At 39.5% G+C, this 70357-nt stretch overlaps 7 protein-coding genes across 10 annotated transcripts in view; 3 read left to right on the forward strand and 4 right to left on the reverse strand.

The window, feature by feature from the left end:
* The window catches only part of grid2ipa (glutamate receptor, ionotropic, delta 2 (Grid2) interacting protein, a), a 24675-nt gene extending 20478 nt beyond the window's left edge, over window positions 1-4197 (forward strand). Inside the window, exons 18-25 of the mRNA XM_053338879.1 lie at window positions 510-599; window positions 918-1114; window positions 1245-1400; window positions 1733-1819; window positions 1923-2052; window positions 2945-3063; window positions 3182-3346; window positions 4117-4197. Of these exons, the coding sequence (XP_053194854.1) occupies window positions 510-599; window positions 918-1114; window positions 1245-1400; window positions 1733-1819; window positions 1923-2052; window positions 2945-3063; window positions 3182-3346; window positions 4117-4197 (1025 nt within the window). The remainder of the gene's footprint in view (window positions 1-509; window positions 600-917; window positions 1115-1244; window positions 1401-1732; window positions 1820-1922; window positions 2053-2944; window positions 3064-3181; window positions 3347-4116) is intronic.
* Window positions 4198-7983: 3786 nt separating this feature from the next.
* slc5a11 (solute carrier family 5 member 11) lies at window positions 7984-13304 on the forward strand. The gene is made up of 14 exons (XM_053337635.1): window positions 7984-8013; window positions 8257-8361; window positions 8455-8514; window positions 8605-8709; window positions 8859-8964; window positions 9073-9153; window positions 9246-9451; window positions 9860-9995; window positions 10190-10297; window positions 10968-11118; window positions 11592-11760; window positions 11969-12184; window positions 12776-12950; window positions 13069-13304. Exons 1-14 carry the CDS (start codon window positions 7999-8001, stop codon window positions 13302-13304), a joined length of 1869 nt encoding a protein of 622 aa, XP_053193610.1. The 5' UTR covers window positions 7984-7998.
* Window positions 13305-13739: 435 nt separating this feature from the next.
* On the reverse strand, window positions 13740-38532 carry arhgap17b (Rho GTPase activating protein 17b). Of its 3 annotated transcripts, XM_053337776.1 has the most exons (21): window positions 38175-38532; window positions 33735-33774; window positions 25947-26051; window positions 25187-25263; window positions 24845-24956; window positions 24463-24539; window positions 24147-24249; window positions 23675-23743; window positions 23458-23539; window positions 22736-22863; window positions 22130-22241; window positions 21954-22035; window positions 21609-21689; window positions 20791-20904; window positions 20580-20671; window positions 19718-19856; window positions 18622-18900; window positions 17896-18017; window positions 17401-17811; window positions 15840-15891; window positions 14993-15122 (listed from the first exon to the last, which is right to left on the reverse strand). In XM_053337776.1, the coding sequence occupies exons 1-20, from the start codon at window positions 38225-38227 to the stop codon at window positions 15884-15886; spliced, it is 2286 nt and encodes a 761-aa protein (XP_053193751.1). In that variant the 5' UTR covers window positions 38228-38532; the 3' UTR covers window positions 14993-15122; window positions 15840-15883. The 3 variants fall into 3 exon arrangements, with proteins under 3 accessions (XP_053193750.1, XP_053193752.1, XP_053193751.1); XM_053337775.1 differs by lacking the exon at window positions 15840-15891 and having other exon boundaries at window positions 13740-15122; XM_053337777.1 differs by lacking the exons at window positions 15840-15891; window positions 18622-18900 and having other exon boundaries at window positions 13740-15122.
* Window positions 38533-46070: 7538 nt separating this feature from the next.
* On the forward strand, window positions 46071-48087 carry aqp8b (aquaporin 8b). The gene is made up of 5 exons (XM_053337781.1): window positions 46071-46330; window positions 46754-46880; window positions 46972-47186; window positions 47357-47491; window positions 48045-48087. Exons 1-5 carry the CDS (start codon window positions 46071-46073, stop codon window positions 48085-48087), a joined length of 780 nt encoding a protein of 259 aa, XP_053193756.1.
* A 3382-nt stretch (window positions 48088-51469) lies between these two features.
* On the reverse strand, window positions 51470-55660 carry LOC128378307 (meteorin-like protein). The gene is made up of 4 exons (XM_053337780.1): window positions 55575-55660; window positions 54675-55078; window positions 52790-52849; window positions 51470-51807 (listed from the first exon to the last, which is right to left on the reverse strand). The coding sequence occupies exons 1-4, from the start codon at window positions 55658-55660 to the stop codon at window positions 51470-51472; spliced, it is 888 nt and encodes a 295-aa protein (XP_053193755.1).
* Window positions 55661-58339: 2679 nt separating this feature from the next.
* On the reverse strand, window positions 58340-61212 carry cbx8a (chromobox homolog 8a (Pc class homolog, Drosophila)). Of its 2 annotated transcripts, none has more exons than XM_053337778.1 (5): window positions 60966-61212; window positions 60800-60843; window positions 60303-60368; window positions 59809-59875; window positions 58340-59335 (listed from the first exon to the last, which is right to left on the reverse strand). In XM_053337778.1, the coding sequence occupies exons 1-5, from the start codon at window positions 61032-61034 to the stop codon at window positions 58478-58480; spliced, it is 1104 nt and encodes a 367-aa protein (XP_053193753.1). In that variant the 5' UTR covers window positions 61035-61212; the 3' UTR covers window positions 58340-58477. The 2 variants fall into 2 exon arrangements, with proteins under 2 accessions (XP_053193753.1, XP_053193754.1); XM_053337779.1 differs by having other exon boundaries at window positions 58340-59328; window positions 59808-59875.
* A 5250-nt stretch (window positions 61213-66462) lies between these two features.
* Window positions 66463-70357, reverse strand: part of cbx4 (chromobox homolog 4 (Pc class homolog, Drosophila)) — a 7604-nt gene continuing 3709 nt past the window's right edge. Inside the window, exon 5 of the mRNA XM_053338735.1 lies at window positions 66463-69511. Within this exon, the coding sequence (XP_053194710.1) occupies window positions 68048-69511 (1464 nt within the window). The 3' untranslated portion in view covers window positions 66463-68047. The remainder of the gene's footprint in view (window positions 69512-70357) is intronic.

The following is a 70357-nucleotide window of genomic DNA, read 5'->3' on the forward strand; positions in this document are numbered from 1 at the left end:
AGGACAGCTAAAGATCATAAGCCAGTGTGTAAAGAATTCTGGATTCATCAACTCCATTTACATATAAATAGAAACATGGAGAAATCATTTTAGTGCTTTAATCGGTGGTCAATTTGACTTTTGATTATGCATCATTATTTCTTAGCACATCATCATCATCATCCTGGGTCTTTGATCTCTGTACCCACGGACTGCGATGGTTAGTCATTAGATCTATTTAAACCCTCAATCATATTCCCTATTCTATGTGCAACAAAAAAAAATCATCTATTTTATTGTTTTCCCCCATATTTCTCTAATTTTTCCCCTTACGTTTGTGGACTGTAACTGTGTGATCTAAACCTATTCTGTTGTTGTAGTCCTTGTAGTTTGCCCGTTACAAACCATTGCCAAAAATGTCATGTGATATGTGCATGTTCAATTTATGTAATCTCTCTCTCCCTGTGTCGACCTACTACCATCTGTTTCCTTAACATTTGAGTTTTTATTAACAATGATCCCGTTTTTAGTGCCTGTTCCAGAGCCATCTCCACAGCCAGACACTTTCAAGAAGAAGGATGTGATTGAAATTCTGTCCCATAAGAAGGCCTACAATGCCTGTGAGTATAGTGCAAGTGCTTAAAATTCTATTATGTTTTGTCATATGCAGTGCCAGTCAAAGGTTTGGACACGCGTTCAAAGGAATGGAAAGGCGTGTCCAAACTTTTGACTGGTACTTTATGTTCTTTTTTTATTTCTGCTGTTTTGAAAACTTCAGTTGTTATTCAAAAGACAAGATGAAAGTGAGGATGATATTTGTGATGAGGATGATTATGCTTTCTTCTTAATAGCCTGGATTTTTGGGCTCTTTCATGGTTCAAAATTTAGCATTTCAATCTTATTGGCTTTTGTGCTTTGTTTTTTTTTTTTACCTGTAGCCATCCTGATTGCCCATCTGAAGTTGTCTCCAGGGGAGCTGCGTCAGGTGCTGATGAACATGGCCACCGATAGACTGGAGCCATCTCACATTAAACAGCTGCTGCTGTATGCCCCTGATGCAGAGGAGGTGAAAAAGTATGAAGAGTACAGAGAGAACCCGAGCAAACTTAGTGAGCCAGACCAGTTTGTATTGCAGGTACAGTTCTAGCAAAGTGTAGAATAGAGGATTGGTTACCTCAGGTTGTGTCATTGTCGATTTGCTGCATGTCCCTTTATCACTGCTCATTTCTTTTTGTGTTGTGTGATTTGTGTCTGTTTTCCACCAGATGTTATCTGTACCGGAGTACAAGGTTCGTCTGCAGAGCCTCCTCTTCAAGTGTTCTCTACAGGAGAAGACAGAGGAGCTGAGGGGAGCATACGACTGTATTTACAAGGCCTCCTTGGAGCTGAAGACCAGCAAGAAGCTGGCTAAGATACTAGAGGTAGAATACAGTTTGGCAAAATACATTAAAATGAAAATATAATCTTTATAGTATAAAGACACTCCTGCTGTTATGATAATGACGGCATAATAAAAATGTTGTTTTCAAAACTCTGTGAGATTCTGATAAGACACATAGCAACACACCACCTTCCAATTGCACTGTGGCACAGTGTTTGTTATCTGATAGGAAGAGCAGTATTTAGTAGGTATGTTCACTTTTTCAAAGAACTGGTTTTCTGATTTTGTATGTAAACAGGACTTTAATTTTAGGGAAAGAAATGTTGTAATTGTATTAAGATAAATTAAGCTTGCTGAATTGTCTTTCTTTAGTTTGTGTTGGCAATGGGGAACTACTTGAATAACAGCCAGCCTAAAACCAATAAGACAACAGGATTCAAGATCAACTTCCTCACAGAGGTACATCTCACTAAAATTGTTATTGTTTTGTTTTGTTTTTTTTGCTTGTTTTTTTACCAACCTGTGTTATTGCTCATCATGCCCCCTGTTATGTCCTCTGCAGTTAAGCACAACTAAAACAGTGGATGGGAAGTCAACATTTCTGCATATTCTGGTCAAGTCATTATGCCATCACTTTCCTGATGTGTTGGATTTTTCCAAAGATCTAACCATGGTTCCTCTTGCATCCAAAGGTAAATTAACAAGGTTGAGAGGGCTACATTCATAACGTTTTCTAATGTAATTATTGATTACCTTTTAATAATGTCATCAGTAACCTAATCCAAGTATCACAATATTAAAGTAAGCTAACTTGATTAGTTTCCATTACTTTTGGATTATCTTCATACCAAATAAAGATAAGAGAAAAGAGATATCAGTAAGATGACTTTTACTTAAGTGTATTCTGTAAGACAACAGAACAATGTAACCTTAAAAAAGAAAATGTGAACAAGACTTTGAGTTTCAGTGTAATTTTAAATAAAAGCTTGTTTTTTATTAAGCAGATTCAGGCAATAGTCTATAGACCTACAATGAAAGTGCAACACATGATGTGCATTACAGAGATTATTCTCAGGGAAAGCCCCCGCTGGGTATTCCAGCCCACACTACGAGAGCCTTGTCCTCCTCCACAGCTCTCCACAGCTCTCTCTCAGAGGAATGACATATTTGAAGCACCATCAAGGGCTTCCCTATGTCCTTTTATTCAGTTCAATCTGCTTGATACGTCTGAGTTTCGTCTGACTCATTCAGTATTGAACATGCTTATCGACCAGTGACACAGCCGTTATGTGCCCTACAAGCCGTCATATACTCAAGCTCTCTTTTATCTGACTCATACACGTTTTTGGGGCTGCCACAGTGCGTAACAACTGTCCCTGCCTAATTTTTATCCTAATACAGTTCCAATTTTAGCATCCTGTACACTATTCCCTGTTCCCTGTCCATTACTCTCTTAGTCTGTAAATTGATCCATTTATCCTTTGATCTCTGCTTCATATCTTAAGAACATTTTAAAATATATAGCACTTATTAAGATGTATGCATTAATGTCATTATTCATTTTCGTTACTGCACTGTCTTCAGTTAACCAGAGGACTATCACATCAGATATGAATGACCTCCATACAACCATCCAGGAGATTCGCTCAGCCTGTCAGAAGATGCCTGTAACTGCTGAGGATCGTTTTGCTGTCGTCATGAGTGTATCCTTCACAAGTTTACCAGAGAAAGAGACCAGTCAGAAATAAATACAAAAACCCAATGTAGTAGATGAGAAGTACTACATGAAATGTTTGTCTCGCTTGACTTCAGCTTGTGTAGAACTACCTGGAGAACAGCCATCCAGCAGTCCAGTCTCTGGAGTCCCTCCAGCAGAGAGCAATGGAGGAATTTTCCAAAACTGCTTCCTACTTTGGAGAGGATGGCAAAACTGCTAACACCGAGGCCTTCTTTGGTATCTTTTCTGAATTCATCAACAAGTTTGAGGTGAGGAAGAAAGAATTATCTCTGGTGTCAAAACCTTTGTGCATATTATGCTCAGTTGTTTCTTCTCAGCCTTTCCCCAAACTATTAAATATTATGGTCTGAGAGAACCTTCATTTTTCTTCATACAGCTCGGGATGCATTACTTAAATGGTTGTAGATAAACAATTTCACTGAGAATGTTAATGTCTAATAATGACCTCATTGAGATTTTCCTCTATGCCAGTGTTTTGTGCTCAGAGAGGCCAATGCAGTGTGTTTAGTAATGAGCACAGCCAGAAAGTGAAAGTCTGCTAGACTATAGTGCTAATAATGAGCTGCTGCACATAAGGCAGCAGGATCAATATGATGAAACTCTTCTGCTCTTGTTTTAGCCTTTGTTTCTGTGGGAGCTTGACCCATATAAAGAATTTCCACTGTTCATAAATGCAGTTCACATTCAGTTTTATGTGCACAATAGTTTTTGATGCAAATGTAGATGTGATGAAATTTGAAGAGCACCAGTTTGAGAGCAGTTGTAGCAATAAGGAATTTTAATCTCACTGTCATACTCTAAGTTTTTAACTGTATGTTTTCAAGGTTCCATTCATTCATTAATAAAATTATGAAAATGTCTTGCCCCCCTTATCACCCATCAATGATGTGACATGAAACATACTACAAATATCAAAAAGATTAAAAAAAAAAAAAAGCTATAATGAAAAGATAATGCAACATTCCACAAACTATAAAATAACCACAGTAATGAGAAAATCATGTTTTCTTTACCACAGAGAGCTCTCAGTGATCAGCAAGTAGCAGAAACCCAGAAGAGCCCCAGAAGTCCACGAATGGCCTCCCCACTGGCCTGGTAACACACACACACACACACACACACACACACACACACACACATGAGGAGATGACCACATTGTTAATACAGCATATACACATGTACACAGATACATCTACAGACATGCTACACACATATTCTGTGCACGCATGTGCTTACACACACAAATACATACTTTTGAGCAAAAAAACATGTTTTTATCTACAGTATTTATGTGTTTTTTGAAATGGAGTAGCTTTGGAAAGAGGTAAAATAAAAAGTCTTTTGCATCAAAGATGGATAATTTAGCTTATACCAGTGGTGAACTATATGTATCCTCCTATTTTGAAAACTTTAATGACTAAGAAGACCAGTGAATAGAGCAAAACCTTGTTTGGCCATCAAGGTATCTCACTGTTTGAAAGATAGTTTCTCAGCAGCCTCCTATAGTTTTAAGTTTTCTTTCTCTAAGACTGAGTTTAGGTCATTAAATGCCACTGTAAGGGTGGTATATAACTCTACAATAAAATCTTTGTAATATATCCTTGAATAAGAAGTAGATTTACAAATTGAAATTCATCCTGAGATAGATGGTTAATTAAAATACCCTCACATACAGTACAGTTGGTGGTTTGAAAGAAAACCACAAAAGCAGTTTTCCTGTTAGTTTACATGTTGTGTATTTTTGTAAGCTGCCCACCACACTGAATGTAATATGAGTTCTTTACTAAGTGTAGCTTATATCCCAGTGTAGATAATCAGACATCAGCTGTCCTGATGGCACTGTGTAAAAAATGGATTGTTTAATCAACTGCATTATTTCCAAACCATGTCAGTCGTGGCTGTATGAATTGTTTTCTAAATGGTAATGTATGATATTTAACTTTGAATGCTACCTACTTGTACATATGAGGTAATGTCAGCAGGAGTTGGAACTTACTACTTGTTTTATAAAAGACAATTTTAACTGTTGCAAGGATCATTTTGAACCCAGCTGAAGTCATTAAAACACAGTAACAGATAATATATTTGGGATCATGTGGAGATTACAGTGGGCAATGTGCAATATGTGGATGTTTAGCTGTGTTCCACTTTAGATATTATACTCATTTGACTGTAACAGAGATACTGTGTGTTTGTACTGTACAGAAGAAAAGTACATATAAACAATACAGTCACTACAATATACTGTATAAAGCACTTTGTTACTTTCATTTATCACCCAAATATTTCTATTATCATATCATATGTCTGAGCAGGAAATTACACCACAGAGAGGACAGTGGTATAATTGTCATTAAGTTTAGTGTAGCAGATGCAACATTTTACATCATTTTCAAATAACTAATAATACAGCAAACCAGCTGCTCAGATATGCCACTGCTTTGCAAAGCATAAAGCTTAGTCTTCAAGTGATATTTTTAAATGGTAAAGCAAATTATTATGACAAGAATAATATGTGCAGCTACAGTGGTAAATGCTTTGTTTTTCTAAACATGAATTATTTATTTCTGCCTAAATTATAGAGTTGAAGTGATTGATGTCCATTTAAGGCCTATAAAGTGTTAAGTCTGTATTTTGTATTGTATCCTTATGATGCTGGCAAATATAAAGGGTCATATGAAATCTCCTTTTTGCCTGAATGTCTGTGTTTTTATGATTTGATGGAAAAACTCATTTGTAATGGTTGCTGATATGCTCATGGAAATGTGTTGTCTTACTGAAAAATAAAACCAGATGAACCACTCTGTTATTGACAGTACAAAAGGAATCACATCAAAGGTTTCTTGTGTCTTTCCTGCATCGTTTATGCTCTAAATAACATCATACGTCTTTAGAACTTGCTTATAACCTCAGCTGAAATGCCTGCTATTGCTCTAACCAGTTTTATTTTCCCTGCTGTAACTCAATATGAGATACAGATTAGTTTTTGTGAGATAAGCCTGGATGTATGTGTCTCTCTGCTGGACACAAACACACACTGGCCTTCCCCTTACCTTGCTGTGCTATCAGGCTATCACAGTCCTTTATATTTCACTTTCAAACCCATTCAGCAGTCTTCTAACTCCCATTGGCTGAATGTGTTGTGCAAACACTTTGAGGAGTAATAAATCCTTTACATTTTAACTTAACCTTGTAGTGCACGAGTTGGAGAGTGGAGTTTGATCTCCTGGTGAGTGGAGGAAGCTACTAGACAAACATGAGATTCTTGGGATCGTGCTCAGGTAATTTGTGATACGCTCTATTGTTGACACTTCAGCTCAGAGACGGTCGGCCTGGATTGAAACAAAGTGTGACAAGTTACTGAAAGGTGAGTTTATTTACAAAATAACACTATTCAACACAGAGCCTGACGGCACTGAGAGATTGAGTTGTAGCTTTTACTGACGTCTGAAATCCTTTAACTGTTTGATTCATAATTTAAGACGTAAGTGAAGTAGATTTTTTTCTTCCACATTGGTTGTCACAAAATGCTTCATAAGTTAATAGTTGTGTTAAAGTGCAGAATTCGTATACCTAAATTAAATTATTAACAGCGTTGAACTTGTCAACAGTTTAATGCTCACAACAGCAAATGTATTGAAAATGTCTCTCGTAGCTGACAAGTTTTAAAATATTTGTCAGATTCATACAAAATAATAGAAGACCCTGAATTTGAGATTTGATTATGATACAATGCTTATTATCAAATTGTTATCTAGAAAGTAGATGTAAAATAAATATGGCAGAGAAGTAGAAAGAAACACAGAAAATCTAATTTGTACTTAATTACTGTACACAAGTACATGTACTTTTTTCTTGTCGCTCTTATCACTTTGCAGTAATACTTTTATCATGACTTTGCAAATTACAACTTAATTATGGTGTCAAGAGTCAAGATATTAAATGGGCATGAATCAAGGACAGCTACAATAAAAAAGTGTTATGTTCAAGTTGAAAATAAAATAAAATAATTAATTTTGTGGTTTCCAGATGACTGTTGACCTTGCGGTGGGGCCCCTAAGGGCCAGCATGCCACCGTCTCCATCGCCCTCTCCAGGGGGGACAACTACCCTAGTTACTGTGGACATAGTGGTACTGGTAGTCTATTTTGTGCTGGTGCTGGGTGTGGGCTTTTGGGTAAGTATTTATTTAAAAAAACATTTTTACTTCTTGTCAGACAGTTGTGGACAGGCTTAATGTCTTAAAATGTTCTGTACAGTATTTAGCACAATTCAGTGCCTCTTCATGTGCCCCTCTCATATCAAGCAATGCTACAAATGTCGTTCAACAAGAACAGAACTGACTTGTCTCATACTCATTGTATCAGAAGTTGCTTGTTACTTTTTCCATCTCACCTCTTTCAAGCTCTTTTGTCTACAGAAGTCTGTGTTCACTCTTCTTCTTCTGTACACTTCTGTACACTTCTCTTACTGTTTGATAACCTGTATTCTTTATCCTATTATGCACATTTTCTCCATGCTGCATAAAAAAACCTATACTATTATACTATTATCTACTATATCTACTATATTTACTAGTTTTTTATTTCTTCCTCCTGTAATAGAGAAGAATCTTTGTGGGTGTCATTGTGTGTATTAAACGTATGTGAGTTTGCACACTCATTGTACCCTAACATGTCATCTGTCAGTCATTTTGGTACATAGCATAATACTTGATGGAGGTGTCCCATTGCATAGATGTTGTTCATGACACTTATAAATGCTTTCTCAGGTAATCTGAACTGACATTTTATCTTGACTTGTACCTGCAAAATGTTCTCTAACTTTTCTCATATTTATACCAGTCTATGTGGAGGACAAAACGCAGCACGGTGGATGGATACTTCCTGGCAGGGAAAAGCATGACCTGGTGGCCAGTGAGTCAAGCATTTTATAGGTTTCTGGTTGCCTGATCAGTTCAGAAGCTCCTCTGGTATGAATTCAAGCGTGTTATGTGAACTGTCACACTGACTGAAAGCTAGTATAAAAGTAGCAAGACAAATCTGGAGCTGCTATTTCTAATCCTTAAAACGTAAGACAGGCAGAGGCAAAATGTTGCAGTTCTGTGGTTCAAAGTAAATGCTGAGAGGATTATGATTTTGACTCTTATCCATATTTAGGTGGGTGCTTCTCTGTTTGCAAGTAATATTGGCAGTGGACATTTCATCGGCCTTGCAGGGTCAGGAGCTGCAGCAGGAATCGGGGCTATTGCATATGAATGGAATGTAAGATATTGTATATAATCTCTTGGTACAGATACATGTATAACCAATTTTGGTATTAAGTATTACGCATTGTCAATATTTGGTATTTGACAGGGTATGCTGATGGTGCTGCTACTTGGATGGCTCTTCCTGCCCATTTATATTGCCTCTGGTGTGAGTTGTTGAATTGTATAAGATATGAGATATCATACAGATACACATATGCACATGCAGGTCATCATCTTGGGTGTCTTTCTTCTCCAGGTGACGACAATGCCAGAATATTTGCAGAGGAGATTTGGTGGGAGAAGAACACAGCTATTTATAGCCACCTTGTCTTTATTTATTTACATCTTCACAAAGATATCGGTATGACAAAAAAAATGTTTTCCATGCTGTGAGTATTTTTGTGCATGCATATGTGCATGTTCTTGAAGCTGGTTAGTATAGAACAAAACCCCTCTGTAACACAATATTTGTGTTTGTATTTTCTCTCTTGTATCTATTTTGCTGGCCAGGTGGACATGTATGCTGGTGCTTTATTTATTCAGCTAGCCTTACAATGGAACATCTACCTGGCTGTGGTGCTGCTGCTGTCAGTCACTGCTCTCTACACTGTAGCAGGTGACCTTCCTCCTTGCTCTAACACTTAAAAATCTCTTGCTCATGTGGGTACTGAATACTGTGTCACTGGCTGGCAGAGTACAGAGTGTGTTGTGTGTTGTGTCCCAGGTGGTCTGGCTGCAGTTATCTACACAGATGCTGCTCAAACTGTTATCATGATGGCAGGAGCTCTCACTCTTATGGGCTTCAGTAAGTCAAATCTGACACTTATACTGATGACACCCACCCCTGCCCATCCCTCTACATTGCAGTATGTCTAACCCTTCTGTCCCCATGTTGAGGCTTTGCTGAGGTAGGAGGCTGGAATGCTCTGATGGAGGGTTACGCCAACGCCATACCCTCAATCCGTGTGCCAAACTCCACTTGTGGCATCCCTCGAGATGATGCCTTCCACATATTCAGAGACCCAGTGAACTCTGATCTACCATGGCCCGGGGTGCTCATCGGCATGTCCATCCCCTCCATGTGGTACTGGTGCTCTGATCAGGTAAGAATAATAAATAAAACCTTATTTGTTTAGCACTTTTCAAACAAATAAGAGAAAAGCCTTTATAATTCAGGTGTAATGTAGAGACTAAAGGAATAGTAAAAAAATCATACATTACATATCAATATAAAAAGTACTGCTAAACCCCAGACAGCAGAGGGCACAATAGCGGTAATTTCATTGTTTTAAGTTGCAGCAACTGCATAGTCATCTAATTTGTTGGCACCTTGATATCTGCCATGATTCTGCATAATAGCAAACTATGTGTTTTTGTTTCCATTCAGATGCATGCCACTGTAAGCAGGCCCCTATTAAAATTTAATTAATGCTGTAAATTATAATTACTTATTAACAAACAGTCCATGGGGGTTAACTGAGTGTTAAGTGAGTGGTTATGGTTCTCTGCAGGTGATTGTGCAGCGCTCGCTGGCTGCCAAAAACCTGACACATGCAAAAGGTGGTTCCCTGCTCGCTGCATATCTCAAGATTCTGCCATTCTTTGCCATTATGTTGCCTGGCATGATCAGCAGGATACTTTATACAGGTGGGAAATGCAACTGTAAAAATGTGCTTGATTTACACTTATTATGCATCTATATATGACTCTAGATAATATTGAATTCATGCAATGTTGTGAGTTTTTATATTTCAAGTGATGCTATTAAGAAAAATATACTGGATGACCAATTGTGGATATTTGAGTTTGAATGTTGCTATGTCTGTTAATGATGTGTGTAGATGATGTGGCGTGTGCAGATCCTGAGTTGTGCAAACAGATCTGTGGCAATGCAGTAGGTTGTTCAGATACTGCCTACGCCAGACTGGTTATGGAGCTGCTGCCTGCAGGTGAGATGTTCTCCCTTACACTAACACTTCCTGCTGTACACTATATAAACATACCAGAAACAGGATCATGTCTAGATGGTAACCCTACAATTGCTAAACTCTTGCAGGATTGGGTTGGTTGGCAAGTTAGATCCTAACTTGCAGAAAATAGTTGTTACCTGGATTTAGCTCCAGTTCTATGAGTATATGCGTAGCCCTATAACAGGCTTCACTATTTGTTTACCCTACGAGGCTCTGCCTTAGCACTGATGCCTGGTCAAATGCAGACCGAAGTAGGGCATCTTCTGGCTTGGTTGCAGGGGACTCTTGTTGGGGAAGGCTCTTATCTCCCACCTTGGCCCGCTGTCCACAGTCCATGAAGCAAAAACACCTTAATAGACTGCAGGCTAGTTGGTCTGGAAAACTGCTCTGCTGTCATTGTGTTTTCATCGCATGCTGTCATTGTGTTTTCATCACATCATAACAGTGATTTGATAGATGATGTTGTCCTGCCGATTAGTGCTGATAGAAACAAGAGTATTTTGAAGTGGTTTGCGGTATATATCTGGCATTGCTAATGTGTGCAGAGTCAAGGACTACTGTGCTGAATCAAGTGTGCATGTGCATCTACAATTACCATCTAAACAGACACAGACTCTCTTACTCCTATCTGTGTTTTTTTTCCTCTCAGGACTGCGAGGTCTGATGATGGCAGTGATGATTGCTGCCCTCATGTCTTCTTTGACCTCCATCTTTAACAGCGCCAGTACCATTTTCACTATGGACTTATGGAAGACTTTCCGAACCAGTTCATCTGAGTGGGAGCTTATGCTTGTGGGCAGGCACGTGCACAAATATATACCATATACTCTACACTGGTTTAAGCATTTGTAAAAAAACAAAACAATTTTTTTAAAAGCCTCTCTATAGAGGACCACCCTCCTATCTGCTTTTTCCACTTAGGGCTTAAGCGAACAGTTGAAACCTTCTGAAGAATATTTTATCCCCAGTTGGACCATCTAGACCTACATTTAAAAAGTAACCACAGATGGCATTGTAGTGCACTTTGGATGAAATCATCCACTAACTTACATGTTAAATTATTATATTTTTCTCTCATGCTTACCCAAGCCGTGACCCATCAGTCCACATATTTCAGAGTGATGACTTTTCCATGTGTTCTTTTCTATCCTTCACACACACTGCTTTAAAACCAAAAAGTACAAATCTGTTCACTTACTCATCTCAAAATCTGTAGTTTCCTTATGTCATGTCTTCATAACCGAATTGCTTCATTCTCATTCAAAACAAACAGGGTGTTTGTGCTCGTGCTGGTTGTAGTGTCTGTGCTGTGGATTCCTGTCGTCCAGGCCAGTCAGGGTGGGCAGCTCTTTATCTACATCCAGTCCATCAGCACCTACCTACAGCCCCCTGTCTCCATCATCTTCCTCATGGGCTGCTTCTGGAAGAGGACTAATGAGAAGGTGACTTGTGTAACTTCATAGTCTGTCTGATTGAACCACTCAGACTGACCACAGAGATTTATAATAATTGAAAGAAGTGACAGCAAAAGAAAGAGATCCTGCACAGTGCCAGTGTTGGGGCTAATTTGTCTTATTCTAAACAGAGGCAGATAGAATCAAGTGTAACTGAATGCATCTCTGTGTGTTTGTCTTTGTGTCTCCACCACAGGGTGCATTCTGGGGCCTGGCTGTTGGCCTGTTGGTGGGCTGCATCCGCATGTTGCTGGACTTCATCTACCCAGCACCCCTGTGCTACGAAGAGGATGAAAGGCCTGCAGTGTTGAAATACGTCCATTACCTCTACTTCTCCATCTTGCTGTCCGTCATCACCCTGATTGTGGTGGTTGTAGTGAGCCTGGCCACAGAGGAACCCAAACCGGAGCAGGTGAATCCACTTTTATCAGATCTATAATTAAGTTGTCTGGTTATTTTCTTTATTGTTTAATTTTATTTTCACTCATATTGAACATTAGAAGAACATAAAGACTTGTGCTTGGGACATAAATTCAAAGGTAGAACATAAAATAGGTTAATATGTTAAACAAACCAATATGTCAAGAGTCAGAGTTTCTTACCTCATTCCATTGTGTACATCCATAAGGGAACTTTTTTTTTTTTTTTACTTTTGAATTGCCATGGTGTAATAACACTATTGCTATTGTCATTCTTTGCAATCTTCTTATAACATCGCTCTACAGCACCACCAGGTGTCAATAATGTGACCAAACTGTTCATAATTGGTCCTTTAGAAATCTACTTCTGCCTATTCTTGTTTCTGACCATTTTAAATCTGTACAGCAAACTAATATCAGGTACCTTGAAGAATTACTGACACCTGGTGGTGCTGTAGAGAGATGTTATAAGAAGATAATAGCAATAGTGTTATTATACCATGGCAATTCAAAAGTGTATATATATATATACACACACACACCTGTGTAAGTTTTTGGCATGTCTTTTTTTTTGTGTGGAATAGATTAGTCGTCTCACCTGGTTTACAAGGTTTGACCCAGTGGAGCCGAAAGAGGAACTGTTCACAGTGGACGGGAGCATTAGGACCTCAGAGGTGGTGACCAGTCAGATTCATGAGATGGGAATTGCAGGAACAGAAGAAGAGGGCAGCAATGGAAACGCATGTCCCCACAGGAAAGGTGGGTCTCAATGTTGTTTGTCACAAAACTTTTCCATTTGACCATTTGTCAGTCATGCTGGGTGAACACACCCACTCAGCTATTCTGTGTTTTTCCTTTCCCCTCCTGAACTCTCTAGACTCTACATCCTCTGTAGAGTCCAGTGTGCAGAGCCAGTCCAGGCTGATGTCTGCCCTCTACTGGCTGTGTGGGATGGAGAGACGGAAGGAGGGAGAGAATAATCTTGTGACACCTCATGTACCTGAGGAGACTATCTGCTCTCTGAAAGAAAAGCCACGTCTAAGAATCTTTGTCAATGTAAACCTCATCATTTGCCTCACTGTAACTGTCTTTATCATTGGCTTCTGGGCTTGACAGGCAGGGTATGACATTCTTAATGGATACATGGGGTTTGGGTTGTGTAAAAGGTCTTTTAGATTTTGTAGATTTTAATGTTTGTATGAAGAGAAATTTAAGTTTCTTCTTGTTTCTGACTTAAAACTGACACAGTAAAAGGAGTTATGTCCACAGGGTGACATTCCTTCCCTCAAATCACACAGTTCCTTGCCGTGTTTTATTTGTAAAAGGAATCTTTTTTTCCCAGTATGCTTTTTACAGCTTTCAGGTGTGGAATTACGTCCTTTGCAGGGTTTTTTTTGTAAATGTATTTGCCTTGAAACAATGGTAATGTCATTGTATGTTAAAAGCAGCCTAACTGAAAAACATCCATACATAATGACATTTTACATGTTTAAGTTTTAAATTTGTATGAACAACAAAAAAACTTGTTTGAAGAAGCTGACAACACAGTAAAATGCTGAACAATCTTTAATCATCAAGAGTAATGATGCAAAATGTGCAGAAAAACCACCATACAAATGCTGCAAAGAAATACAAAAAACATCATCAAAGAGCTGAAAAAATACCCCAACAAGGTAAAGATTGTCAGCGTCAGCCATTGTAAAAATTATACACAAAAGAGAATTTAACTATTTGTCTATATTTGGTCATAGCTTTATTCTTGAGTGGGAGTGATCATTTATGAGCTACAATATGTATTAAAAATATTTGCCAAAAAACAATCAATTTGTGAGGAAACAAATCCCTTTTGATAATAAAAAGTAATCTTGTGCATTAAAGCTATTTTGAGTTTGGTAAATCAGGTCAGGTTAAAATCAAATAAAATGCAAATGTAATTCTACTGAACTCCAGATTATTAGATGCCATGAAGTAAAAAGAAATTGCCTGGAATACCAAAAATGAGTGTGTATGTACTGGAAGACTACTGCTTTTTATATTGCACTCTTGCCAAAATATTTGGTCATTAAAAGCCATTGTATAAGCCAAGCAGCAGTACACTTAAATTTAATTTCCTTTGGCCTATAGCCTTCTTTGGTCTTTTACAGTGTGGTGCTGAAGTGTGTTTGACATCTAGCTAGTTGAAACTGTAATATTAGAAAATGAAAAATGCCAGAATGTGATTGTGTTTCAAGATAAATAGATCAAGAGTTGCTGGCTAACACAACACATACTGTGCTGATGAATTAAAAAAAAAAAAACCTAACTAGTTATTAGGTCTATGCAGTCAGACCTGGTGCCGGATTCACAGATTTCTGTCTCCAAAACATTCATATTATTGAATTTATAGTATTGATAGTAAGATTTTGAAAAGAAGCATGTGACAACTGACTTCAGCTGTTAAATGGTTCAGGTTATATGTTTGAGTCTTGCAAGCCTCTGCAGTCCAATCTCAAAATACTCAGAATGTAGAGCAAAGTTCGATGTGAAGTCTGAAATGGAAAGTGATAGCTGGAAAAGGGATTTTGTGGTTAATACCACCACTGCAGGATGAGGTTTCTAGCTTGAGTCTCAGTGTAGCAGAAGAGAATGCAGCCATTTTTTTCCCAGATATGTGAGTTTGAGGGTGGAAATATCGAGATTATCCATTGCTTTTGAGTTACCTGCCTGATATTGGATAAAAAACATTCAAATCGGCTGAATGATGGAGGTTTTTCGATGTCAGCGATTAATCCCTCGTTTTTCACAGAGCGGTGCTCTCTGTCCGGATCTGAGGGACTAGGGGCGGGTCTTCAGTGGCAGCGGGCTCTTGACCAGCAGAGCTCTCCTCTTGTTGGTCCACAATCACCTCAGGGATGAGGGCTCGTCCAATCCCCTTAATGACCAGGCCTCCATCTATTACAGGACAAGTAGGGTCAGCAAACACATCAGCTGAGAAATGTCTCAAGATATCAAAGTCAACCATAATCTCACACACAGACTTTTTCAAACCAACCTCACACCCTCTCACACACCCACACACACACCCACACACTGTCTCTGTCTCTCTCACACACACACACTGTCTCTCACACACACACACACACACACACACACACACACACACACACACACACACAGTAAGACATAATAAGACACCAAGGATTGCTCTAATTAATAACTCAAGTCAATATGGCATTTATAGTACCAGGTGAGTGTTTTCGAGGTGGATGCAGTTGGAGAGTATCCTTGGTGTGTTAATCTTTACAATTTTTCAACATGGATCTGTTCAAGAAGTGCAAGAGAACGCGCAGAATAACAGCACACTGCCAGTTTAAAGTTAGTTTAGTATGTTTAGTCGCATGTTAGTTATCACAGAAAACAGCCAGCTAAAAAGCCATCCAACCTCACCATCAGGGATGGTGCAACAATCACAAGCATGTTAGTTTTGTTGAGCAGCAGTTAAAATGCAAGTCAAACGCACAAATACATACTATCATACATTATTCATGTATCCAGTATGTGTAGGGCAACAATAACAAACATGGCTGCATTCTTTGTTTCCCCCACACAGATACACACACACACATGCAGTGGACACAGAGGCAACGCATCAGCCAAACAGATCCTTACCATTACCTGCCTTGCAAAGCTCATCTTACAGGCAGGCCGGCAGCTCAGACATCTGCAATATTTACACACATCCTGTCATGCTTCAGATCACCACAGTCATATTTAGTGTGTGAGGCACTAAGAAACAGTGAAACCAAAAGCCCACAAGCTAAATAAAGTAATGCCCTGACAGGAAGCTGAAGTCACTCAATTATGAATGCGGTATCAGTAGATCAGCAGGGGATTTCAGTCGCTCTACACAAAGCAAATTATGTTTGACATTTAAGATGTGTTCTTCTTGATCCAACTTCATTATTCACAGTGTTTTATAACATATGTAATTACAAAAACTTTTTATTAAAATACCTGCTAGCTGCATAAACAGAAGACTCCTTTTTGACTGTCTTTCTTAGATGAGTGTACCATAACAAGTTGTGTATTTGGAGTTTGATGAGTTTCCACAGGAATAATGTGATCATACAGTACACAAGCACACACATACTGTCTAGTAGGGCTTCTTGCAGCAATATTTTTGTGGGGTTCAAGTACACTGAAATGTTATTATCCTTCCTTCATTCAAGCTGCTTGGCACATTCTTATTTTCTTAAAAAAAGGACGGGTTCACAATGTTTCAGATCTGCCTTAAAACAACAGTCAGTCAGTTGCCTGTATGAACAATGAAACAGGTTCGGTTCACTGTAACCATTCCCCCTGTTCCTACCGACCGTGAGAAGATACCCTCCAAGTGCTCTTACAATGTGATTGATAGGTAACAAAATTCACAGTCCTCGATTTGATTTTTTTTTTAAAAGTATAACGGGCACGCAGGTGGTCGAGTGGTTAGAGCACATGCCACGTACGCAGCCGACCCTGGTTCAAATCCCGGCCGGAGGTCCTTTGCTGCATGTTACACCCCCCTCTCTCTCCCATGTTTGTCTGTCAACTATTGAAATAAAAGGTGTCTATGCCAAGAAAAAAAAAAAAAAAGTAATAATGATAAAACGTTTATTTGAAGATAATAGGAGGCTTCAGCCATCTGTGGAAGTCAAATAAAGAGGATATCTTCCACAGGTACAATCTTTTTAGTAAAAAAAGATATCCCCTTCATGGACAGTGTAACCCTGTTTAGTTGCAGTAGAAGAATCTTAATAAAAAGAGGGAAATTAGCATTAAAAAGACAGTAGCCTTTAAAGATATTGACTTAATTTGACTAATTTCGGGAGCTGATACATTTTTGCATGGAGGGAGGGCTGTGGACTTTGTCCCCCACCCCCATTCATTGAAGGTCAAGTCAATGAGTCAGGGGTGCAAGACAGACATGTAATAGATGTTGTGTGTACAGAATAGAACAAGAAACACAAATTCGAGAAATACAGTATGGAAGTTTTTCTCTTGATGGTCAGTACGAATAGGAGGAATGACTACATTAAGTGTTCATTTGGGCACTATTATTTTAGGACTGACTTGAAAAATTGCGAACCTTTAAATCTAACTTAAACCACACTTTGCTATCCACAACAATGTATTACTATAAAAAGTATTTGAAAAGGGATCTGTGAGGCAGAGGTGTCATGCATTTTACCTGTTATGATCTTGGAAGCGGAGCTGCAGATGCCGTTACCATTATCATTTGCTGCAGGTTGTGGGGGAGGTGGCATGCTGGGTCGGGGCCGTGGCTTGGGAGCTGGCCTAGCGGGGCGAGGGAGAGATCCATAGTGGGAGGCAGGCAGCGGGGTGGAATGCGGTCCATCATGAGGTGGAGTGCCTGGAGGGGTTGGAGTGCTGGGGGGAGAGGGCTCTGACTCCCCCTGAGACTGCTGGGCTTGAGGAGGCTGCGGGGGTGGGTGGCTCGGGGCGTGGATGGGGTTCTCTTTGACAGTGTAACGTCGAGGAGTGATGGGCGGGTGATGAGAGGACCCGGGTATCTGGGTACCAAGCTGGGATGCGAATGGGCTGGCCTGTTTGGGCGGGGCTGGGGCTTGCTTTTTGGTGCCTTCGGAGGGATTTTAACAATTATTACATGATATTATCAATATCAGTGATGCCAAGGACAAGGGTGAAATGAACATTTTCTCACCTCTGCGGGCCATATGTGGACTGGGCCCCCTGGACCCACCCTGAGAGTGTGAGGTTCCAACTGTAAGATTGGCTGAACCGTTCCTCTGGGGAGGCGGGGTGGACATGAGCTCACGGGCTGGGCTGCAGAAATACAACAGATCCAAATGTTCAACTGTGATTTACATTCAAAGACCAAGTGCTACATCAGTGCAAGAGCTCATGCATGACACAAACAACTAATTACATTGGAGGAGGGAGGTTATCATATGAGGAATGATTCATTAAAAAAAACAAAACAATATAAAGAGTATTGCAAGAGGATGCAAAATCAGAACACAAGTTTGTTCAAAAGGCTGAATTGAGGTTGGTAATGTGTTGCATGCAAGATCAAAAGATGCCACAAAGTAGTCAAACACCAGACAGACACACTGACAGCTGGGCAGGAAGGAAGGCAAGTATATGTTTTTAAGACAGTCTATGTTTGGTCAATCATCACAACAAGCAGGGGGATGATAAAGGTCGCCTGTAAACAAAGCATCACATGATTTTTATTGCAATACATTCTTAATTTGTTAGCATGAAGCCAAATTTATGATATTATAGACATTGATCTTCATATTTTATGGCTTTATACAAACAACCAATCAAAACACAGGACAAACATAAAGGGCGGGCGAGCTCCGGATTGGTTGATTGGCTGCGAGCAGGCGGTGGAGGATTGTTGCTACCTCAGCTCGCTCCTTACCTGCTCTCCTCTGCGCTGAGCTGGGCTACAATCTGAGGTTGCACTGTGGCTACATGGACCCCACCACCCAGACCACCAATGCCAGCAGCACCACCAGCACCACTCAGGCCAGGCTGCTCAGCCTCTGTAGCTGGGGGCAGAGCCTGGGGCTGGGGCTCAGGCAGGGTAGCTTCCAGAGGGGGCAGTGGGGGTTGGAAGGTGGGTGAGGTTAGCTGTGGCTGCTTTCTATTTACAGTGCTGGCCCTACGTGGGGTGGGCTCCGGCAGTTTGTTAACAGTGCTAGGGAGGGGGGGAGAGGGGAGAGAGTTCAGGAAGGCAAACCACACTGTCTGACAGAGTGAAAGAGACCGAGACAAAGAGAAAAAGAGACAGACAGAGAGAGAGATGGTGCGAGAGGCAGACAGATACTCACTTCCTGAGTTAAATGAAACCAAGTCAGAAAGAAGAACCCAAAAAAGGACATAAAACTGCATGACAGTAACCTTTTTAAATAGAACACTTTGAAATGCAACACCATCGCAGGGACAGAAGAGACAGATGCCACACCATACAAAATGCAATAGAGGAAGCCCACACAAAACATAAAACCAGCAACCTACAGGGTGACCTAAGCTTTAATTGGAAATAAAGGAGATAACACAAGAGTACACAAGAATAACAGTAAACAGTAAAGAGAATATAACTCTAGACAAGAAGTTATATCCCAACAACATTGCAAAATATTCAAAATGTCTCCCGCTTCATTTTTTAAACATGCTCGGTACCATCCTAGAGGAAAACATACTGTAAGTGATTAGTTTGTGCTGAAATTACGTAAACATGACAAAAATCTGTTATAAAAATCACACGAAACATCATTCCCTTTTTTTACTTATCAGCGAGTGGATTCATGGGAACTACATTGGACTATTGCACAGCTTTGAAGTCTGGACTGGGCAGATCTTCAGTGGGCGTTTCAGTGACTGTGATGGACTCGTTGGCCACTACATAGAGGGCCGACACTGCTGGGCCCCGTGACTCCTGCCTGCTCAATGTCTTGGGACGTGACGGGAGGGTGAGGGGCAGGCTGAGGCTGAGGTTGGGCCGGGACAGGTACCTGTCTTTACGGGGGGTGTGACTCTCCCCGTCCTGCCCCACCAGGCTGCCAGGGCGTTTCCTGTCCAGGTTGGGTTCAGGCTCCGGGGTTGCAGGGTGAGAGGGCAAGGCAAACATGCCCGACACGTTGAAATCCACATCTGGAAGCAAGAAAGTGGTAGAGAAGAGACTGATGAAGATTTTGCTAATGATAATGATATTCTAATGCTTGCATTTAATTTACAGAGCTAAATATCATCAGTGCAACAGAGTTCAGGAGCTTTCAATAACATTATTTGAACTTCAACAGCAGAAAAGTTTTGCCCATTTAATTGTAGATGTAATGAACATTTTATGGCCAACGTGGATGAGAAACCACTAAAGTGCCCAGGAAGTAAAATTGAATATCTACAAATCCATGACAACTGAGCAAACTTAATCTGATGATGAAGGTCAAGTTATACGTTTGTTTTTTGTAGTGTTGAATATTGTAATTTACTTTGTTTCCTTTTCGTTTGGTGTGGACTATGTTCTTATCAAGGACTTAGCAATTTTTGTTTTTACATTTAGCAACTCCTACATTTCCCAAAATGCACTCTGACAACTAGAGGACAAACATCTAGTTACTGCAATTGGTTAATGATTTTACACATAGTTGTTGGAGAAAGCAATGGTGGCACATCCCTACAGTACAGATGAGATCAAAAGGATTTTCTGCTTCTAAACTCTGCTGTAGCAGTACTCAATACATTCAGAAAAAATGCCACATACTATTTGGGCCGGGTCACATACTATACTTTTGTTTTACTTTATTTTCTCTTTTTTCCTTTTAGGCAATACATACAGAAGTGTTATTGCAAATACACCAAACAGAGGTGTTTTACCTTCAGGGAAGAACCAATCAGCATGCTGGATAATGGGCTCGATGATGGCGACCACATGGATAGATGTAGCTGCTGCCATCTCAGCCAGCGTCCTGAATACAACCACAGATGGACAGATCATTAAGGGAAGGACGGCTTGATTAACCTCAGCTTCACTTCGTACTCAGATAGATAACAGAAATATGAAGTGAAGAGTGTAAAAGGTTCTCACCCCTCAGTCTTTGCCCAGAGCAGGTTGGGTCCCAGGACTATGGCGATGTTGCTGGGAGTCATCTTATTAACGTCGCTGTCCTGAGCCAGTTTGGCCAGAAACTTCACCAGATACCTGCAACAGTAAAGGGATGCTTTACAATCCCCAAGCATCCACAGCTGTTTTTCATCACAGGCTGACTGATCTTTTAAGCAGAGCTTGTGATCCGTTACAGCAAAGAGACATTCTTAATATGGACACAAGTTATGAGCAGCAAATTATCTTATTGGATTGTTGCATTTGAAACATTTTTAGATGTAAAAGAATCTAATATTTCATAATAAAAAAACTGAAATTAGAGCAAACTCAGAAAACTGTTTTAATGTTCTTGTGACAGTCCTTGTTTTTTCACTTCTATTTTATCACTTTTGATCTCTCAGACTCTCCAGGTTGGTAATCATTATTTTAAGCAGAAGTGACTGCTCTCATAAAGTTAAGGAATGACTTCTAGTAAGACAGGTTTCTGTTTTTCAACTTGTTAAAATCTGCTGTGTCAGTTTTGAAAGTGGAAACAGAACAGAAATTAGCACACATTCACTTCTGTTTCTTAGAAACTCAGTCTAACACCATGTGGCTATGTATTAATAATATCATTGTCGATCGATCCTACTATCTACACAGCCTGCGTACCGGCTTACACCTCCTGTGTAGACACACAGATGAAGCACTTACTGCTCTCGCTCTGCTAAACGTGCTGTTTCTGTGGTAACAATATGATGTATTGCATCATCTGAGTGCCTTATACAACATATGTTGAAAACAATAGAAGATGCTCTTACCTGAAGTTGGCTTTGTGGGTCTTTGGCAAACCGTCACATACCACCCATAAGGCCTGAAGCCTCTTGTCAGAGTCAGAAACACTGAAACCACACACACACACACACACACACACACACACAAAATATTTCCCTGTTACATAAGTACCAGAGTATCTAAAGCAGCCTTTAAGCACACACTGCTTCAGGTGTGTGTTTAATGCTTATTAGCACTGACTGAGTGTGTGTGTGTGTGTGTGTGTGTGTGTGTGTGTGTGTGTGTGTGTGTGTGTGTGTGTGTGTGTGTGTGTGTATGTGTGTGTGTGTGTGTGTGTGTGTGTGTGTGTGTGTGTGTGTGTGTCATCTTACTTTGAGGCATTTGTCCACTCATCATAACGGCTAAAAGTCATTAGAGGTTCAGGAAGTTCTCTGAGGTATGACTTCAGGGCTCCTGAGTGCAAAAAAAACACACAAGAGAAAAGCTATGAGAAAATGAACTGGACCAGATGGTTTCAATTTTTGTGGATTTGTAGAAGAGGTTGTACCAGCGACAGCATGGGGATCAGAGTAGAACTCTTCTAGCTGTGAGGTGGAACAATCCAGCGCCGCCTTCAGCTTTTTCAGTTTTGAAGCTCCAGCAGCTATTCTGAAGAGGCCCTGTGAGAAGCATGCAGAGAAAATAGCTTAACGTTGTTGTGTTTTTTTCAACAGGTAAAGGTGACTGGTTTCCATGGTTGGTAACAGGAAAGGAGAAGTTAAGTGCCCCATCCACCCAAGTCAAGAGAGGAATTGTTTTCATCACCAATAGAGATGTGGGTCTTTCAGAATGAGTAGCAGACAGAGTTTTGTTTCCGTTTATCAAAATGTCTTAAATCATGCTCCTTGGGGAGTCCAAGCATAAGGCTACATTTGAAGAGTGTAATGGTGAACATTCTAATGGATAGCAGATGCCTCCACACACATACAGAGCTTATTCCTGTGGCCCCAATGCTAACCTTGGTCCTGACCCACATCTCCTTCCAGAGGAGCAGTCAAGTTTTATGGTTGCAATTTATGCCCTAATCCTGATCAATTAGGCTTCAACTCTGCCCTATTTTACCAAAGTTTCTCATTGTCTCCCTCTCTCCCCCACTCTATCAGCACACCCGTACCTCCTCCTTCATGCCGGTCTCCAGCAGCATCATGACACAGGCCTCTATAGGTAGGGCGATCTCACGGCTACTTCTCTTCAGGTGCTCCTCCAGGAGCGTGCCAAACGCCGGCTTCTCCATCCAGGAGTCTAGGAGACAGGTACATAAGTTTTTGAGCTAATCTTAGTCAACTATTCTGCACTTCATGGACAGAAACTGGTGTGATAAGTTGTGATTTTAGTCATTTTCTTTTGTGTGAAATTGTCTGTGGCACAGTATGTATGTCACTAAGATGTTAGTAATTCACTTATCAGGATCAGAGAAAAAGCAAATGTGGGATTAGGGGAACTCTGAAACAAATGAGAAATCCTGATTTAATAGAGTCTGGGAAAAAAGTGTGCGCTTTTATGATAGAATATTATAATTTCACACATATTTAAAAGTTTAAAACTGAATTATGCAACTTCCTTTCCAACTGCGACTGCGATAAAGGCACAAAATCTGGACTCTGTGAAATCATTCCATTGTGCTAGATCTGTTTTATTTGCTTTATTAGCACAATTAACCGGAACAGGTGAAAACCAACAAGGTAAGATAAGCTTGTTTGGGCTTGGACACAGATGGATTTCAGCTCTACAACTATATTGGAGTTTAATGAGTAGGTAAAAAGTGAGACGAAAGGTTACATTTTCTTATCTTGTTTACAGATTTAATGAATGTCTGATTTATGCCTTGCTGTTTACCTTGCTGTGAATGGATATTGGGTATAGCCCCCTCCAAAGCTGCCAGAGACCTCCTGTGGTAGTCTGCCTGGGCCTCTAATAACTGTAATACATGAACATAAATCACATACACAAACCATTGGCATACAGGGAAGCAGGTAGTCGTTCTGTGTCATCAAATATTGCTGTTATAGTGGAATATTTGCATCACATTTCCATGTTCAGTTAAGCCACTCACCATGACATAATACTGTGCATACTCTCCCTCTTTGGAGGAATAGTTGTACAAGTCTGCAGAGAGCTGGTCCTGTGGGTTGAAAAAAATATGTTTCTATGATTGCAATCCTAAACTTTCTGCTGCACCTTACAAAGCATTTTTTCTTTAAGACATAGGTGAACTCTGGATGACGAAGCAATAACCCTTTAGATTACATGATCCTAATAATGTGCATAGCTCTTGATGCATTCCTCTTACAATGCCTCCTTTGTTCAACCAGTTCATTAGATAAGATCCTGACCTGATGAAGAGGCCCTGGCTGGAATGTATAGCTATTCATTTTAACATGTCTACATTAAACACTGCACATACCGTGTAATTAGGACCACATTGTTCTGCTGTGTGATAGAATGTTATTTTATATTATAAATGTAATTTTAAGTGGTAAATTAAAAAGATTTGAATTGCCAGAGAAATTTAAATATAAACCTACCTTGCATATTTCTACTTTGTTGAGAGCCTCGTCCATCTCATCTTTGAGAGGGTCAACCTTAGCTGCCATGGCAGGGTTGCTGGACTTTGTTGCTTGGTACCACCTGCAGTTCAAGAAATGATTGCACACTTATGAGTGTATTTGATTTCACAAGTACAACTTTTTTTTTGTAATAACCCTGCATCACAGATGCAAACTTCAACCAAAGTCAACCATGAAAAAAAGGAGGGCAAGTCGGCAATTAATAAATAACTCAAATCTATTGAAGACATTACAGCCCACAACATTACACAACTGTGACTATAAACAAGTGTACCTCGTCTTGGCCGAGTCATAGTCCAGAACCAGTTTGGCAAGTTGCTTCCTCTGTTTTAGTATATTTGGAATATCCACCTGTGAGATAAACAGTGGGGATCACAGCATGAGTAAACATAGTCAAAATCAGCACTGGGAATGACTTTCCCATGAGAAAGTTTTCTCATAATGTGAATTATGCAGAATTGTAATATAACACAAAAAGATGCCATAGGCCATGGAGACTTTGGCACAATTATAAGATTAAACACACGGTATGACTGTACAAGTTTACTGCATATAAACAAGAAGAAGGGTTCATTTAAAAAATAGCCTTCTTAGCCACAAAAAATACAAATTTCCAATGGACAGTATGAAGTGTCTGGCCAGTGTCTGCGTTTTACCTCTGCCAGCTGGTTGAGAGGTTCCAAGATGTCTCTCTCAATCTGCACTTCATGCTGCATCAGTTCGCTGGCTAACAGGTTCTCTGCCTCTCCACACACGTCCATCATCTTACTGTTCACACACAACACAAACACACATGCACACATGCATGCAGGAGTGTATATGAATACGACAGCCAATGCTCCATTCCTCACAGGGAGAAAAATGATCATCTAAAAAGGTCCTGTTTGGACTATACGCCTTCCTTTCAATCCAAAAATGATTTTTAATATATGTCCTTAAATGCTTCTGAAACTGGTTTTGCATGTAATAAGATCTTGTGGTTAAGTTTTCCATCTCACCCGATCAGACTCTCATCCCCCAGCTGACTGCCTCCCTCTTGCATTGCCTGAGACAGCATCGTCAGGGGCAGCTTTTTCTGAGGAGGGGCAAACATAAGCAGACCAGTAAATTAGGCTTAGCATGCAATGTAGTTACTGGGATAGAACTAGAGCAAAGAACTTTCCCTCATATATCAGCTTGTCTCTTTTATCTTGGCATGTTTGCCTTTGTGATTTGGATTTGCCTTAACTGAACAAACAGCCTAAAAACAACTTTGTGATGAGCATCCAGTCAATTCAATATTTTCTAAAGGAGCATTGCTTATTGCTTCTTTTATCATACTGGAGGGCATGTCAAGCGTGTACTTAAACAATTTCAGTCACTATAAAAGTGTGAAAAAGTAGCATGAAACAGTCATTTCCCACCAGATTTGTTTTTCCCTCTATTTGTGTGTGTTTGTGTGGCTGGGATAGTAACAGAGATGCTGGCAGGTTGCCAGTGCTGAATATTTCTCTCCTGAGTCTCTCTCATATCTATGTGTTACATAAGAGGAGATGTTATGTGCTCACAGCACAAGATAACGTGGCCTTGCTAATGCTGACAATGATGTCAGTGAGTCATCCTTATTTAATTTCTGAATGAGTTACATTCTGTGGTGATAAGTTAAGATAAATAAGTTAACGAAAGCTCAAACTATGAAGGCGTGTTCAGAGTCGTGTGTTTCCACAAAGTCCAGCTGGTGAATGAAATGAGTGATAAGGAGAAATGATGTGATCTTACATGTCTCTTCTCAGTGTCTGTGCCCAGTTGACCCTGCAGACAGGACACCATCTTCTTGTGTGCGTTGTGTGACACTAAACGCACCAACTCCAACCGCCTCTCGATCTGCAAACACACAACACATGCGATACCATGTAAGAAAAATCGAAACAAACAAAACAGGCAAACAGCGAGCAGAGTTCAGTTGATTGATTTAAAACAGGATGAAGGAAACTTGTGTAGTGACGGTTTCATCGTCTGAGCACACATATTCCTGTTCAACAGAAACAGAACAGGTGAGAGCAACAAATCAAAATAAAGATGCTGCATGAGCCAACATCCATCTGAAAAACTTTCCATCCTGCTTTTGTTACTGAACGATGATGGAAGATGCTGTTTGTCTAGCTCGTGTTTCTGCCCGTCTCTCAGCATGGACTGTTACAACAGGCAGCACTGACAGCCAGATGGAGGGACTCATGGTAGGTAAGTAATACAGACTGATGGATTGTGGTCTTAACTGAGAACAGGAAACATTTGTCTCAACACATAAAAGACTCCATGCAGAGATAAGATCAAGGATGAACACATGAATCATTCTGACTGCAGGTCTGATGGTGGCCTGATCTAGTAGTTATACCTCATGTGCATGTATTATATGGAACTTCTTGTGGTTTTGCATAATGTTACCTCCTTAGCTACAAACTGTGTAGATTTTTAAACAGCATTATCCCATTCTTCTGGTTGATTTTTTAACCTTCCATGCAGCAAGTCTTTTAAATTCACTTTACTAATGTGAAACTATTCATTCGCCCCTTGTAGAGACTTTAAATATTCCTGACATATTAATCCTTCACAAATAATATTTTAGCTCTTTAACAAAGAATTCATCTTAGTCGCTAAAGTTACGTTATCACATGGTAATGCAGGTGAAGCCTTTAGTGCATTAAACAACAAGCATACATCCAAAATGTGAGAGTTGACTGCTGAAAAACACTGTATGCTAAAAAGCTGAAATTAATTTAAAAAACAAAAAGAAACAAAAAAACACTGACACTGGAGATTAATTCTTAACTTTGGAAATTGCAACTGACAGCATTTGATCAAAAGCTACAAAAACAGCTATTAAATGGACCTTTAGGTAGAACTTTTTTGTCAACCGCTGTTTCCAAGGTCTAAAATGAACTCTGAAAAATCAATTCTTAAGCCAACTGGGACAGGAAGTCCTTGATGTGCTCATAAAAAAATTTGAAATACAATTCAATGCCAACTGGGCTCACTCCATCTGCTGATCAAGACCAGGTGATATAACCAAAAGTTTCAAAACAGCTAATAAAAGAACCTTGATGTGATTGTTCAGACAAGTACATTTTGTTTTGGCTTGCGTCAAAAAGCAACCAACTCTGTGACCTCGAATGTCAGAGTGTCCTTGAATGCCACTTACCTTGCGAGGCAGCTGGATTCACGAGATCACGCAAGGCCTCATGTTAGGCACTTGTGTCCGGACCAATCAGCGTCCTATGAGGATTCTCTTGTGATCTTGCGAATCCAGCCAACACAAGGTAGGACAGTGATAGACAGATGGTTCATCCAATCACCTGCTAAGTCATTTTTGAAAGTACTTGCCCTTTTCCAAACAAGGTCGACTTCTCATATGGTTCTGTGTTACAATCCATCTGGAGCATCAGGTTACGAATGCACCACTAGAGACACTTTTCTAAACAGTTCCTGCTCCCAGATGCACAAACATGTGGTGATAACATATCTCTGACCCAAAAAACGTGAGTGACTAAAAACTGACATATTTTGGGAAACGGTCTTCAGTAAAGATTTATAGATAATCTGCAGTCCTAATAACCAAAGTGTAGCAAATTAAAGTCACTGTTCAAATTGGGTTTTGTGCTGTGGCTGAAGTTTACTGGTAGCGGGATCCAAGATTAGAAGGTAGACGCACAGTCTGATTTTAACGCCCTACAAGCTGCCTGTCATCTAAGTATACACTTCCTCTTCCTGTTTCGGTGTAAACATCCAGCTGTGTTACTACATCTGAGTGCCCCTCATTTGCTGTCTGATCCCCATCTAAGTGTTCTTCCCTTATCCCTCCCTTTTATCCTTACTAATTTGCTATTTACAGCATGCAAGTCTGTGCTCTTCCCTCTCCTCTCTCTTTCCTGCAGCTGTTGCTCCATGCCAGACCACAGCTGGACTTGGCTCACTCGCCTGGATCCAATTGATTCGCTCACAATTCAGCTGATCCCTAGCTCTGATTAATGCATGGAAGTCTAGGTCTATCTAGTGACGGCTCGATTGGATCCAGACTTCCAACACTTGCTGCCAAGAAGCAAAGACAGAGGCCTGACTGCAGTGTGGGCGGTACAGCAGACTGGATGCACTGAGTGATCGCATTGTCGCTGATTGAAAGTGTTTTCAGTGAGTGTAAACTGAAAGACCCCAGAGAGTATAAATATCATATCTTTGATATCAAATTGCAGTCTGTTTTGTACAATTCACATTTGAAATGTCAGAGTTTAAACATCCTTTTTTAAGTGGTTTGCTTCTCTTGACCCACATTGTTATGTAATTGAGATATAATTTAACCACAGTTCACACTTATGTATAACTATTGTCACAGAAGTAAGCATCAGATTTTTCATTACATCCTTTAATTGTGCAAACAGACTAATGTTTCAACACTACTCTGTCTTCATCAGACATGAGGCAAACCCCACAGTCTACCGCCTAAACCAGGTGTACAATCGTCATTGGATAATTGATTGAACAGGGTTTCGAATCTACTGGATAATGAATCAAAAGGTGGAAGTTGCCATAGTCAGTGTCCAAGTGCCACACAAACAAAAACACCATGTTAGAAACAAAAAAAACTCGACAAAGACAAAGTCAAGTGTGATAAATTAGAGGAAACATGGCTAATTCAGTTCTTCATTAATGCCAAAGGGCTCCACTGTGTTCAGAGAGAGAGAGTCCAATATGCCTCTCTGCATGGCAATGAGTTGATGATGTTACCACCTCTAAGAATTTCTAACATTTTTTCTATCCCGCAGAACTGTACAGATTCTGCAGAGCTGTGGTTAACCTGTACATAATGTAGAGCAAGTGCATCATTCCAACTTTGTGTACTTAGACTTTCTCACTTTCAGATATGTGAATCTGTGATGTGTGAGTTTGTCTGACATGAACCAGACCATAGGGATATTTGAGCATATACACAATGTGTGTGCTGCTACAGTGAATGAAGGATTTAATGGAGGATTGTTTAACAGTACATGGATGTGTAAAGTAAGTTTTTGTCAGAGTTAGAAGATTGTTCACCGTGGCCACAGTGGAAAAAACCTGTAGGTTGATTAGGCAGCTTGGTGGTTTTCTAGTGTCAGAATGAAGCTGTCTGTCAGCTTTAGTTTTCTTAACTAACAGGCATTCCCTCTATGTATACACTTTAGGGCCCTCTAATAGGCAGAAGAGATATATGATGTAGGGCAACCCCTATGCTGGAAATGCTCTTTCATTTCAACAGCTTTAGACTGGAAATCTGTAATAGTACTTCAGTTTCTAAGTAATCTCAAGAATTGACCATTAGGAATGTTGAAAATGATTTGTTTTGGATGGTTACTCTCATATTTTAGAAGAGTACTACTGTTGTTCCCCTTGTAAAATGTTTGGTCTAGAAAGTAGACAAAGGTTTCATGATGTTCTACAGTGAAAGAGAGATAGTTAGTAGTAGATAGATAGCATCATTAAATATTGTGATTTAATCAGTGTGCTCCGGTCCCTTTTGTCCTCTGGGAATATGATTAGTAATGTTGGTGTTTAATCTTGTTCCTTTCTGATATTTTTCTGGTTGATTATTAATCTTCCAGGCAGCCAGTGGTTTACATTCACTTTAGTATTGTGTGTATAAATACACACTTGAGACATACCTGAGATAGTTAAGCATTCACAATATCATAAAGATCACCAAGTACGTTTTTTGTTGTTGTTTTTTTAAATTAGATGCTTATCTCTGTAACTTAAATGTAAACTGGAGCTAAATTTAACAATGAGTGTCAATAGGAGATTATTTCTGTGTAAGTTTGCCATTATGAAAATGAAAACTCATCTTCTGTACATTCCTGTTGATGGAATAAAAATGTTCTGATGATTATTTCAGGCATTAACATCATCAACCTTTAATTAGTCAGTTTCACTTCTCAAGAAGCCTAAATTACTTTTCTGAGATGTGGCCTCTCAGGGTGAAACTCAATTAAGGAAACTCACACCAACAAACTGAAGTCATAGAGTTGTAGGGAGAAAAAAAACTTGCTAATCATAGGCACAGACAAGCACACACACTGACAATTAACAGAACACAAACTATCCCTTCCACCCACTTTTCCAGTTAAGGAGCTGTCCAAAGGTTTACAGGCCAGTTACTACCATCTTTTTTTTCTTCCAGATAGCAATGAATGCAGCGAACAGGAGGAGCAGACGACCTCTGACCTGCCACGGAAGAAATTATGGAACAAACCTAGTGAGTCACAGAGGAACCAAACGGGTGGATACCGTTTTGTTTTCTGGCTTGGAGCTGCTTTTGGCTGACTGGATAGCTGGTTGACTGACGGGCTGGCTGGCTGGCTGGCTGACAGATTACTAACTGGCTGACCTTGTTGGCAGTTTAGCTGAGTTCTGCTGGTTAGCTGATGACAGAGCAGGATTTAAACAGAAACAGAATTGAAATATAGCAATGATCCAGATTGTCATGTTTCCTGAAAAACAAGCAGTTGGACATTTTGGGAAATATGCTCATTCTCTTTACTTGTTGAAAGTTAGATAAGAGGATAGATGGAGCTGTCTGTCACTTAATTCAATATGAAGCCTGTTAGTTTAGCATAGCATAAAAATGGAGCTAGGGGGAAACAGCTGGCCTGCTTAGCTAAACAAAATCAGCCTAGCAGCACCTCTAGAGCTAACAAATGAGCATGTTATTTGTTTAAGCCGTACAAAAACCGAAGTGTAAAAATGACCATTTGCTGTTTTATGGGGTTTATGTGCCAGACTCTTTCTTGGCCGGGGCTATAGTAACTTCTTGCAGTAAACTTTGGCACACAGTAAACACAGGCTACTGTCCCGGCCAAGAAATATTCAAGCACATGAAACCACAATGTGTCGTTTTTACACTCCAATTTTGTTAATTACAAACAAGATATAGTGAGTTCATTAGTGAGCTTTGGAGGTGATGGTAGGTGGATTTTGTTACTTTAGGGCCAGGCGTACAGTTTTCCCCTGTTTTGAGTCTTTATGCTAAGCTAACTCTACTTTCATTTACCATACAGATGTGACAAGGGTATCAATGTTCTCATCTAACTCTTTACTACAAAGTGTCAGACTGAGCTGATGTTCTCACTGACAGTAAAAACCCACTATTGAATTTTCTGTTTGGCTCAACAGCTGGTTACCTAGTGGATACCTGCTCAACATACAGTATCAGATATGGATATGCTTCATTATCCACAACAATAACAGTCTATTGTGTATCCTCGACTGTATTCAAATACAGAGATGGGACCAGTTCCAGCCTGACTTTCTCCCCAGTATGAGGCCAGGCAGGCAGGGATACAATTCAGCCTGACAGCCTCCTCAACTCTCTCACTGAGGCAGGACGTGTCCAAACAAGATAAATACCTTAGCCAATGCAAAAGCACTATGGAAAAATGAAAAAGAGCTACTACGACACCATGGAAATCATAGTGTCAAATTTCATGTTGGACAGCTTAGAGCAGGGGGTGTGGGGGCGTGCTGGTGGGGGGAAACAGGACAAAACGGGAGAGGAAAAGTGATTCTTTCTCTGCTCATGTTTTTCAGAGAAAAACTTTCCCAGCTTGTGTGATTAAATTAAAATGCCAGTACTGATTCACTGGACTATGCCGGTAAACTGTGAGCCACACATGTTACAGAGATGACTATAATCAGGTAGCAAATCTGAAAAATGAACCATGTGGTGAACATGTTCTGGTAAAACACGGATTCTGACAGCCAACTTGGAGCTCAAGCTGTTTTGCCAAAAGACCTCCAAGCCGCTTCCACTATGCTGATCGCCTGACAATCACATTCCTCGCTGAGAGCTGGAGCTAAAGGAATGTCTAACACAGCACAAAGCTCCTGTCGTTCAGGACATGGACCAAAGACGAGAGAAAGCATTCTCTGGAAGGGTTGGGTCAGTCTGAGCTCTGTGCTTTTGGGACAATGGAAAAAAATATATATATGCCTAAATGTAACTATTACCACTGTTAAAGCAAAAGCCAAGCCTCGACTGTTTGTCTTGATTACAGCAAAACTGTCAACATATATTAGTTAAAATTTATGACATATTTAATTTTTTCACTGCCAAGTGTTTGTGTTGTGCGTTACAGTGTGTGCGACCCACACAGTGTTCATAGGTCACTGCTGCATGTCATAAAACTTTGACTTCTATGACTGAATGAGGGTTGAACAGAGCTTTTAACTTCACCTTTACTTTCCTTCCACAAAAGCTCCTTTCTTCTGCGAAAATGCTCTGTCTTCTTGGTTTCTCTCCTATTTATTCACCCTCTTTTCCAAGTAGTGATCTCACAGTTTCACTAGCCAGACTACTCCCATCCCCCAACACACACACACACACACACACACACACACACTCAATGCACAGCGCATATCCATTATGATTTCAAGATAACAGAACATTGCCAGGGTTTGCCTTGAGTGGAAAACCTTGAGCCACTTTTTCTACAGTTGCCAAACCCCTGAGCTGGCGAGTCATTACTGAATGAAAGACTCCCAAGAGTAACTTTTTAATGCCAACAGTTGTACTCCAAAACTGCAGGGGGACTTGGCATCAAGAGCTGCTAAAGCATGATGGCTTTAACAGAGCCTATAAGGAGAACTTGTAAGTCCTTTGATTACTTCCGAATTTTACTCTTCCAGAAATCAACTTTTATAAGAGCAGTTTTAGCACGGAGATACAGTGGTGTAAAATAAGGTGGCAGATACTGAATCACACAGTTACAACAACCTGTAAACATGTTGTGCCAGCTCTTACAGGCACAGCTGTAGCTGCTAGAGGTGCAACTATCCAGTCAGCTCATTCATTCAGTATGATATATTTGTGATATCATCATAGTTTCATGCAACACATTCTAGTATAGTTTCTTTCTTTTTTTAAATTTTGTGTTTTTTACATTAAAAATCAATCTGATTGTTTTGCCAGTAGATCCCTACTGGCCTAAAAGTAAATAGAAGGATAAATATGTCTAAAAGAGAATGTCCTCAAGGAAACAAAGCAACCTGTTTGAACGTGTTGAACTAATATCCCTGTTAAATTGCCACAAATATATCTGACGTGATTAATACTGTTGTTCAGTCACATTTTACAAGGTGAAGTGATATTTAGTAATGCAAAGAAAATTCACAAAAGATGCTATTATGCCTCACCAGGCAGAACAAATACAAGAAGAAAGCAAATACCATTACAACCCCAAACCTGGTACAACTGCTTATGCTTTTTTTTTTTTAAACTGATGTCCATGATGCATGTCATCATAGAATGATAAATTATGATGCATCTTAACACCCCAGGCAGTGGTTGACCATTTAACCCCAGAATAGCATCAGCAGTTTGAAGGCAGTAAACACCATACCAACACTATTGACATGGCAGTTTAAAACTGAGTTCCAGTTTTCATAGCTTGAAATGTTTCATTGTTTCAGCAGACTTTCAGACTGTATGAAGCACACAAACTGTTGATGCAAACAAAGAGTAATAAAGAAGAATGTCATATTCACCTGGAGGAGGTCATCACTCAGCACCTCTGTTTTCTCAGCTCTGTTGAGAGAATCACAAATAATCAAAGACTGAAAATTGAGAAAAAACACTTAAAAACATAGATTCATAACCACAGCGCATTTACTGTACCATGTCCTGTCTTGCTTACACTAAACAGAGTATCTCCAGTATTGGAGAACACATCTGACACTCCTGCTGTGTGCTACATGTGTGAAAGTGCACCTCCAGAAAATGTACAGATCTGATTCTCCAGTCATGTCCGGAGTTCATATATAAAACAGTAATATAGGAAATGCATTTGACTTTGAATTCAATGCTTCATGATCACACAGTATTTGTCTTATTTGCTTAATCTTTTGCATTTGAAAAGTACAGCTCCATGACATACTGTGTTTTCTTATATATCAAATGCAACACTTTATCTCAGTGAAACAAGAACTAACTTGCTGAACTCAGCTGTAAAAGATGAGACCAAACTAAAGTCTATCCTGCCCAACCTGTCTGTAGTTTGCACTGTGTGAGCCTGCAGCTACGTTACACATGGTTCAATCCACAATAAAAATGTAGTCACATGATATACTTGTTTGCAAAGTGAAATCACAATTTTTGAGATAGACACTAATGCACAAGCCCATCACCACATGTGCCTGTGGCTGTTTTCCATGATGGACCTGTCGGATTCCTCCATTCCTCCACCCTGTCCAAAGACACACTTCCTGTTGTGTCATCTCTACCTTGTTTGTTATGGCAACAGGGGGGGAAGGTGTGTGTATTTGTGCGAGAAGGACTGGGGGGGCGGGGCAAGTGGCTCATTGCTGCCTGAAATGCACCAAAACACACTGTAGCAGCATTTCTGGAAAATAGGATAGTGACATCACTCAAACAGAAGTGTAAGAAATATTAATATAATGTCATAAACACCTGACATAGGAAACTCACTCACGTCATTAAATGCTATTTCAAACTTCCAGTGCATTTCTTCCTCTTTCTTGAATTGAATCTTGCTGAGCTAGTGAGACCATCAAACAAGGTCATCACTAACCCCATCAATATCTCACAAATACACCAACTACACACCCGCATTACATGTACACACATAAATCCCTGCGGACCCCTTCCCTCCCTCCACCAGAGCAGACCTAGCACACACTATAGATTTACATCTCGCAGGGATCAATTAACCCTCTCCCACACAGGACTGATTACCTAATGCTATGTAAGACTCAGAAATAAGATCTTCACAAGCTCCACCCTCCACATAAAGGCTTTCCACTGTAATGACTGAGATGCTTCTCACTGTTAATCAAAACACAAGAAGACATTTTTAGAATAGTCGAGGTGACAGCAAAGATTTTTTCATTTTGGCACAAAGCTAGAAATCAGAAATTATTCAATAATCAATGATTTGACGTTCAGGTCTTCTGTTATAGGCCAGTCTAACATACTGCAAGTGCTGGGTACAGTCCAATAGCACCAATATTGGTATCAAATGTCTGGTTGTTTGCTCATTTTTTTATTAGATTTAATTCACGATTCTGCCAGATTTAAGACATCTTTATGAAGTCAGTTATTTGACTGCTTTAAAACTTAACATTTGCATCTGAACACTTAGATGTTTTTCAAAGTATTTAAAAAGGTATTGAAATAAGTATTGTATGGTATCTGTGCAAAAACTCAGGTTAGTGTAGGTATTAGGTATATTCAAATGATACCCTGCCTAAAATTTTTGTGGCAACTATTTTGATAATGAAGAAAAAATGCTAAAGGTTCAAGGGTTCCTGTTTCCCAAATGATAATATTTTCTGGTTTTCATACTCTGATTATAACAAACTGATTGTTTTTGTGTTTTGGACTATGGTCAAAACAAAACCATGTGCTCTTCTCTATTTACTGTGGCTTCCTGAATTCTCTCTTTTCATATTTAGTCACTGCTTTTCTTATTTATTCCTTTAACATACACTGCAGCAAGCAAAGGGTTAATCCAGGGTAAGAAGACTATCCTCACTAAAGTTTCAAAGTATAGAAAAAAGGGGTGTTTTCATGTGGTATCAACAGACACAGCTGTTAACACATAATAACACATCTGGCAAAAGGTAGAGATGTGCTGTATGTGACGGCACGAGATACAATCTAAAGCCTGAACACCTACACACTGATCCACATGATCGCATTACACATTAGGCTCCACTGGCTCGCCTCTGAAGGAAAAAACCTACAAGCACAACTTTTAGATTCCTATCAATATTGAATTAGCATTGATTTGAGTGGAGTAGAGGCTTGGACCCGAACAGCAGCTATTGTTCTAAGAATAGACTCCCACAATGCTGGAGCTGCGACCCTGAAAGAAAACTGAAGAAAACAGAACACAAAAAGCTAGAATAGAGTAGTAACTGTACGACATACTGTTATACCTCTATACATTGACTTTTAATTCATAGCAGTCAATCACAAACACAAGCCAACTGCTAAAACTTAAAAAATATAAAAAATATTTTCATTCCAGGTTAAAGTTTTGTTGTTTAAAAAAAAAAAGAAAAAACTCTTTCTATGCTTATCTGTCCTAAGTACTGTAGAGGAATGTAAGTATTCATAATCACTGTACCCTGCCAGCTCATTCCATGCTGTAACTACGTGTGAATCAAAATGCTTCCTCCTTATTAATCACATGTACATCAAACTGGCTTCCTCTTTTTACAAAAACACCCCTCTGTGGCTGCGAGACGTCCCCCAGCCCTCCACTGCGTCCCCGTCAACAACAACCATGGAAATGCTTACTCCACAAAAACTCTCTGTGCCTGGCCCTTCCTGAGCCAAACAGAGAACCACATCATTACAAACTGCCATAGGGGAGACAAATTCAGTGGTTTGTAAAATAGATAGGAGAAGTCTACCAGCTTAAGCTCTGTCCTTTCAAGTTTCACTGAGCCTGTTTGTATGGCAGGATGGCGTTTGACTGTTTGAAACAGTTTGTGGTAACAGCTTTTACCAGAGGATATGTGGCAGGTTTAACTGAATGCAGCGTAATCCACAGTGGGTGTGAGCTTGCAAACACTTCAGCCTCTCTGTACGCAAGCTGTCATTTTGCTCAGTTGAGTTTTACAGCTCTTACAAAATATATATAGAGGAGTATATGTGAGGAATCCAAGGCCAGTGGCAAAAGGCTTTTTGGTTAGAGAGTCATTTTGAAAGAAACATTAAGCGTCATCTACAGACGCCATTATTGTAGTAATAAGTGAAGACATCTTCTCAGTGGTAGCTGCTGATGGAGAGCAGGGGGCTGGAAACCCCTGAGGGAACGGAGATGAAAGGAGAGGAGGAAAAGGAGATGGTATAGATTGTGTGCTTGTGCGCAAACACTACTCTACAACTGCAGAAATAATATTGTATAGATACCTCTGGGCACTGCGGTCCCTACTGGAGTGAAAGGTGGAGATATTCCATTGGAGTCAATATTTTTCTGAGGCCCAATATATATATATAAGATATACGATATGCTGATGAGGAATCTAACGAAGAGCTGAAACAATGACTCAATTAGTCCATCAACAGAAATAAGCCATTCTCTCTTCTCAAATGGGAGGATTTGCTGCTTTTTTATAGCATAGGGGTTTATAGTTTGTAGGGTTTTGGAGTCTTGGTGTGATAAAACAAGACTTTTTTGACATTGACTAAGATTATGGCTACTACAATTAGTTAATTCACTGACTAAATCAATACATAAAACATGCTCGGCAACTATTTTGATAATTGATTCATCGTTTTGAGTCTTTTTCCCCCCCAGAAAACATTGTGAAAAGGTTCCAGCTTTATAAATGTAAATATGTTCTGGTTTCTTCAGTCCTCTGTGACAGTAAACTGAATATATTAGGGTTGTGGACTGGACATTTAGGTTGTATCTTGATAGTGTAACATTTTTTTCACCACTTTCTCACATTACATACATCCAATGACTAATGATTAATTGAGAAAATAATTGACAGACCAATCGATAATAAAAGTGATTGTTAGTCGCTGCCCTAATGAAGAATGAAGATTAATCATTATCAAAATGAATTGTTAGTTGCAATCCTAAATGTAGGCCTTAATGAAGTCACTAACGTACTACTGTAGACACACTATAAGTTAAACATTACAGTGACTTTATACACTGAACTCATCTGCCATCTCATTTACTGTTTCAAACTTTTTTTTTACTGGCCTACTTCAACTTCTGCTTCACATCACTAAACTGATGCTTCTTAAACTTAATGAACTATTATTTGCTAGAGAAAATCTTGGCCCAGCCCTTCTGACACCGCCCACAACAAAAAAGACAGATGACAATCGAGGGAAACACCAAAATGAAATATTATAAAATGTTACAATGTTGGCCAACCTAAATACATATATATAGGCTATATCAACTTGAAACAATGCATGCTGTTCAAATAAACACCCACCTTCCAACTGTCTGGTTGGCAAGCTGCCTCATGCGATTAAACTGTTTCTTCATGGTTCTTTTTTTTTCCTCCTCGGTGTCTCCTACAAGTCTGTAAAAGTTAGCGGCAGATCGGAGTGCTGTCGATCATCCACCACGGATCCAAAAGTTGCGCTACGTCGCAGCCATTGTGGCAGATAGGGCTGCGCTCCGACCACTTTAGTGCGCTACAACTGAATGGTTTTCCTGGTTAAACCCAGTAACAGCAGCCGTCACTCTTCCACTCCAGAAAGACGGTAGAGAAGTCAGTTGAATCGGCCTCTGTCAGTCCTCTGAATCCCCATTGTCATGAATACGTGAAGTCCTGTTAAACTGACTGGTTTGAGTGCAACCAGTGTGGTAGGAAGAAGGAAGTGCCTTTACTTCCCTACTGTATGCTGCATGGGCCAATGGTGACATGTGATACCTTTGCAGAAAAAAAGGAAAAGAAAAGCATTGACTCAGCTATTGGTCTGTCATGGTCACAGCAAAGTCACACAAGTTTTAGTCTGCACATGAAGCACAGCCTATAGAAAATATCGTATTACGGTGTATAATTGGGATGATTATTTATAAGATATTTAGGCCTATGGATTAATGTGGGAAGACTGTGAGTTAAATTACATAGACTATATTTAGCCAAAAACAATATTTGTAATAATGCAAATCAGGCCCAATAAATCACCGCTGCTGCTCTCTAACCGCATTCAACTCTCTAACTGCTGATGCAGGGCCAGTTTGGGCAACTTCAGAGAGGGTTAAATGTATCCAGGTAATCTGATCTCCAGACGGGTTGGTACGGTGGCCCTTAGGGGCCAAAACATAACAACATTCCACAAAACACAACATTCCACAAACCTACACTAAAAACCAAAGAGGTATAAAATGATCAAAAACAGTTACATAAAGATACATACGCATACACAGTATGTTCAAAATAAACCATTCCTCATTATGTAATCGAAAACAGAGTGATCAACATTCCCAGTAAACGTTTGCTACTGAGACTTAATTATACTGGTTTTCACCACAATAATTTAAAAGATGTATTTACAAACTTAAAAAAACAAAACACTACTACTTTGAAAACAATATTATTAAGGTAAATTATTGATCAAATGTAATGCTCCGCTTACAAATATAATTATTAAAATGCTGTAGCCCGCTAACTGACAGAGCAAGTCCCAACTGATTCCTCTGAGCTTCAACATCAGAACTGAGATTGTGGTTGGGAAATATCTCATACCTTCATAACATTTTCTGATAGAAGTTTAGCCTAAGGTCTCTTATGTATTTATGAAAGGTTAACCATTTCCTACACAAACTCACTCTACACCCTAACCCATGCATGATTACATTTAAAAAAACAATAGGCAGTATGCACAAAGCAAAATAACCAAAAGGTAGCCTACCTGCATATTGCTATTTTGATCCCATTTCTTTGTTAATTTTATATATGACAACATTAAGACCACAGATTGTTATGGATGTGCATGTGCCCCCTAATTATTACATAAATAAATAAAAACCTATAATAACATATGTACGTATTTGGACAGTTGTTCTTGGCTCTGTACTCAAGCACACTGCATAATGGAATTAAAGTGCTGATTTTTTAGCTTTGATTGTGATTCATTCAACATCAAATTAACTGAAATGGTACTCTACTTAAAGGGGACATATCATACACATTTCAAGTACCCAAATGCAGATCGTTAAACACAGAAGTGTGAATTCATAAACTAAGTACAAAAGCAACTGAAACATACTCAAACTATGGTCCAAAAGTCTGAGACCACTTCCCTGTTTACTTGAGTGCTATGTTGCTATGTTTTTGCAGTCCTCCACTTCTGTAAAATACTGATGCGAAACCTGCATAGGTGTGTTCTTAGCAGAGAGATAATATGTTACTGCATATCAAAGCAAGACGTAGTTCAGTGGGGAGAGAGACAGAGAGAGAGAACGAGAGAGAGTCACTTTAAGGCCCCCCTCTCCAGGAGCCCACTCTGTTCTGATCAATTAGCTCCCGGAGGCTTCCACCAGCTCCAGAGTCTACATAGATAAACAGTAGTATTTCACTTCTTTTTCTGTACATCCATACACCTTTGACCTGAAATATGTAAGTTGACAATGTGAACAGTCCATGGGACAGTCCTAGCAACAAAGGAGATGACATTATAAATGAAGCATTCAGAGCAGGCTGAAGTTTTAGAACTTTTACCATGTTTAACATAGACATCCAAACTCCTATCAGTATACAAATAACAAAAAATCACCAAGAGCATGTCATGTGCCCTTTAATAAATACCTCCCCCATCGGCACAAAGGGCTGTAGTTACCCACTATGGATGTGATCACCTCTGAAAGCTGAAATTCAGCACTTGCACATCACACTCATTGTTTCATTTCAAATCAAGTTCTTAAATCAATACAGAAATTGACAGGCAACCAATGTAAATGTAAATAGGATTTAATGTTTTTTTTCTACTTCTGGATGTAGTCAGCAGTTGCGGACAGCACAGTTCTGACTTGATTGCAACTGATTTCTAGCTTTTTTTGGGTACAACAGATAAGAGAGCATTACAGTAGTCCAACCTGCTGGATATAAAGTGTGTATTAATCTCTTTTCATCGTTCAGAGAGCAAAATGTTATGCGATTTGGTTATATGTCTGGAGGATTCTGGCCTGTAGGCTCGGGATAATTCCGAGAGAATTTAGTTTTGTGACCAGTTCCTCTCTCTTAGCCTTAGCCATACATTGTAGTCAGCTGAATCCAATCCATTTTACTGTGCATATCCACTCACTGTGTGGTATGGAGGCCCCCTTTCTCATTTTTTCATTCCACTATGTTCTTTCAGTAAAAACATGAGCTGAATGTGTTTTTTTGCCTCTTGCCAAGCCATCTCCTCTGCCCGAGGACAATAAGGTTGTCAGTAACTTCACAAGCAACCAATGATAAATCTTATGGTTTTCATGGTGTATATGGCTATAACTGTGACAAAGACCATATAATTTACCTCATTTACACATTTCTAACCACGCATGTAAATTGCATGTTTATAGCCAGTATAAAATTTCTATCTGTCACATTGCTAGTGCATACTATCAAGAGTTTGTTTGTGTTTAGCATTGTTTTGCAATAGTTACATCACATTAGATTTCCTGCTTAAATCAAGTCAGTCAAGCATAGTTACCAGGCTTCCTCAAGTTTCAAAAGGGTGGCAACCAAACACTTCCTGGTTTTGTGCTCTTGATGACATCATCAGTGATGAAATGGGACAAAACTGAAGAATTATTGTGGCTTAAATATTTGGTTGATTATAATTTGTATGTTTATGATATCTTGGCAAGTTGGAGAGGAATACTTAGTCATGTTTGTGCAGACATCAGGTCAAATGATACAAGTAACTTTGTCATTTACTTGTCATACTTCTTCTGAGACACTTCTGAGAGAGAAATGGTTCTGATTAAAGTGATATTGCAATAGATGGTAGGAACTATTTAAAGGAGCCATGTCTGTGTACACATAGCAAGCTCCAAGTTTAATGAGTGAAGTTTTTCTCAAGTAAGCAAAGTTTATTTTAGTGTGTTTTTCTTTTCATCTTTGTGGTGATACACATCTAGTTTTGGTTGCACTGTGATAGATAGTCTTTCTTTAGTCTAAATCTGGCTCCTACCACCTTACTTAACACTTACCACCACTTAACACATTTGCTTTTATTTGTGTTCTATTTTTTTCTCTCTTTCTCTTTTTCTCCTTCATTCATATTTTCCTTGTCCCATTGTCCATTCCTTTGCCCTTTTATTGCTTTTCCTTTTTCTTTGGTAATTATCCCCATCTTTTTCTTTCCCTTATCTAACTGACTTTAACTCAGTGATGGATCTGTGAATTACTCATCAAGCCTCCTTTTTTGTGTATATTTTCTACGCTGTAGAGTCATTATGAGGAGCACCCTCTGCACAGTCCGATCAGAGTTCCTACCTGCACTACATGTGAGTACATACAAAGGCAAACATTAATACATAAATGCTCTCTGATGTTCTTGGGCACAACCAAAGACCTGCCACTTGTGAGTCAAAAGTTCCCTTTTACTCAAAAATGATTTCTCCTCACTGTGCAGAATGATGTACGTGCAGAGTTTGTTGCCACATTCATCTAAAAGGTGGACATTTGTGCTCACATTAAATTTGAGTTTAAGGCATGTACCTATGAGCCTGATTTTTGACATAACAAGTCAATCGTAGGTAATGATGGCATCTTTCATAAGCAGTGCTTCTATTGCTAACTTTCTATGTCCTGCCACAGAAGAAATGCATTTACAATAGTACTGAATACTGAAACTTCATATTCCTCAACTAATAAAATAAACAGGCTGTCAAAGTAAATACAAATGCCTATCCTGTTTGACCCATAACCTTTAATATCACCATATCCCTTTTCTCTCTCCTATCTAGGAGCAGCAGTTTCCTGAGTCAGAAGAGCCTGACGGCAAAATAGTCCCAGCACACTTATGTTTACATACTTATATATCCTAGTGAGGAAACCTTATGAATAATTAAGAAATTAAATGCTGTTGTGCAGTATATCATTTTGACATGAGTTATGTAAGCAATGTGACCTATGTAACCAAATCTTACTGAATACATTATCTAGTCAGCTTCAGCCTTTGGGTTCACCTGACACCTTAATATCTGTGAACACATATGATCCTATAACATCCTGCAACATCAAAACATCAGGACATGGCTTGTTGGATGTTTTAAAGGCATGTGTTAGCTCAATATAAGGGATGCATGTTCAAAAACACTGGATTGTTTAGTCTTTTTCTAGGAGAAATGCTGCCTTTTCATCCACGACTCTTGCAAAACAGACCTAAAGTAGTTATGGACTGTAGTCTGTTTCCTGAAATGTTGTATTTTGATTGTCCATATTTTGAGGATCAATTCAGTGATGAAACACTGCACTGTTGCTCAGTGATCTGCTGCCACCTTGTGGCTTCTGATTTGTCATGACATGGGATTGACCCTCAGAATAAATCTGTTGATTTTGCTAACCTGAATTTACACCACAATACATTTTATTATCATGATAAACGGAGAAAAAGTATCTTATCTTTTTTAACATCTTGCCATATAGATAGTTTTGGGTTTCTCTGCTGAGTTTCTTAGATATCCACTTTATATCTAACCCCTTTAAAGGAATTGAATTATATATACAATATATACCAGGGTACAAATAGCAACCACTTCTAATTGGACTGGGGTGCAAAAAGCATTCATTGATATTTGCACCAGGGGTGCAAATAGCCTTTGCCATTATTTTTTCCTGCTGCTCACTGCGGTATTCCTCTGTGTTTTTCTTGGTGGACCTTGCAGAGTTCATGATAATCTGCTCTTAACAGCTAAAAATGTCCCATGTCTGCTGGCACTCCTCTGCCTTATCTAGCTTGTGCTATGAGGGTCAATAATGTAAAACTGCAACCGCATATCTATCTGAACAACAGCCCGGGTATAACAGTGTAGTATGACCTATGAACCTGGTTTGTCACGGGACTGATGGTGCGTGTGCTATTAAGTGAACAGAGTGGAGAACTCTTTAACCTTCTGCCTTGGTACATTAATGTTAAGGAACAACTAGTGTCACATTATTATGTCTAAGAGTTTTTAAACAGGAACACAAAACAGCTCAGTGACAGAACAGGTTCTCTTCTATAGTAATACAAATTTACCTTCATCTGTCTTGAAATTACCTGCACCTCAATTAACTGTCAACACCTTCTTCTCAGATACAGCTATAGCAAGAGATGTCTTTACAGGGGTGTTATCAAAATCTTTTCATTAATAGCAACTTATGGAATATGCAGTTGTGTTTGTTGTTGTTAATGGCACCACAGGACACCTAAATCTAACTTTGCACTATCTGGTACAAAAGTTTCACAAAAAAAACATGACTCAAACACACATGTCACTTGTAAAATGTTCTGTGATATTTGATACATATATTTTACACTTTAAATGAACTTACTTAGACACACATTTGCATCCAAGTTGCTCCACTGCTGTAGGTATTAGAAGAAGCAGTATATAAACCAACACTTTGCACCCTTTTCAGGGACTATTATGTATCTAGCCTCTTCAGCAGCTCTTCACATTAAAGGATAGGGTCACACGTTTGTCTTGAAGCAGTCAGGTGACTATATGAACTTTAAAACAGGTTTTGTTGCTGTAATCATTCCTCAACTTCATACTGTTCATCAAAAGATCCCCTCCATATGCACTTCCAATGGACAAAATCCACAGTCCTTGTTTTGAGCAAAAATCTATTTAAAGAATATAATCTGAATAATTGGAATAGTCTGAAGATAATATGAGGCTTAAAACATCTAATTTAGTCAAATAAAGTGAATATATTCCACAGTTAGTCTTTTTAGTGAGTATTTTGTCTTTGTGTCTTGACAGTATTTTCCTGTTCAGCTGCAGTGGAAGGATCAAAACAAAAGAGAGAGAATTTGGTAATTTACTGATTTTATTAGGTTAATGCGAATGGCTCAAGCTTCATATTAGCTTTAAGTATACTTTTAATTATAGTTTTGCACAGAAGAGGGGCTGTGGATTTATATTGAAAGTTTATTATAGAATAGAATAGAATAGAAATAGAAAGTCTTTATTGTTATTGTACAAAGCACAACAAAATCTCTTAATTGCCATGAACAGGAGGAATGATTACAGCAAGAAAGTCATGTGTCAGCATGAATTTGAGTCTCTTACAATTTTTTAGGACTTGCAAAATTGTGAAGTTATCCTTTCACATTAATGTTTAATTCTTTGGAGGTTATCCAGCTGATACTGTGAGACACTTGTGCAGCCCTAAAAATCACGTTCAAAGTCTGAAACTGTAAAATATCCAGTCCACACTAGATCTTTAGTACTATTTTTATATGGGGGAAATCCTGCTGATTCCTTGCTCATTGTCTCCACCTACAGGTAGTGAATATTATTTCAAATTGATTTAACCTTCAGTGTGGACTACATAATTATTCCAATGTGACTAGGAAAAATACTATTTTAACATTATCGATCCTTTAATCAGCTATAAGAACAGCTAAGGAAAAAAAAGATTTCTGAGAGGTTTAAATAAATATCCTAGTCAGAAGGGTCATGTTTACTCAAGTATTAGTACCACAAATGTTTATTTGTTGTTATTTAATGTTTGATCATGTTGTGAGAAATGATTAATAAGTCTCTGCAGTATCAATAAGTTATACAATTGAACTACAATACACTTTTCTTCTTCCTAATTAAAAAAAGGACACAGATTTTACAGTAAACATTAAGCATTCTAGCATTCTAGCATGCATCATAATTTATGCAAATGTTTTGTAAAAAGACATTTTTTTCATTAGAATTTAAGAAACTTGATTTTAATGCCACTGAAGTCCAATGACATTTGTTTCCTATAGGTGAATCAGTCACATATATCATTGCCATGATTTGTCCTGCTTTGACCCTGCCATGGAAAATATTTAAACACCTATTTTACAACTTCATGGTAAATTATTAGGTTTCAATTATTTACAAAAACTAGCTGATTTTTAAACTGGTTATGGAAGAGTTCACAATCCTGTCAGCAAATGCATGAAATGTTTATCTTAGCAGGTGAACTCTTGTAATGAGGGGGCATGTAATGGTCAAGCTTTATTGGATTAATAAGACAAGGGGTGGGTCCATGTCAGGTCAGTGGAGCAACACTACGAGGCTCTAATCTTGCACACCAAAGTTTGTGTGTTTAGTAAGCAGTGTGAGATCTGAAGGTACACATCAGAAAAGCACGGCCAAAGTCATATCCTCAGCGTTTACAACCGGACCTCATTGAGGAGTCATGGGTGAGGACAGGATGGAGATGGCCGAAGTGGAGACAACTCTTGTTTCTTCAGATTCAAAAATAACTCCCACCAGGCCTCCTAACCAATTTGAGAGGTTATACCAGCCCTGTCTGGGTGAGCTGGTGGGAACTATGTTCTTTGTGTTTATCGGATGTGTGTCAGTCATAGAGAATGTGGACGGTCCAGGGAGGCTTCAGCCAGCTCTGGTGCATGGTCTGGCTGTAGCTGTCATGGTGGCATGCATGGCTGAGATCAGGTGAGGATCATTTTAATGATGTTTTCAAATGATGAATGAAATGAATGAAAAATGATGTTTTTAAATACAAAATATTTATAGTTTTATTGCTTATTTTCTTATTTTTCTAATAATTATTTGCATATATAATTGTTAACTTTAAGAAACAGGATTTCAAAGGATTTTCTCAGTTTATGGTAGCTTTAAGTGCAGATAAAAGATGGTAATGACAAAAGCTGCACAATCAAGCTCAATCTCATTTGTCCTGCTGTGATTTAATCATTCTCCTACATGCATATATATAGCACACAATACTAGATTTGATAATTAGAGGTATAATCTTTGATTTTTTATAATGGTCCAAAACAATCAATATTTGAACTGACAAAACTGTTTGAGAGCAACTGAGGTTTTGAGCTTTTCCTCTGTCTGCATCTTCGCCAGCGGCTCTCATTTCAACCCCCCGTTCACCCTGGCCATCTATCTGTGTGGGGGTATGGAGATGCACATGGTGGCCCCATACCTTGCGTCTCAGTTGATTGGAGGGATGTTGGGAGCTGCTATGGCAAAGGTGAGGCACAAAAATCATGTTAGACTTTTTTACAATTGCATGAAACTGACCTCTTCTTCACCACTGAATCATGGCTGGCTGGTGTCAACAGGTGATGACCTCCACTGAGAACTACGGCAAGGCCCATGGGGCTGCATTTGATCTTCTACAGTCTAATGATCAAGTAGTTGGGGCTCTGTTTGGAGAGATCGCCATGACCTGCCTGGTCACCATGGTGGTGCTGCTGGGGGCCGTCAACACCAAGACCCAAAGCCCCCTGGTGCCGTTCATGGTGGGCTGCACTGTCATTATCAATATCTTGGCTGGGTGAGTAAATTTCCGGTTTAGATGTATCCATGGTGATTACAACATTTGTCCAAGTAAAAGTTTGAAAAATGTCATATCTCATATAGATACAGTATGTATTTCTCCAGCTCAAAACGGTTTGAAAACCCATTTATTACAAACTTTTAACAGTTTTTTCTTTGTTGTATCAGTGGGGATGTATCTGGTACCTGTCTGAACCCAGCTAGAGCCTTTGGTCCAGCCGTTATGGACAACTATTGGCTTTACCACTGGGTCTACTGGGTAGGACCTATCACCGGAGGTCTAATAGCAGCTGCATTGGTTCGGTAGGTGCAGTACAAATTTGCCAGATACTTTAAAGGACCAGTGTTTAAAATTTCATGGCATCTAGTGGTGAGTTTTTGTGGCATCCCTCACCTGGATCTGCTCCATGTGTAGATATAAAGGGCTCTTCTATGCAACAAATCTTATTTTCTTGGAATTATACACCAATTAAAACATACTTATTAAACTTTCATTCCAGTTCTGCCAAGTCTGTTCCATTAGATGCCACTAAATCATACATACTGCACGTTTAATCTAGTAGCCCACAACATTTTTTAAGTCTTCTTGTGACATCCCATAACAGGTTATGGAGATGTGAGCATTTCAACCAAAGACAGGTTTATTTCAGATCAATTTTAGAGGCCTGAAAAGTTTACGGTATTATGTATTTCACAAGAAAAAGTCAGGAAAAAGTGAAGAGAATTGTGTATATATATTTTTTGTCTCTTTTTAAAGAAATTAACCATTTTAAACAATCATGGTTGTATATTGTATGAAGATTAGAGATTAATTATTTACTGAACATATTATGCAAATATTTTCCTGTTTTTGCAGACTCTTCCTTGGAGACAGGAAGATTCGACTCCTTTTGAAATGAGATCCTGTGTGAGTGAGTCAACTTAAGTGAGAGGAATCATCAGATGACTTTTTTTTATAAATCAACAGTTGGAATGAAACTCTTTTTTTTGTTCAACTGAGATGTGTCTAGGATTATACTTACTTTGTTACATGATAAAATTAGATTTTGTCACATCATGAAACATCCGGTGCTAGAGTTTGATGATTAATGATAATTTTCACATATCCTGTTGTACACTGCTCATCTTCAGAAATTCTTCACAACTCTTGATTTTACTATATAAATGTATATCCCACAATTAAGAGAAATAAATGCTGGTTGGGTCATTTTTTGTTTCACTTTTAAGATCACGAGTGGATTAAAAAAAATCTAATTTTCAACCAGGTGCATGGCAGGTGCAAAAGTACTGACAATTATGCATAGACATTTGGGGGGACCCTCTCTAACTCATTACCTTTTGAATTGACAAAAACATTTAAAAAAAAAACTAAGGCCAAAATTCAATTACTTTAGATTTTCAAACACAAATGTTGCCCACCACTAAAAAGAGTAAATGGCAACCTTTTCAAAGCCAAGAGACATCTCTTCTTCAGCTTTGTGTTCCCGGTACCATGTCCCTGGTCTGTATAGCAGGAGCAGTGAATGCCTGTTCGGCACTGGAGAGTATCATGCTGTTTCCATATTGTACCCCTGGGCCTCCCCGCAGCAGTGGCCCACATGGGAAAGCAGGCCAGGCGGCGGGATAAACCAATTACCCCCCAGTCTGGGTGGACTCCTGCCGGTGCATCGTGCAGCAGCTCCAGGCCGAGCCCTCCTGGGCTTGTTCCCCATGAGAGCCTGCTGGAATTCCCAGAGATGAGAATTGTGTGGTCTCAAAAGCCTGCAGAGAGGTTATATTTTGCTTGGAAATTTGACATGGTGCCCCCCTGGGACAATACAGGGAGGAGACTTCAAACTGTGCTTCTGTAGGACTAAAAATAAATAAAAAATTGTGGAAGGCTTGAATTTTAGGGTAACATTCATCAAAATAATATCTTTTTGCAACCTTCAACAGTGCCTTACCTACAGTACATAAACATGATCTAAAACTCTAGAAGGCAAAAGCATTTCAGTCAGGTCTCAACCATTTGTTGCAACAATATGCATTTAAATTTGGCAGCTGTCCTTGAAATATTCAATATTTGATGCACATGAACACAGTGAAATAAACATTCAAAATTCACAAACAACCAAACGCTAATACATTGGGGTTGGGGCGGTGAAGGGAATTTATTAAACAGTGTAGCAGCAAGGATGCGGACCTCACCAAATAATAATAATATAATATATAATAATAAATGTGGTTTTAACTACTCAAATGAGGAATTACATGTTTGCATTAAAAAGTTATGCTTTCAGTAGCTGAGATATTTTAAATATATATACTGCAGGTTTAAAATAAAGTTTTGTCTGAAACTGGAACAGAAGACATGCATAAAAAAGATTGACGGTTGAGAGAAATATAGAGAAATATCAACGATAACAAGAGCAGCAGAAATATGGACAAAGGGAGATTAAAAAGCAGAGATCAGCCCTTCACTGGCCTCTTGGATTCATGAGCCCTGATGGTTTCTCGATAACAGCAGCCGTGACAATGGTCATTATGTCTGCCGGAGGCCTTGTCTCTGCAGGGCCATTGTGTAGGCCCCTTTCACAACACAGTCATTTACACTTTCATTGGCAGCTATTTAGTCCTCATAAAAAGTTCAACACACCAATTTGTGAGCCCTGCTCAGCCAAGGAGAAGTGTGGAATAGGCTAAGAAAGCAGTTGCTTTAAAAGTCAATTAATTGTTCCTCTCTTCTGGGGAGGGGCCGAGGGGAGGATCCCCAGGATTTGGGGCCTCACATCTGTCCATTTATCTTCTATGGCCATGATGCAGGGGCCAATATGACTCAAAAGAAAGTCTGACTCAGTGCTCAGAGTTTTGACTATCTAAGGAGATTTTGTATTTCATTTTATGGCAGGGTTACCTTATTATCATAAGAATCTGATTACAGGGGGAAAGATGGGATGCAGAAGGAAAAGGGCCAAAATAAGCTTGGCACTTAGCCCTAAATCCCATTATGCAGAACATTATGGGAAATGAGGTCTTAAGTTCATTCACGCCTTTACTCCACTTCCTATGAAAAAGAGCACACTGGTCTTCAGGGGCCAGAGCATTCTGTTGAGCTGCAGAAACTCATGAAATTTAGATTTTCATGCACTGTTCATGAGCTTAGTTCATATCTAAACACTTCATCACTCATACATTAACCAACCAGATTCTCTGTTGTAAAATAAAATCTACAATGTTCAACAGTATTATTTTGTATGTATTCTGTTTCGCAAACAAACAGACGATGACATTTAGATTTGTATGTGATACTCAAAAGCAAATTATACTCATATTGTTAGCCACACGTTCACATATTAAATGTTTATTTTTGTGTAGTTTATTGAAACAACCCACAGACAAGATAAGTAAACAAAATAGAGGAAATGTTTTACTTTTTTTTTGCACAATTGGGAGAATTAAAATATTGAGTTTAGCAGATGAAAAACAAAAACTAGCTAAGGTAAACCAAGCTAATCTTTAATGTAGTTTCTGACTTTAACAACAAAACACAAACTCTGTATCTGTTAAATCAACAAGTTTGAAATGTTGGCAGAATTGATTGCACCATAAAAAATGGTAAAAATGTGTGGGAAAAAATACAGCAAAGGGAAATTAAACAAAATTGAACAATACAGCAAAATGTCTGTTGAACAGTGGATTCTTAAGTACTTTTTTTATTATAGGAGCTGCTAGGTAAAAAAACAACAATTAATTCAAGGGTCCTGTGTGTTGTACGAAACATATAAATAACCAAAAAAGGAGGATTTGAATCTTTAACACATGATAAATCAGAATAAAAAATAACTTCTTAGTCACATATGTACAAACCTATTCACTAAGACAAACTAGCAATTAGAAATGGGTTAAGTCTTCCCCCCCTTAGTTCAGAGGGCAATTGTCACACAGGGTCGGCAAAGTGAACAACAGCCAATGCAGAGAGAAGCACAAAGAGAGAGAGAGAAGCAACCCAACCCCTTCTTAGTCTCCCAGGACTGAGGGCAGTGATGGGAGAGAGACAAAGGCTGGCCCTCTCTGAGCCTTGGGAGGCACCAGAGCAGGAGGCCCTGCTGTTTGTGCCTGTTCTGCTCCTCCAAATTTGTTCTCCATCAGCCATTCAGTAGTTCTGTCCCTGCTGCTAATGCTGGATGCCACCTTGATGGCACAGTCCCTTTGCCATGACAACATTATAGGGATCCCACAGTGCCAGCACAGCAGTGAGGATCTCCGTGGATAAAGACTGGTAGGGCTCGGCAGTGCACTTCCTCAGTCTAAAGGGAAGTCGCAGGAATTCCGACGTGACGCACGGGCAGTCCGGTAGACAGACAGGAAGTCTTTGTAGCGCGGGGCACACCCTAACCAAGCTTCCCCAAAGTGTTCTGACCCCGTGAAAAGAAACTCTCCATCCCCAGGCTTCACATGGCACTGCAGGAGTGTGTTGATGTGTCCATGCCAAGATGTGACTGACCCAGATGACCCAGAGGTAGCCACTTGCTGCTTGAACACTCCACTGCGCTGCCAGTACACCCTCAAGGCTGACACCGCCACAAGGGTTGCCTGATGTTCAGGGTGGTGGGACACATTCTTGATGTATCCTCGGACAACTGAAAAAAAAAGACCAGGACATTGGATTATAGAGATTCCCTCCAAATCTTACACCATCCTTTAGCCATTTAGCCGCTCATATGCTCTCCCTTATTTTAAAATGACGTGGCGGTATTGTGAGACTATAAGGCACATAAATCAACCTCTGATGACCTATTGCTTCTGCTCTATTGCTTTCTATAAAGCACAGGTCCCTCCCATTCTGCTGCTCCACACACAACTGTTCAGTCTCCTCTGCACAGGCTGTAAAGCTGCTGCTTTCTGGGCCTAAACCAGATCATAAAACCTCTCCGCTTTAAAATGTGTTGCGGCTATTTTTACTGCAGTCAGATGTTTCACTTTCACTACACTGTACAGAGTTATGTTTGTATGTGCAGAGTTTGACACTAGAAGGCTGTTTTGGTAGAGGGAAAGTTTCTCTGTGTTCACCTTAAATCTCAGTTTAAACTGTGTGCATATGATTTGTGATTTGTGATCACAAATAGTCTTTGAATCATGGTCCAACATTTATCTTACACAGGAGCACATACACTGACATATTGTGTCCAGCAGTTAAACTTTTGAAATAAACATTGGCACATTCACATTTTTAACAAGGTCATTCAATTTTAGTTTTGTCAAAAACAAAACTAGTTAGACATTGTTTATAATTGTTTTCCAAGTGAGTGTTTTATGTCTTAAAACAAGTCTTGATCTTGAACCTTAATCTCATTCAGGTTTAATGAGAAACAATGCCCCTTTTTGGTGCAACTTCAAGCTTCACACTTGATATGGAAAACACTCAAATCCAGGAACTTCTATGCATGCTGGTTGCACAGAGCGAGAAGACTGTATTTAAAAGTCTTCTCTTGTCCTATTCAGTTTGGCTCACACTGCATTGCTTTGTAAAAAAAATTATGATCTTAGTTGCAATTTAATAGAAATGTGTGAATGTGTTTATATGTTTTATTGGGTTAGTAGAGTGAGATGATGAGTACTCACCAAAATCACTGTTGCAGATGGCCATAAGAAGTTCTGTGTCATTACAGGGCTGGCATGAAGCTGTGAGGGAAGGAAATCAAGAGAGAAGATGAGAACATGCTCTACGGCCAACCCCAATATGAGATTTAAAAAAAAAAATCAACTTAAAGTATAGGTTCACAATTTTTCAAGACTGTCTTAAAACAACTGCCAGGTGCATTGAGATGTTTTTCTTGCCATAATCATTCCCCCAGTTCACACTGCTCATTAAGAGATCCATTATGTACTTTCAGTGTAGATGATCCTGTCCAAAAATGTATTTAAAAGTTTAGTTGAGGCTAAGCTTCAGATGTCAAAATGAGTTAAATTATGTTGATATCTTTCAAAGTGAGTCTTTTTAGTAACACATTCCCTCTTTTTCCCAAACTATGCATGATCCAAAGCACCATCTAGCCTGACAGTGATTGATAGCTAAACAGCTAAACCTCCATCCTACCACTCCACTGACCTAAAAGCCAACACACACATACCATCTCCATTCATCTCCCTCACATCACAGAGTGAAGAAATTGGGGGTTAAATGAAGGAATGCTGCATATGTGTTTGTGTTCCTTTAAGTGCTAATACGATGCCTGCAGATCAAAAACCCTGACTCGTCTTGACCCCATGTTTGACTCCTATTGTATCTATCTAATTGAATGACCCTGTGCCAATGCAGGAGATTGCAGGAATCAACCACTCGGCCAGACTCGCAATACATAAAAGATAAATCAGCAGCTGTCTATTTTAGACAGAGAATGACATCACTGCGCTGAGACAGGCCCGCACACATGGATAAATACTAAATGCTAATAAACATTCATGCACAATGATGAGGCATTTGTGGAATCTGCAAAGTATTTGCAGTCTCAATTCAGGCCCCTTTGGACCATTGCCCTTCAGCCGCCCTGTGGGTCTGCTCTGTCCCTTCTGCTTTGTCCCTCGATGGAAACCAGACAGCCAGACAAAACACAAGACTGACCAGCAGCTGAATGTCCCACTCACCATGATTAGGGTGAACCCTTTTTTTTTTAAACTAGAAATTAGAACTGATCAGTTAATGTCCCTCACAGGCCACAAATCATCCTTCATCAAGTCCTTTGAAATAGTCAACAGTTCAAATGACTTTGAAATGGGGACATTTTCTAATAATTACTTTTTAGATTGTACAATGTCTTTACTAGCAATTGATATATAATTTACTAATGCTTAAAAAGCTTAAGTCATTAATGAGAATAAATACTGGGTGGCCAGGTCATGGACATTTCTTCAGTTTATTCTTAGTTTTGGTAATAAGAAAGTTATAAATGTATTTGATCTAATAATGAATGTTTAATAAGTTCTTAATAACTACATTTTGGTCCAGATCCTCTGCCTTGAAGGTAAGTCCTCTCAAACTGCAGCAATTAGTCAATTAATCCGTTAGTTGATCATGAATTGTTATGACTTTTTCAAAGAAAAAAAATATTTAAATGTTCTTGTTCCAGTTTCTTAAATGTGAATATATTTTATTATCATAAACTGAATTGTTTGTGGACTGTTCATTGGGACAAAACAAAGAATTTGAGATAGAACATTGGGAAACGATTATTGAGAAAATGAGCGACAGATTAATAGATTAATCAGTTGTTAGCTGCTGCAGCCCTAACGTCGCCATAAGATCCGATCAAAGAGATTTCAAAGAGATTTCTCATACGCTAGCAACCTACAAGTTGGTCTTATGCCTTCTAACTAATCCATAAAGAATAGGTAAATTACGTTTTACACATTAATAAAACCATTATTTACAGCTAAGTTTTCTAAATTAAGTCTTGTCAGGAAGTGTTACCAAAGAAGCCTCAGTATTGGTTAGAGAGGGTGTACTCACTCTGCAGCCCGCTGTGGCCCAGGTTGAGTGCAGCGCTCCTGTTGCCCAGCAGTTCATATCTGAAGCCCATTGCGCGTCGGCTCCAGGCTCCATCTCTCTGCGGGCTGGCCTGAAGGTAGATAGCGGGCCTCTGAGGCCCATCTGCCCGGAAACAGAACACCTGCTCAGGACGCCCGCCGTCTGTCACCAGCAGCTCCAGTTTCCCAGTCCGTTCAATGAACACGCTGGCTCCGCGGAAAGACGGAGACAGTTTGATGCAGACGATGGTGCGCCGGGCGGAAGACAGGTTAGGCTCCAGGACCACCCTGACAGCCTGGCTCGGGTAAACCCACCTCACCCAGCCCTCTGTACAGCGAAGCCGCACCTGGAGTACAATCCTGGAGTCCACACCAGCTGCAAAACCGCTGGATCGAGCGGGAAGCATCAAGTGATTCATTCAGTGAGGCGGACGAGGTTTCCAAAATTGAAATGACCAATATATAACTATCAAATGTTAATAAATCATTTAGTAATACTTCATCAGTCATGAAAAATACATTTTATTTTCCCTTTGGCTGGTGTCTAGCATTTCTATTGGTAGTGATGCAATTATAGCCTATAATGATGTTAATAAATGCATGGATCTCTTCCTAATACGCTGCAGTCTTTAATAGAGGCTTTCTAATCCATCGAATCTGCTTCAAGTATTGACAATATTAATACGTGATTTATGTCTGCAGTGGTCCTGTCCAGAGCTTTCACAACATAGCAGGTTATTGTGTTTAACTGATCTAAAAAGCATTAATAAACTATTAACACAGGCATTAGTTGCAACTTATAAACCCATCATAAATGGCCTTTCAAATCTACTCTAAATTGTAGCCTATTGTAATATCTTCACAAATGAGAAAAGTCCCTCACCTTCCACTCCAGTTGCACAGATCAGCTGCACAGTGCCGTAACTGCAGAGCCAGAATATACATCAAAACAATCACATTTGGCAACATCTCACCCGCAGAAAGATAAAAATCTAAAATGAAGTTGACGGCAGTGCATGGCTATAGAGAGTTTCTTTGTTTGAGAGTTATACAGAGACTACAAAAAGCTCTCTGCTGCACCGCAATGATGTGATTCAGCTTCAGGGGAGAAAAGATATGAGGCGCTCCTCTCTCTCTCTCTCTCTCTCTCTCTCTCTCTCTCTCTCTCTCTAATTAGGACAGATCCAGTTGTTGGGGACTGCCGGCCTCTGCAGGTCTTTGCTCTCTAAAGAGACAATCCGTTTCAAAGCTTTCAGCCAACAGTGCACGATAATTCATTCACTTCTAAGGCTCTCAGTGGTTTCTTATGTTACTTTGTCCCAATCCTTAGTTGGGCTACTTGGCATTAATGGCCTACATATGAACCCCCTTACATCGGTTTTTTGTTTTTTTTTACTTGAAAAGTGCACACTTGAAAATAACTTCCTCTAAAAGCAAACATATTGTGATTAATTTTAGCAGCTTTGTGCCATAAGAGCAATTAACCTCATTTACAACAAGATTATTTCAAAAGTAGGCCAACCGACAAAGAAGAAAAGCAACAAAGGAGAGAAATTTGAAGTGTCTGTGATTCTGTGCTTGTAGCTTCATCTAGTGGCAGGATAACGTAACTCACAATCCCCTCACATCTGGAGGGCAAAATGTGGTCTGTCAGAGGCTTTTCTGTTCTGGCCCCGAAAAAACGGCAGCAGTAGGCTATAAATCAACAGCCTCCAATAATGTGGATGAATTAAAAAACTGGAATGCATTATCAGCTTTCAGCAATGATTAATCCACCGATGATGAGCTCCAGTTTAACCTGCAGGGGTTCCTGTGCACAAAATAATTTGGCATTGGTTCAAGGTCTTGCCGGTGGCGACATCTTGTGGAGGTAAATTAGTGGACCGTAACCACGCAGGCCACTGTGAGGGCTGATGGCTGCTGCTCTCAAGGTTTGCTTTTAGCTTATAGGCCCTGAGGCAGCAGCAGATCAAAGGAGTTGAGATTTTTGATGGGTATGTCGCTGAGTAAATTACACTCATATGGAGAATTTTGGCCAGATGTTGTCTCAGCTGCAAGAAAAGCCTTTTCCTATTCCACAGGGGCGTCAAGACACGTAAATCCTGAATTGGAGAAGATATCCTGAATCTCATCACATGCCAAAAACTTAAATGTACACAACTTATAAAGATAAAAGCAGCTGGGACAATAAATCAAAGTACTATTTGATACATTTTAGGCATGAAACAGAAACAATGTTGGCTCTGCATGTATGTTTGTTTTCTAGAAATGTGTGCTTCATCTTCATTTTCCATTAAACTATAGCCTATAGAACCAAAAATGCGTTCAGTACCCTGCACACTATTTAAACATTGCAGTGGTCCTCTTACAGTTGCTGGGCCAGAAACCAACTGCAGCGCCTTCACAGGAGTACAAGACGCTCAGATAGACAAAGCAAAGTCAAATGAATGGAGGCTTTGTGTCTCTTATTGGCACAGTGCGCTCTGAATCTTTTAGGCCTAATGGAGCTGGGTGATGTCACAAAACACGGTCATTGGAGGAAATAAAAAGCAGGTTACCCACATGATCACAAACGTGCGTTAACCCTCCTCGGTATGGGGGTCACGGTTTCTCTAGTTCATTCTTGGTCTCTATTCCCTTTCAACAGCACTAAATGTTTAAGTGGTTCCTATAAACAATTTATTCAACTCAATAAATCGATAAATTAAAACTATCAAAATTATCAATCTGTGCTGAGGCCACAGGCTCGGCGTCAAGTTTAAGGCCTGGCTCCACACTCTGGGATGATGATGATGATGATGTTGATGCCGATGTTGATGATGATGATGATACAAGAGTATATTTATATGTTTCTATTAGCTCCACACATGCAGCTTTCACGAGGCTATACTTGAAAACGATTCACATTAAAATAAGCATATAAGCAAATAATTTGTAGGACTTCCTCAGCTTGAGATCAGGCCTTCACTGTTTGAAGTCTCCCGGTGAGTTTCCCAGAAAACGTTTCACTTTTTATGCTGATTATTTGATTATTATATTGATTCTTTGTTAAAATTACAACAGGAAAAAAAAGAAAGCATGGGTTTTTGTGTGCTTCCAAAGTATGTGTTCCGCAAGTCGCTTTTGAAATAATTATCGTACAATTTTGGGCCGTGACCCCTGCACAGTACTGCAACAGTAAGGCCTTTATTTATGTACTTTAAATGCTAGTCAAGTATTTTTTTAGATTAGGTCTTACCCTGAAAGCTTACTTTTTCAATATGTTGATTCTTTCTGAAATCAAATCCCACAAGCTCATTAAGTGCAAATGATTATTTCGATTATTTGGCATAGTCCTGCTGCGTAAACACATTCTAACAGCTACCCTGAATGAATGAAAATGTATTTATTACAACCTCTCACTCGGTGGACTTTAGGTTGACAAAAATGACACCGGATATGAAGAACGGAGTAATAGTTAGGACTGGAAATGATGTTCAATATCCACATTCACTTTTAGTCAGTCTGTACATACTCAACTATTGTATTAGTGGCCTTGTCTTATTAGATGTTTTAAAGTGGCTGTGATATACAAGCAATTAAGTGCAAAAAGCGTAACAAAAACACAAACTTACAATGTCACTTTCAATTTTAATTTTCTCAGCAGCGTATTAAATATTTGAATGTACATATTTGAACGTTACATAGAAAAAATATAGTATTACAGTGGGCTTGTTAGTTAGTAGCTTGTTAAACAATTATTTCGGCATATATTCGCCTCCTCTGGCCTACATCAAACGCACATACTCATCTTGTATCTCTGAAAAAGCCTTTGTCCGTGCTGTTCTCTCTGATGGTGACTGTCAAGAAGTTCATGGTGACATCTGTCACTGTCACAGAGTCCAGGTTGGAGAAACTGGGGGTCCAAGACGAGGCCGGTCGTGTGGATAAATCCTGGATGGACTCGTTCTGTCTGGATTTTGCAGTCGGCTCCTCCAGGGACAGACAGCAGTCCTTCATCTGATGGCTCCGGTGTTTTGCAGAGTGCTTGCCCGGCTGAGGAACAGACATCCCGGCCAAACAAGTAGTCCTGTGACCCCCTTGATCACCTTTGCGCACATCTGGACGGAACGCGCAAGTGTATGTTAGGCCTGCACCACCCAAATGTCTCTGCTCGCTGCTGGATTTAGGCGTGATCGTGGTCTTCTCCTGGAACCTCTTAGTCAGCTGGATGAGGCTCGGATCTGACGTCTCTCCTCGATGATGCAAGCGTTGGGACATTTTGGACAGACTGTGTGACACTGGCTCTTCCAGTAACCTGCTCCGTTTGGTGTCAGGTTCTGCTGAGCTGCACGCATCTTCTTCATCGTAATGCAAATGCAGCTTCGGTTTGCGCCCTCTCTTTTTGGGGAAACTGGCTGGTTCTTGGACTGTGAGAGACTCCGGTGGAGCAGGTCTGGGCCTCCGCTCTGGCTCTGGTGGTCGGATGTGGACACTTTCTCCTCTGTTGACCGTACTCGGTGGGAAGATTGTGGGAACCACGGCGCGTAAACCCTCCCGGGCCCTCGGCGTTATGACGGGCTCCGGGATGGGATAGGAAACCTGGATTCCCCTGGGAGGGTCTCTTCTAAATTCATACGTCTTTGCTTTGGCTTTGGCTTTGGCCTGAGGACAGAGCAAATAAGGTTTACATGAGGAGGTTTCCCAGAGAGGAAATTTTAAAGTCTCCTGAGGAAATTTAAAGGTTTAAGAGAGGCAGCTGACGGTTAAGGCCTCGTCCCAAAAGCAGCCTTGTTTTTTAGTTTATTTGTTTGTTTGTTAAGGAATGTACTGCTATGAACAGAAAAATAAGTTCGATACTTAATTTATATAATATGTTATACATGCTTAAAATGTACCATAACTTTACCTCATGAAGGTCAAACAATGAGATATGTTCTTTAGGGTTAAACTGTCATTACACTAATCTGTGAATGAGTCTACGTCACAGTTAAAGCGTTTCGGAATGAATCAAGCCTGCAGTTGCCTTAACGTAGAAATCATTCATAATCTGTACAATTTATGACACATTTCAGAGAAACGAGAAGATGAAATGAGCCTGAAAACCAGAGTAATGGCCAATAAAAAGATTCACCAACCTTCAGGAGAAATGTCTCCGGCTTGGGTCCCCTCTTTTTCGGCCCGAACAACTCTCGCTCGCGTTCCCTGGTAGATAAAAATGATGATACGAATCATCATGAAAACATATGAACAAATACGGTATTATTAAGTCTATAATTCAATCGGAAAATATTTTTTTCCAAGTGAGGGCCACACTGTCATTAAAGTGAGAGCCGTCCAATTTTCTGGGCAGTTTTTATTCTAAAAAAAAGTCCAATCAAAATGAAAAACTGAGTAAGAATGAAAGTGATAAACTGTTTGTGATAAGAAGAAACTAGTTTATTTGAATTGAAAACTGAACAATTATCTCGCCCCACTGAAAGTTCTTGTCACTTCCTTTGCAAAAAGTCAGATTTCTAGAGTCAAATCTAGACGAAATGTATTTTTGTACGGACATTTTTTGGAAATGCAGAATGCGCGGTGCCATCTCATTTCTGCAGAGAGGCCTACTGCTGCGCTGTCAAAACCTCACCTCTCCTCGAAGGCAGCGAAGAGACGTGCATCCAGAATGTTTTCCTCCGGCTCCCAAGTGCTGTACCTAATATGTCACGACAACGAAGAGGATAGGTGTTTGGCACCACACAGATAGCGGCTCACACGCCAACACACACTCTTTCACACACACACACGCACAAGCGTTAAAACACTTTTGTCAAAGCACTCTCGCTGTGTGCGCTGAAAATACAGACGACGTAGCGGACAGTGACGCATGGTGAACCCAGCCATTGCTAAAGCTATAGTGTGGACTTCTGTCCATCCCAAAGCGGGCTGATTCTCACACATATACAACCCTTGGCTGTTAAGCACACACAATCTGACAAACAGTACACTGCACAACAGTACGTAGAGCAGATGATATGGATAAAAAAAACATCCACAAGCTGAAATAGGGCAGACTCTGAGGTGGTGCAGTTGTGCGAGCGGCCAGGATGGAGCGCTGTCCTTCACAGCCTCGGATATAATACTCACTTCTGAGACCAGCCCTTCCATTTCACTTGATATTCCCAACGACCCTGCAAAACAGATCCGTAATAGATTCAGGTTATCAGAGGATGGCCTGTCTGCGCTGCACAATCAAACGGTTGCGTAATAGGTATGGAGACACAGTCTGTGGGTAAAAAAACGCAGCAAATACCCGTCTGATTCTCCGTTTAATGATGGACTCGGCTGCGAAGACGCTCTCACCAACAGCCGAGAGCTCCATGATCCACCATGCACCTCGTTTATTTCTGTCGCTATTATTATTTTTGGCTTCCCCGTGTCCTCTCCGGGTTGTTTAATTCCGCACATCCCATAATACGCAATCTGGGGAGGACGTCATCACGTCTTTTTTTCTGTTGCCAGGCACCGCAGTCGGTAGGACGGATAGCGGTGGAGCACATTGGCTCAGTTGTTGCTACGTGCTCCGGGTTTCTGAGTGAAGGGGAGGAGTCTGGCTGCTGTACAGGAATGTCTGGCACAGTGGAACAAGCAGAGTCAGAGGCTCCTAGACCCTGAGACCTAGACTAGGACCCCCTGAAGTCCCTTACGGGGGTCCATGAAGCTCCAACCAAAATTAAGAATGTTTTAATTTCACGAGAATTGAATTGATTAAACAGTTTAGCCTACCCCAAAGACAGAAGAGGATGGCTTGTTGAATAAGATATTTCAGCCTCACCCACAGCCATTTTAAACTGCATTTTTACACATGTAAAAATGTGTTTATAGCCTACATGTATGTACAAGTATTAATAATTAATCATTACTAATAATTTAATATCGTAACAACCAGAAGCTCCTGTATAATTAATACACAAAACAGGACCATAACCGGTATATATGTCCTTATTAAGCATGTTTAAGACACTGGCCAAAGACACTGTGATCAGTACATAGTTTCGTGATTGATTATTTAAAAGTATTTCTCAACAATAGATCTGTGTCAACCTCTTTTCATTTGCAGTTTCACCAGTTTCAGGATCACATTTATTATTATTTAAAGAAAAGGGCCCCTGCGCTGCTATGCAATACATATTGAACTTTTGGAGCTAAATTCTGATTTTGCGCACGATATCTGCCGTATACAACAGCCACAGATGTGTACGGAGAGACAGAATACCTTCAGAAAAATAAGTAACAAGTCATAATTATTATTATTATATTATTTGGTCGGTTCTTAACGCGGATTCCAGAAAATCTGCATTGCACTGACGTATATCTCCTACCGACAGAAGTCAGTTTATGTGATTAAAGAAAAATAATTCTTCGACTCCAATTATATGTTATAAATGTCACTAAAAAAAGATGCAGAATTTTCTGGGGGGTTAAATTGCATTGGGAGTTTATCAAGTTCTGGATGAGTTCTACATTTTGGGAAAGCCAAAAAGCAAATGTAAGAAATTGAAACTTCACTTTGCATATTGGACTAAACCCAGCAGAGTATAATCTGTTTGGCAATATTGTTGTAGTTTTTTTAAAATTAAATTTAAAGCTAAACCTAAACCAAAATATGCATTTTTTGATTGTATATAGAAATCATGTTTGGTGTATCTGTAGACGAGACAGACCATTTGGTTGAACCTTTTTAATTCAATCTTCATTCCCTCTTGCATAATTATGACAATGAAGAACTGTTGTTGAGACTTAGAAAATAAGCTTTCAATTATTCCTTTTTATTGTTATTTTATTTTATTTTTTAAATTATTATTATTTTTGTTTGTTTGTACCTGGCTGTTTTCTATCTTTAAAAAAATAACGGAATAGCATACTAAAATATAATTGAATACAATGGTTGCATTTTCATATTATCATTATTATTATTATTATTATCATTGTTATTATTATTAATATTATTATTATCATCATCATTATTATTATAATTATTAATCCTCAGCCTTTGCTGGAATATATTTGAAAAAGGATGGGATATGATTCAAATTCAATTGATGAATAATGAGTGCGGAGGATGCCATTCTCTGCAGGCCTCAAATGCAATTTTACATTTAACAGCTTAATCCTAGTTTTCCTTAATCTTTTACCTGCTAACAATCCCAGACCACCCACTTCATCCTCTCTAATAAACTGAATAGATGGCACTATGTTATTTAATCTATTTAAAATGGTCTAAACATACCAGACCATATGCACTCTACTGGACATACATTTATTTTCATTTATAGATTTATATATATAACGATTTCTTTTCTGCTTTTTATTCTTTGTTTTTCCCAGTTTGTGTATTTAAAAGAAGCACATACAGAGATGCAACCTGCGCAGCCCTAAGTAACCCAAGAGTTTATTCACTCAGTAATACGGCAGGTTTAAAGTCCCTACATTAATTATCTTTCACCTAAACCTTTTTGTTTAAATGCACTGATTAATTGTTTGTGGGCCAGTAATTTCCATAGACCGACAAACAATTATTTGGACACTGTGGCAATTTTGAAAGAGGTTGCAGCCTTTACATGCACGTAAGAAGTATAAGAAGAAGTCAAATGTAAGATTGCAACAGGGACCCTTACTGGTATTAACACCAGTCTTTATTGTTTTTAGAAAGATGATGCCTAAAAGATTGTTTTCTCTTCATTTGTTTCTTTATCTGTTTTCTATAAAACCTGGACCGACTCACCTTAAATAACATCCTAGCAACAGGATTTTAATTATTTGCAGGGCTGATTAGATCAGGTGGGCTCTTGTTGCAGATGTGTAAAATGAAATCGCACCACAAGGGCGTTTTGTCGGTCATTGCTCTCGATCATGTTAAAGATAATAGATGATACATTAGCTGCTATCTGTCACTTTCAATTTTCCCCGCTGTGGAGCAGACAAAGACAGGCGCGCCGTGGACAAAAGATGCGTTGTGGCTGCCGTCGAAATATGGACCACCATTTTGATAGTCATAGTAGACCGACATTTCCTGTCGGTACTATAATGGCTATGGTTTCTGCTTAGACTGAAAGGCGGCTGGTGCGTGTTGAAGGGAAGCAGCCTCACACGGACTGCACGCTGCTGTGGTTCTCCATATTTGGCTGCGAGTCGTTGAAAAGTGAGTCTGCAGGCTCGAGTGCGGAGCCGCAATGGCGACAGCCGTACATGAATAAACAGAGCTGGCTCTGTAGGAACATTATTGGCTCTCTGGTTTCTGGGCAACTGCTGCACACAGCTCGCTCTTCACTGTACTTCTTACCGGGCGACATTTTCTGCTCAAGGTGGCTAAGACTGACAACCACAAGCGAGAAACTGTGAAGCGGTGTGTGCGTCTGACCTGCAGCTTTGCCATATTTCAGCGCGTGTTTCGATTTAGAAAGCATCCTTTAGCCTACAGACCGATGCATCCCACCACAGCACCGACTCTCTCATGTTTCATGCTGCAATAACTATTTGGGGTTTTTAGGTTAGCCTACATCTATTTGTGTTCAACAGTACTTTATTGGCCAGAAACACATCTCCAAGACAAAGAAATGAAAGGTCCACTGAGAGTATTTCCAATGCTGTTTGGAAAGAAAACAAGACAATAAAAAATAGCAAGTTAAATTATGCAAGCGTCTTCAATATTTGTAATCCTTAAATGTTACATTCCTATAAATAATTGATTCTCTGAGGTGGCTCAGGCCTCCGCCGGGTCACACAGCTGGGCTTTGAATTTGCCAAATGATCTTGTGTGTTGACATGATCCTGTGAGGCTGCAAACCAAACCAAGACCGAGCAGGCTGGCTGGTATGATGATAAAGGGGGAATGTGAAACATCACACTTGGTCTATAAATATGTTCCCCTGCTCAACGATGTTTCAGTTTCCTACTAATGCATGACTGACTCACATAGCTGGGTTCAAAGCCATGAAAGGCCTATAGCCTACATAAGAAGATAGATCCAGAGAGAAGAGAGGAAGAGAGAGGCGTGTGATTTCTCTGTTCATGTCATATCGACTGATATCAACGGAGTTTTGCAACTGAGAAAATGTGCGTTCATTAGTGTGTTTGACCGCGATTTAGACAATTCCCTGAAGGGCCTGCTTGGATTTACAGATTGGTTATCTTATTTTTGTGCCCTCATGTCGGATGTCGGTATAACTTAAACAACCTAAAAAGACTGACTCTTAAAATACAAATAAAATCTTTATTCGTCAACTAATATAATAATTCCGATTGTATAATAGTCATTGTAGGTGATCGTCGAATTAGAACTTATTACATTTTTTTACCTAAGTGGATTTTTCTTATCCAACACAAGACCCCGTAGAGGAGAGAAAGTGTCTGTTTATATGTGAACATTTCGATACAGGTCGAGAATGAGTCAAATATAAAGTTGAGAAAAGTGTTGCCCAAATTGCTAATTCATGATATCTATACTGAGTACTGATCTGTAAAAATAATGTCACTTTTTTTTATTAGTTGCACTTCTGGAGCCTTTGATCCACCCATTAGAATTCATGATATGGAAATCATTTTAATTATGTCTATGAGAAAAGGCTCTAAATGACTACAAAATAAAGATCATAAGAGAGTTCAGAGAGGAGATTTATTCAGTTACAATCAGGAGGAAAGGTCTGGAAACTATTTTAACCAGAATATGAGGAGGGCCTTACTTATTTAAATAATGTATTGACCCCAAGCTAGGCCTTGCAGCAGCACTCCTGACCCATTTTTTAAAGACAAATTTGCTTTCTTTGTGGCTTCTCTGCAGATTTCTTCTCTTATGTCTCAAGCTTGTTGTGTTTCCCAGTCAACATTCTTTGATAAGCAGCTCCCATGCCTAAACTTAAGAAGATAGCACCCACACACACACACTCTTTCAAGGGCCTTTCTCTCATTCAGTTTATCAGCCCGAGATGCCAGTCGCAACTCCATAACAATCTCTGCCTTCTGTTTTCAGATCAGCTATCCTTAAGACAAAAAAGTCATGATTTCAATCTGAGTAATAAACTGAGCTAAGTGTATCTGCAGCTTTGTAGGTCTTATCTAAATTTTACTGCATGATAATAATGTAGGGAGGAATTGCTGTGTCATAGTGACACAGGTCTAGTCAAAGACAAACATCCCTTTCTATAAACTTACCCTTGTGTTGGAAATGTCATTGGAGCATACTAGCACATACTTTATATTTAAATGTCACCTATCTGATGCCCCTCCCTGCTACATAGTATTGAACAGCACAGATATTTATTAGGCATGTGTTGGCTAAATACCTACCCTCCATAAAGCCTTTATTCTTGATAGAATCCAAGATATATATAATAGCCATCATCTCTGCCCTTCTCCAGCTATTTTGTTTGTTTACATTCCTGCTTAGGGTTGAGCTGCAAGAGAAAAATAATGCAAGGGTAAAGTTTTGATAATACAAGTGACTGGTGGAGTTACGCAAGACAGAGGGCCCTTTGTGCCAGATCGTTTGTGATTATGCAACGTGATCTGTTTTTCTATTCATGGTTCACAACCAAGTTACTGTTTCTGGTGTGTTTAATGTTCCATTCTTTGTCTCAGTAAGCAAAGATGCTTCAGATTAACATGAACAATGACACATAAAACACAAACATACTGAACCACTGGGGAACTATGAAAAGATTACTCATAAAATAAATAAATAATAACAGTATATCAACACACAATACAGCTGGTTTGAGCCCAACAAATATTAACACAAGCAATATTAGAAAGTCATTTCTCTTTCTTTATTGTTAAACATACCATCCAGTAAGCCGTGCTAACAGCAGTAAGTCAACCAACTCCTGGTAGAACACACTTTATGACAATCATTGTGACTTTGAACCAAGTGCAAGGAAGAATCAACAAATTAAAGCAAAACGACAAAAAGAAGCAAACAGACTCAAAAACATCTTTCATTAAAAAGGACTACCTGTTCACTGGAATTACTTGCAGCTTCTGATGCAGAGAGCATCTTGTAATGGTTTTGAACAGCAAATGAAAAGTCAATAAAAATGCACTCTTCACTTTCATGACCATAGCATTTTAGCATTGTTACTGGTTTTGCATTAAATGTGCATGGAAGGCAATTTAGACTCACATGAAGGTTACATCCAACAAGTTTGACATTTGAATATTCAGCAGCATAAACTAAAGAGCCTGCACTCATTGGATTGCATTTAACAGTATACAAAGCCAGCCTTCTCATTCAATCTGTACAACATACTTGTTAGTAACCCTGGTAGCTTTTTCCACAACAAATAGCATTCACGTGTTCTTCAGATTATATGAGCTTCAATAGCAAAATGAGATGAATATTGCTAATCTGTTACATTAGGAGACTCCTAACAAGACCAGCGTACATCTTAAAGTAACTCTAGCGATATGTGTGATCCACAATAAAGTAATGAATCACAACCTAATAATGGAAAAAATCAATAAGTCCTCTTAACGGGAAGCCGCATGTTTGATAAATGACATCATTTTCTGAAAGGTAACTGACCTTTGAGAATGTACATGCCACATTTTATTCCCTAAGTGTTTGTTATAGGTGAATTGTTCAATATAATAATAGATTGGGTTGTAACGGCATACCCGCAGACAGCTTTCTTATGAGACAAAAACCTGACAAAAAGAAAAGGCCGGACCATGTCTTAAAAGTTGCTGTGTGTCACACTGTTGTTACATAGCTGTTACTGTATTTGTATGTCATGGCTAATAATCTCTTTTAAATGAGCCACAAACAAAACACTAAACAAAATATGCCAAATCAGACTGAGGGTACCAATGAACTAAGACTTAAAGAGAGCAGCAGTTTCTCCACTATAACGAAGTTATATGACATGAATCAACATATGAAAATGTAATTAAGTGCTTTCAATTTGATCTTTGATCACCATAGACTCATCAAGTTCCTCTCTACCTTATATTAGGACCAAAATAAGTGATATTATTAATATAAAATATGTATAAACCTTCATACATCTCAGGTTATAAGTTTGGTACAGGTATGAAACAACAGCAAATCCCATTAAGCTCCATATGACAAATAAAAGTTTTTTGTTGTTTTTTTTAAAGTGGAATACATCCACCTGAATGCATTCACTCAAATCCTCGAGGGCACTTTCTTGGCTACAACGTCACAGAGGAGTTACAGTATAAAACATTATAAGAAACATACTGAATTTGAATGATAAATTATAAATTTCCATATATACACAATTCAGATGTTTTTACATATGAACATATTGACAGGGTCATTGAATCACAATGTCCATTTTACAAATTTTTTTTTTTAGTTTTTTTTTTTTTTTTTTTTTAGAAAGAAACATATTCCTTGAAGGTGACAGTGAGACTGTTTGTTGTTATGTCAGTGATGATGATATTTCCCATAAAAGGGGAGATTGTTTTAACAGGTACTTGTTGAGACTTCTCTGTGGATTTCTGTGTGTCCTCAGTCACAGTAGGTATGTCTTTGACAGCAGGCTCAGGCTCAGGCTCTGGCTCAGTCTCAGGCACTGGCTCAGGCACTGGCTCAAGCACTGGCTCTGGCTGTACTTCCAGATCCACTTGCTTCTTAGTCTTTGGGCAGCTGAGGTCCATAGGCTCCTCTTGGCTGCCAGAGTCTATAACATCATATGTAGGTGTACTGCTGTGGCGAGGGCCGCTACAGTGGAGGTCCATAGGTTTGTCCTGGGGTGGAGTGACCACAGTACTGGGCACACTTAGGCTTCTGGAAGTCAAGAAGGTTTTGGAAACACTCCGGTCCTCCACAGGATCTGAGAGTTTTCGCTTCCGGTCACCGGGAAAAGAAGGAATTCTGATGTGGTCGATAGACGTAGGGGTTGGGATGTTAGTGTCAACAGCCCATGATGTTGGGGGTGAGATAGCAGTCAGCTGTAGGGGCAAATCTTCTGGTAGATCAGCCTGACCCCGAGCCACTTCAGTGTTATATTCCTCTGCTGTGCTTGGCGAAGGTTTGGAGAAATGTCTGTCCTTTGGGGAACACTTAATGGGATGTTCTGCAGCAGGTGGGGAGCTGCCGTTACAGATCTCTTTAGGGATACCGTTATCCAGGTGCAACTGCTCCACCATTTTGGTTCTGTGTGCTGGATTGTTTACTGTTGATTTGGTGTTTTGGGGTTTCTCTTCACTCGATGATTCCCCATGTTTACCCTTTGCTCCATGAACCTTGTTACTGTCCATGTATTTGCTCATCACAATAACGATACGCCCATTCTTGTTTTTATTCTTGATTATTTTCATTTTGCTGCTAACAGCACTAGGGAAGGTTGCGTCTTTAGGATTGGGTTTGATGGCATTTTCACTCTCAGCCTCTTTAAAAGCTGGTTTCCTCACTTCTACTGCCAGTTCTTTCACTTTGCTCAAGCAGCCAGTGTCTTTGTCACGAACCCATTTCTGCTGCAGTGCCAGTGGTAAGTTCCAGCCAGGGTTGGCTGGTTTACTTGCTGGTTCCTGAACTTTGACCACCTCTTTAAACCTAGAAACCTGTGCGTAGTACATATTAGGGTCAGGCTCATAGTGGTGGTGCTTCTTGCTGTTGAGCTGGTAGATGAACTTCTTCTTGCCGTTGGTTTGCTGATCGGAAGGGACCTCCTGGCTGCTGGGCTGGTACTGATGGTGCTTTTTGCTGTTCAGCTGGTACTGTTGCGGCCGGGAGCGCTGGACCTGGACGGGATCTGACTTGATGCTACCCTCTGCTTCCTGAGGTATGTCTTCAAAACCTGCTGGAATACATGATCTTCGGGCAAATGAGGGCACCTTAAATAAGAGACAAAACACCAGATTACCATTTCAGTCATTTTCATCAAAACCTTACTGTCAACTCAAGAATATAATCAGTTAGCCACATAAAGCTAATTTGGCAAAAAGGATTAGAATTCTGTAATCTAGTATTCCATTGATATAAATAAAAATGATGTCAAATTAGAGAAGCGCTTTACTGGGTTAGCCCAGCAATTCAGACATAACTACGTACTACAGGACACTTAAGTGTTTCAGAAAAAAAAACTATCCAATCAGGACTCTGCTTATGACTTCCTTCCCACCATCTTGTCCCCTCCCCCTTCCTGTACAGGCAGACCCCACTGGCCATCGGAGGGGCACTGCCGCGGAACGCTCAAGACGCTTTGGCTGTGACCTTAGGTCAGAGAAGTGCCACCAGACATGTCACGCTTTAACCCTGATTGCTGGCCACGTGTGACTCTGGCAGAATGGTATGCCTCTTAAGGAGTGACACTGCATAGCAATCAGGTCTGAGCCTCTCAAAATATATAATCACATTTGGTTCAGAATAAAGTCCTGTAAAACCCTGAGCTAAGATAGTCAAAGCATGACAGAGTGATACTTTCAGCCATCTATTTCTGTCTTGGGAACACATATACAAACATGGAATTAAAAAGAAAACACTCTCCTGATTTTGATGCAGAAAGTACATATCCTAAAAATATTCAGCTTGTTAAAAAAAAAAAACAGACACTGTGTTTTGCATAAAAAAGCTATTTAGCATAAGGAAATAAGGAACATGCGGACAAAATGAGTGCACTCAAGCAATGCTTACGTAACCTCAGGCAACAAACCCAGTTTCATGAGTGGAGAGCAGACCAG

The sequence above is a fragment of the Scomber japonicus genome, chromosome 18 (assembly GCF_027409825.1).
Source record: "Scomber japonicus isolate fScoJap1 chromosome 18, fScoJap1.pri, whole genome shotgun sequence".
Taxonomy (NCBI): Eukaryota; Metazoa; Chordata; class Actinopteri; order Scombriformes; family Scombridae; genus Scomber; species Scomber japonicus.

Bases quoted from the DNA above. Each gene is read 5' to 3' on its own strand.
- aqp8b (XM_053337781.1), top strand. From the start codon at position 46,071: ATGGGTGAGGACAGGATGGAGATGGCCGAAGTGGAGACAACTCTTGTT. The intron at 47,187-47,356 runs GTGAGTAAATTT...TTGTTGTATCAG, and splicing joins ATTATCAATATCTTGGCTGG to TGGGGATGTATCTGGTACCT. The intron at 47,492-48,044 runs GTAGGTGCAGTA...CTGTTTTTGCAG, and splicing joins ATAGCAGCTGCATTGGTTCG to ACTCTTCCTTGGAGACAGGA.
- slc5a11 (XM_053337635.1), top strand. The intron at 8,965-9,072 runs GTGACCTTCCTC...GTTGTGTCCCAG, and splicing joins TGCTCTCTACACTGTAGCAG to GTGGTCTGGCTGCAGTTATC. The intron at 9,996-10,189 runs GTGGGAAATGCA...TGATGTGTGTAG, and splicing joins CAGCAGGATACTTTATACAG to ATGATGTGGCGTGTGCAGAT.
- LOC128378307 (XM_053337780.1), bottom strand. From the start codon at position 55,660: ATGTTGCCAAATGTGATTGTTTTGATGTATATTCTGGCTCTGCAGTTA. The intron at 55,079-55,574 runs GTGAGGGACTTT...CGCTCGATCCAG, and splicing joins CTGTGCAACTGGAGTGGAAG to CGGTTTTGCAGCTGGTGTGG. The intron at 52,850-54,674 runs GTGAGTACACCC...CTTCCCTCACAG, and splicing joins GGGCCACAGCGGGCTGCAGA to CTTCATGCCAGCCCTGTAAT.
- cbx8a (XM_053337778.1), bottom strand. From the start codon at position 61,034: ATGGAGCTCTCGGCTGTTGGTGAGAGCGTCTTCGCAGCCGAGTCCATC. The intron at 60,369-60,799 runs GTGAGTATTATA...GTGACATATTAG, and splicing joins TGGAAGGGCTGGTCTCAGAA to GTACAGCACTTGGGAGCCGG. The intron at 59,876-60,302 runs GTGAGGTTTTGA...TTTATCTACCAG, and splicing joins TTCGCTGCCTTCGAGGAGAG to GGAACGCGAGCGAGAGTTGT.
- arhgap17b (XM_053337775.1), bottom strand. From the start codon at position 38,227: ATGAAGAAACAGTTTAATCGCATGAGGCAGCTTGCCAACCAGACAGTT. The intron at 20,905-21,608 runs GTAAGAGCATCT...TTACTGTTGCAG, and splicing joins ACCCACAAAGCCAACTTCAG to GTATCTGGTGAAGTTTCTGG. The intron at 19,857-20,579 runs GTAAAACACCTC...TCTTGCTTCCAG, and splicing joins TGATTGGTTCTTCCCTGAAG to ATGTGGATTTCAACGTGTCG.